Raw genomic sequence first — 72089 nt, forward strand, 5'->3', positions numbered from 1 at the left:
AGATAACTGTAAGCCTCATTTCCAAATACTCTGCTAATTTAGAGGCTCAAGAAAGAAATACATCTCCTGAATGAAACCCTTCTTTTAGCCCTAAAGGAGCTGGATGATATGACAACATACATTTTTAATGCAATTCAATAAAAAATCACTTAGTGCCATCCCTTTACTCCTGATCTCCTCCATGTGCTTCTTGGCTCAAAAGCTTTCAGAATTAATACAACCCCAGGGGGAAATGTTGAATTGTGCTCTAACTTTATGTTTGATATGGACTGAGTGTCTTTGGCCATGTCAACTAATCTTCTTGGCCTTAATATATTATCTATCAGTTAACTTTCTTATTAAATGGGTTTAATATTTTTTCTGTTGTCTTAATGGGATGGCAGAATAAAAAGGAAAGGATATTGTAAACTTTCTATAGATATAAAAGGTATTTTCTCAACTCACTTCAATAAGGACGGGGATTACCAACCAAAATTCAAGGCGCCAAGTTAGGTAGGAGGGATTCAGTGTTGACCAAGACATAGTTCCTGAACATTGCTAAGCTTCATTAAGATTTGGGGTTTAGAACAAGAGTTTAACAAAAGAAATGCAGGACGTGTACATTGAAACTACAAAACACTGTTGATAAAAATTAAAGAATATCTAAAAGAATGAAAAGACATCCCGTGTTCTTGGCTCAGAAGACTTAATATTGTTAAGATGACATATTCCCCAAATTGATCTACAGATTCAATCTGTAGAAAGGGATGGAAATCTGTATCAAAATTCCAGCTGCCTTTGTCACAGAAATTGACAAGCTGACTCTAAAATTCATATGAAAATGCAAGGAATCCAGAACAGTCAAAGCAAGCTTAAAAGAGAAGGGCCAAATTGGAAAACCAACACTTGCCAATTTCAAAACTTATTATTACAAAATTTATTACTACTAGAAAGCTACAGTAATCAAAACACAAAAGTGTAGTATAGCATACGGCTAGATATACTGATCAATGGAATAGAACTGATTCCCCAGAAATAATCCCATACATTTATGGCTGTCAGCTTGGGCTGCTATAACAAAATACCATAAAGTAGATGGCTTATAAACAACAGAAATTTATTTCTCACAGTTCTGGAGGCTGGGGTTCCAAGACCAGGGTGCCAGTATGACCCAGGTCTGGTAAGAGCCCTCTTCTGCGTTGCAGACTACAGACTTGTTACATCCTCAGATGCTGGAAAGAGAGTGAGCTAGCTCTCTGGCCTCTTCGTATAAGGGCACTAATCCCATTCAGGAGGGCTCCACTCTCTTGATCTAATTACTTCCCCAAAGGCCCAATTCCAAATACTATCACACTGGGAATTAGACTTCAACATATGAATTCTGGGGGGACATAAACCTTCAGTCCAAAACAATGGCCAATTGATTCTGGCAAGGGTGTTAAGACAATTCAATGGGTAAAAAATAACTTTTTCAACAAATAGTGCTGGGACAATTTGATATCCACGTGCAAGAGAATGAATTTGGATACCTACCTCACTCACACCATGCACAAAAATTAACTCCAAATGGATCATACACCTAAATGTAAAATCCTAAAACTTCTAGAAGAAAATACAAGAGTAAATGTTCACGACCTTGGGTTAGCAATGGTTTCTTTCTTTTTTTTTTTCTGAGGAAGATTTTCCCTGAGCTAACATCCACTGTCAATCTTCTTTTTCTATGTGAGCTGCCGCCACAGCATGGCCACTGACAGAAGAGAGGTGTAGACCCATGCCCAGGAACTGAACCCAGGCCGCCGAAGTGGAGTGCACTGAACTTAACCACTAGGCAACCACGGCTGGCCCAGCAATAGTTTCTTACACGTGACAACAAAAGCACAAGAAACCAAAGAAAAAAGAGATAAATTAGACTTCACCAAAACTTATTAAAAACTTTTATGTTTCAAAGAGAAACAAGAAAGTGAAAGACAACCAATAGGATTGAGAGAAAATGTTTGTAAATCACATATCTGACAAGGGACTTGTATCCAGAATATATAAAGAACTCTTACAACTCAACAACAAAAAGATGCTATTAAGTAATCCCATTAAAAATGGGCAAAGAAATGAAACAGACATTTCTCCAAAGATGTACAAATAACCAATAAATACATGAAAAGATGCTCAATATAATTATTCATTAGGGAAATGTAAATTAAAATCATAGTGAGATACCACTTCTCACCCACCACAATGGCTAAAATCACAAAGACAGACAACAAGTGTTGGCCAGGATGTGAAAAAATTGGAACACTCGTACGCTACTTGCAGGAAGGCAAAATGTTGCATCCACCTTGAACTATAGTTTGGCAGTACTTTAAAAAGTTAAACATAGAGTTATCATATGACCCAGCCATTCCACACCTAGATATATATACCCAAGAGAAATGAAAACATATGTTCACCCAAAAATGCGTACACAAATGTTCATAGCAGCATTATTCATAATAGCCCAAAAGCAGAAACAACCCAAAGGCCCATTAAATGATGAATGGCTAAATAAAATGTAGTTACAGACCCACAATAGAATATTATTTCACAATTAAAAGGAATGAATAATTGATACATGCTACAACATGAACATACCTTGAAAATATTATGCTAAATAAAAGAAACCAGTCACAAAGACCACATAATGTATGATTCCATTTATGTGAAATGCCCATAATAGACAAGTCTATAGAGACAGAAAGTTGATTAGTGGTTCTCTAGGACTAGAGGTGGGGGTGAAAAAACAAGAAGTGACTGCTAATGAATATGGGATTTCTTTCTGGGGTTATGAAAATATTCTGGAATTAGATAGTGATGATGTTTACACAACGCTGTGAACACACTGAAAACAAATGAACTGTACTTTATAAATGAGTGAATCATATGGTATGTGAATTATCCCCCAACAATGCTATTTAAAAAAATAATAGGGTGCTGGCCCCTTGGCCTACTGGTTAAGTCCCAAATGGTCTGCTTTGGTGGCCCAGGTTTGCAGGTTCCGATCCCAGGTGTGGACCTACACCCTTCATCAAGCCATGTTGTGGCAGTGACCCACATACAAAATAGAGGAAGATTGGCACAGATGTTAGCTCAGGGCTAATCGTCCTCAAGCAAAAAAAAAAAAGGGGGAAGATTGGCAACAAATGTTAGCTCAGAGTGAATCATCTTCACCAAAAAAAATATAAATAAATAAATAAATAATAGGTAGGAGATTATGACAGCCATTTAAAAACTAAAAAGATGGAGATCCATATAAACTTTTGATAGCTATTTGTGGTGAGATTCTGTTTTAATTTACACAAGCAATAGCATGTTGTGGCCTGCCTGATTTTGAAAGTCTAGTCCTGCTGGGAAGAATTTCTTAGGTGACTATTATGTGGTTTGTAGATGCTTCACCCAATTGCAGATGCCTCCCATAAAGCTGTCATACAAATTTCAAATACAGATCACTAGATCAGATATTGAAGACTGGGACGGATTACCCAAAAAGGACCATAGCTTTATTTTCAGTTGCCATTGTGTTTCCACGAGCTTCTTTTCCTGTTGTTGTTTCCTCTTGACGTCTGAATTTTCCTGTTGCATTATTTTCTTGTGTCTTATTTTCACTATGGGTTTGTTCTTTTTATCCCTCATAGCAACCATGACCCAAAAGTTCAATTTGACAGCAATTAAAATAATACCTTTACAGTGAATGCCAAATTCTCCACAAAAACGTGTCATAACACTACAGCAGCCATGAATTTCCCTTGCCTGGCCAGACACGGTGTTTGAAAATATGCTAAGACCGATATCTAAGAGTATACTGCCCATGTTTTCTTCTAGAAGTTTAATGGTTTCGGGTCTTACACTCAAGTCCTTAACCCATTTTGAGTTAATTTTTTTGTACAATATAAGATAATGGTCTCCTTTCATTCATCTGCACGTGGCTGTCCAGGTTTCCCAACATCGTTTATTGAAGAGACTTTCCTTTCTCCATCGTATGCTCGTGGCTCCCTTGTGGAAAATTAGCTGTCCGTACATGTGTGGGTTTATTTTTGGACTCCAGATTCTGTTCCTCTGATCCGTGTGTCTGTTTTTGTGCCAGTACCATGCTGTTTTGAACACTGTAGCTTTTAGTACAGTTTGAAATCAGAGAGTGTGATACCTCCAGCTTCGTTCTTTTTTCTCAGGATTCCTTTGGCTTTTGGCCCTATCACAAAACGGCCAACAAGCGGTGACCGCGGACGAGTCCGTTCTCAGGGTTTCTATTTCCTCATCTCTCCAATGGGGGTGGTCACACTTGCTCTGCCAACATTACAAGGTTTGTCAGCATAAGCCAGAGATAAGGAACGTGAACAACATAAAGTGATAAAGAAATAAAAAAACAGCAGCAGTGGTTGCTAACATTTAGATACAAGAGAAGGAAAAGATACCGACGTGAAACAGCCAACTCAGGCTCCGAGGCGTTCCGTTTCTATTGATTCCCTTCCCTGGCCCCAACCACCTTCAGCTTCCTTTAGGGACACCCTCCGTTCTGCATGGAGAAAGCCCCTCCCAGTAAAGTGAGTCTTCCTCTTTGTAGCACCGGCAGCTTGGAACCTGCTGGAAGCGTGTTGTGAAAATGAGCAGAAACCTGCTAGAAGCTAAAATTCAGCTTCCGCACGATCAGCCCCGGGCCAGCGTGTGCAGCGCCTCCCCGCGAGGCAGCGGGGGCTGACTGGCAGATATTGCCTGAACGCTCATTAATCAAAAGAGGCTTTCGCCCCGGACGCCCCTGGGTCTTGGGCAGAAAGAGACTCGGCTGCGGAGGTGTCAGGGCTGGGAGCTTCGAGGCCCTCCCCGCTCCCAGCAAGCGGCCGCGGCGTTAAATCTGACGCTCCCGCCCGGGTAGAGAAGGGATCGATGATGTCCTGGATGCGGGTTTCCAGGGAAGATGCTCCTCGCGGTCCCGCGCCTGCTCGGGAAGACGCCCGAGCGCTGGGCACGCCGCCCCGGAGCCGCGCCGCGCGCGTCTGCAACGCCGAGCCGCCTCCCAGCCCTTTTTACCCAATTTGCCTTCCTGCCGCAGTCCGGGCCCAAATTAGCTCTCTTCATTTGTGAGTGAGCACCCACAAGTTCCCCGGGCACGATCCTTCCATCTGTTCCCCGGGGGGAGTCCAGTTTTTCAACGATTAACCTCCCAGCCACGGGGCGGAGGGAAGGTGGCGGGATGAAGGGAGTGGGGCGGGGAGAGGCATTTTGCTTGTTCAAGGGCACCGAAATTAGCTGCCGACGCTAAAAAGGTGTGCTTCCTTCGGTTTTTGGCAAACAAATGCAGTGGGATGCCTGCTTGGCCGACCGCTGCCCCGGCCCGGAGCCCCGGGCTCACTTGGCAGCCTGCTGCTGAGTTTCAGACCGCAGTCCTGCTTAGCGTCCGCGGGGCTTCGCACCTTGCCAAAGTCTGCAGATGGATGGATGCTGGGCGCAGGCTTTCCCTGGGCAGGTTCACGTTGGCTTAGGCCAAAGCCCCAAACCTTCCACCTTGCGCCTCCTGTTTGTCTGCCCGCCACGCACCCCCCGCCCCCACCACCAAAGGACGTGCCCCTTTGGTAGTGTCGGGGCTCCAGCCGGAGCGAGGGGGAGGGCGCCTCCCTATCCCCTCCTCCTCATCCCCGCCGCGGCTCGGGGTTTTACTGCAGCAGCCGGAGGTGACAGCGACGCCTTAGCCTCCTCCGTAGCTCTCAGAGCCCCGGCTTTCCCTGCATCCGGAAAGCGTCCCCTCCTGAGAGGCTGGTCCCCGAAGAAGTGGAAACGAGCTGCAGAAAACCCAATTTAAAAATGTAGAAGTCGCTGGGCTGCATTCCTCCGAGGACGAGCCTGATCGCCCAGGACTGAGAGTGGCAGCGTGTGGGAAGTTGGGACCGTAGAGCAAGGGGGGAGGGGACTGGTGCAGCCGGCATTCTCTTCTGCAAGGAGTCGCTGGGAGCAGTGCGGTTGGACGCAAGTTTGCGTGGGAGTGTTTTCCTTTTGTCAATAATTAATCACCGGAATCAGTCTGGCAGAATTGGAGTTTTAGCAGTAGTGCAGAGGGCGGGGCCGAACACCTAACTCCAGGAGGCACCCAGGCGCCCAGCGCAGTGGGAAGCTCGCAGCCGCTGGGGAGGAGCCAAGCGTCGGTGCTCACCTAAGACGCAAGATGTACCCAGCCGAGAGGTAAGCATCTTCCGAAATATCTGCTTGAACCGTAAAGTACCTTTGGTAGGATAGAGTTCCTGTCTTTATAAGGGAAAAAATTAATACCTACCTTTAATACAATTTATCAGTTTATTATTTAACTGCATTAACATTTTAAGAATTGAATGGGTTTTTCCATTTGCCTTTAACTATGTTAGAAACTAAGATGTTTCACTCAACAGAAGCCAAACTTTACTTTTGAAACTTTCCCAGACTAAAGAAGAGAAAACTACTTTGTTAATTGCTTTAGTTACTTGTCATTGTGTAATAATTTGGGGTAATAGCTATTGAGGGAAGTATCATTGGGGTGCTTGGCTTCATTCTTAAATATTCACCTTTATCTGGTTTCATGCTCTTATACAATACTTTTTGCCCATAAGCTCCTTCAGGCAATAATACACACAAGTCGACTGCCCAAAGAGTGAAGACTTTCCAGCAAGGAATACATTTTTACATTTTCCCTTGATTATTAAGCAGAACGTATTTTCTCAAAGATGCTTAAGTGATCATTTATAAGTAACTAGACTTCTAAACCCAATGATAAAGGTATAGTTACCTTTGCTGTGGGGGTGGGGATGTGGGGGGATGGCTAGAGAAGGGTTTTAGATATGAGCAGAGATTCTAGAGCTGTTTCAATTAAGGTGACATTCAACTTGTTGGCAATTAACATATGAGGCCAGCCCATGATCAAATAATTAATGTGAAGAATTGTTAAAAGTAAATCTTAGCCCCAAAACTACGAATAAATGTATCAGGGAAGTTGGGAAAGTAGTTTTTCTAAAAGACTTTGTCGCACAGTAGTTCTTTTGAACTAAACAAAACTTGAGAAATATCTGGTCATTTTTGCTTGTGAGCTTATTAGATTAATGCATCAAAACTTAATGAGGTTTTAATGTCTTGATTTTCACATCTGAATTATTCCCGTGCCTTTTAAAATAGGCATCATATGACTTTCAATGGCTGTGCAAGTTCTCTTGACTTTGAATAGATTACTAGAGCAACAACAAGCTCTCATATGACATACACTGTCACCCCCATTATTCAAATATTTCTATACAACTATTTGCTTAGGAACAATAAATTAAGGATGGTCTGACTGGATATGAAGTTGAAAGTCAACTGGTAGTCAACTTCAATTGGTTTTCTTTATCCACCGTTTGTAAATTTCTGAATACTTTTGTAAAAACTGTCCTTTGTAATTCTATATCTACTATGTTGGCACAAACTATTTTACCACCAAGTATACAAAATGCAAAATCTTCATTAACAATTATCCAAATGGACTCAGCTTCCTGAATGGTGGTATGAGGAGCTCTGTGAACCCACTCTTAGCAAAACGACAATAGCTGGTGAAAATTACGGATAAACAACTATTTAGTCTCTGGAAGTTGTCCTGAGGAAATACAACAATAGAGAAAAGTTTATTTAAGACAGTTTACTAAATTTCAGTAAGAACAGCAATAGTTTGTAGAATTTGAGCCTCAACTCCCATTCCCATCCCCTCCAGCTGGGTGTGATGGTACTCCACTCCAGGTGGGTGCAGCCAAGGACACTGAGCTCCGTCTCAGCCTAGATCCCTGTATAGGGCTGTGTTGTATCCCTGGGAAAGCAGGCCACCAGCATCTCATCCACCTCAGCTTTGTGTTGCAGAAGCTCTCTTCTAGGCAAAAGAAGATGAGAAGTCTTCCTCCAACCATCCCCCATTCTTAAGGCAAAAGAAGAACTCAACAATGGAAAGACAGATAACCCATTTAAAAGTGGGGAAGGGATTTGAATTGACATTTCTCCAAAGAAGATGTACAAATGGCCAATCAACACATGAAGAGGTGTTTACACAGTCTTTAGTCATTATGAAGATCAAAACCACAAGGTACCACTTCACACCAACCAAAATGGCTATAATCAAAAAGACAGATAATAACAATTGTTGGAGAGGAGGTGGGGAAATTGGTACCATCAAATATTGCTGGCGGGAATGTAAAATGGTGAGTTGCTGTGGAAGATAGTTTGGTAGTTCCTCAAAAAGTTGAACGTAGAGTGACCATATAACCCAGCCATTCCACTCCTAGGAATGTATCCAAGAGGATTGAAAACATATGTCCCTGTAAGTACTTGCACAGAAATGTTCACAGCAGCATAACTCATACTAGCCAAAAAGTGAAACAACCCTAGTGTTCGCTGACTGATGAATGGATAGATAAAACGTGATATGGAATGGAATGATGGAATACTATTTAGCAATAAAAAGGAATGAAGTACTGATATGTGCTACAAGATGAATGGACATTGAAAAGATTATGCTAAGTGAAAGAAGACCACATAGTGTATGATTCCATTTATATAACATATCCACAGTAGGCAAATTTATAGAGACAGAAAGTAGATTAGTGGTTGCATATGGCTGGAGTAGGAGGTTGGAATTGGGGAGGAATGGACAATGACTTCTAAAAGGTACAAGGTGTCTCTTTGGGGTGATGAAAATGGTCTAAAATTGACTGGTGATGGTTGCATAACTGTGAGTATACTAAAAACCATTGGATTGTGTACTTTGGGTGAATTGTATGGCGTGTGAATTATATCTCAATAAAACTGTTTTCTATATATTATCCAACGTACTAAAAGGACAGATGGGTTTAGAACTTGGAGTTCATGAATCCCCAGGTACCACCAAACCAATAGTTTACAAGCGGGTTTTTCCCAAAGGCCACATTGAAATACATGAAATAATTAACAGTGGCACAGGTGTTACACAGCTATGTGATTTGCATATGTTTACAGACCTGCCCAGTCTTTCCTCTGTTTAGAAATAAGTCAAAAGTCATTAAAGCAGTTCTGTAGAGAATTCACTTGCAATGCCTTATCTTTTTGGACTCACCAACTCTTATTAATCCAAGCCCAGTGAGACCAGTTGTTCCTCCTGCTTCTAGATAAGTCAACTTCTTTATCAGTTCTTTAGGCCAGTAGTTGAGAGGCCACAATGGTGAGAGGGGGAGTTACCTGAATCTCAGCCAGAAGCATACTTGTCTGCCATGCCACTCAGGTTAGCCAGGTTTTGCCTACCTTAGATTGGCCCTGGGAGAACTGGGGCAGCCACTGTGGTTCTCAGAGCGCGCTGACATGTCGTTGCTGAGGAGTATCTCCTGTGATGACGACATCTCAAATACAGGAGAAGCTCCCAGATAATAAACTCTTGAATTCATCTTTTATGGTTTGAGTTCCCATAAATCGCCGAATCCTGTACTAAGAACCGTGGAATTGGATAATAATGCTTTGTTCAGAAATAGGAATATGAAATTGGTGAGTCTCCAAGTCTCATGGGGGCGTAAGCAGCACCTGAACTTGCTGCCAGGAGCAGTTATGGTACACTCAACCAAACCACACCCTCAGCTTTAGGGATCAGTAAGTCAGCCAGCATCAGAAACCCCGAGATTTCCCATTCTCACCAGCACAGGCTTATCTTTCCATGTATATGTTTAAAAGAGGATACCATGCTGATGGAAATGGTTCCATATGGTTTTTGATCATCAAAGCTTTTGTAGAGGTCTTTTTTATCATATTTTGTCGATTAGAAGATTTCTATAAAATAATTTTAAATGTACAACCAGCTGGCTGTAAATTAAATACATGTAGAAAAACTTGATCATAGTTATTATTTATTAATATTGCTTTGATCAGGATCAATAATTCATTTATTCAACAGATATTTATCATGCATCTACCTTGTAACAGGACAATTATAGGCTCTGGATGAGTAATAAACAAAACGGACAAAAATTCCTGCCTTTGAGAAGCTTAAATTCTAGACAGGACATCAGACATCAAACAAAAAAATAATAATAATGGGTGAATTATTGTATATAGTGTTGTATGTTTTATGTTGTTGTATATTGTGTAGTGTATGAGAAGGAGGTGAGGGCTCTGGAGAAAAATTAAGCAGGCAAAGGAATAAGGTACAATTTTGAACTGTGGCATCAAGCTAGGAAGTAGAATTATGTAATTAGGTAATGTAAAGATCACGTACAAACCTGGTCGCCGTGACTCTGGGCTGGGCCAGAAGGATGACCAGCTCCAAGTTCACTTCTCTTCCCCTTTGCTTAGCTTCCCAACAGCATTATTTTGCTACCTTGATTTGCTGCCTGTTCGCTAAGAAAAGTATTATATTAGTCCCAACACACTCCAAGCAGGCACAAGGAAGGCGTAACCTAATATCTGCTCTGAAGAACTACGGCCTCGACAGAACCCCACCTTGTGAGGACGGCAGTTCTGTTGAGGGAAATCATTCTCCCCGGCGTTCAGTTTTCTTTTGGCCTTTCTCTCTCTCACTTTGGCCTGGATTCTTGAGTCTGCCAGAGGATTGTGTGGTAAATAACTAAGAACCGCGTCCCCAAAGTTAACACATTTTGAAGAGTGAGAGGGTGGGGGAGGGGTTGAGGGGAAGAAAAATTTCCAGGCCATTCTGGAAAGGTGAGAGAGAACAGATCTTTCAAACTGCAGCAGGGGGCATGGAACCCCACAGATCAACTGGAAAAAAGAGGGAGAAAGCAACTTGCGCTTCTCCACTTTCCCAGACTGTCCCAGAATCTCTGCTCAGGGCACCTGGCTTAAAAGACACCTGAGGACACATTGTTCTAGTAAAATATAATGGGTGTGGCAGCTTTCCTGCAATAGAACTTTTAGAAAATGGCTTAAAAGGGAGCAGCAACTTGATTTTTTTAAGTCAAAAGGGAACATTTTGTTTCAGGCTTAGAGGAGAAGCATTTAAGAATGGTCAGAGTCACGTTAGAAATAAGTCAGAAGAATCGCTGTTACAATGGAGTTATTATGGAGCATTAGAATTCTCGTTCATTTATGTGACAGATTTTAGCCGAGCAGCCACTATATGCCAGGTGCTGGGGGAACCACACAGAGGGGGACCTGGCTGCAGAGACCTTTCTTTCTAGAGGTTACATTATATGCCTTTTGCTACAAAATAGTTGAAGCGCACAGTGATGAAGACAAGAACTTCTGACCTGCCTGTCCTAACACCCCCCTCCAGACTGGGCTAAGGCCGCCCTCTGTGCCCCAGAGTGCCTTACAGCACGTCTCACACGTGTGAGGATGCTTGCGTAACTGTCCCTTCTCCTCTCCAGAAAGTGGCCTGCGGAGAGTGACCGCATCAGTCTTACTTGTAATTTACATCCCGAGTACATGCTTGCTGAATATTTGACTGGATGGATGGTTGGATGGATGGATGACTCGTCAGGTCATGATCAGAGCTCTTTGCACTGAGAGGCCGTCTGGCAGAGTGGTTAAGAGCGCATGCTCTACATTAGCTGTGAGGCTTTGGCTCAGTTTTTGAATTTCCCAGTGCCTCAGTTTCCTCATTTATAAACTGGGTCTAGAAATAGCGCCTCCATCATAGTGTTGTTAAGTGAACTGCATAAAGTGATACACATAAAGTGGTCAGCAAAGTTCTGGGACATAAGTTGCTCAATAAATATCTGCTATTATTACTAATATAGAATGGGCAGTTTCCCGGGTGACAGTTCGCTACTCAAACATTGCGTCCTTGCCCTTTCAGCTTCATCATAAGATCTCAGGATGTCAGTTAGGAATTCCAAGCTAAAGTTTTCACTTTGCTCTCAAGATCTTTGAAAAGATTGAAAAGAGAATTTGGAGGGCCAGCCCGGTGGTGTAGTGGTTAAGTTCGTGCACTCCACTTCAGCGGCCCAGGGTTCACAGGTTCAGAACCCAGGCACAGACCTACAAGCTGCTCATCAAGCCATGCTATGGCAGTGTGCCACAGATAAAATAGACAAAGATTGGCACAGATGCTCGCTCAGGAACAATCTTCCTCACCAAAATTTAAAAGAGAATTTGGAAATGAATGTAAGTAAGATATTCAACAAGAAAATTAAAAGGACTAGAAAAAGAAAGAAGGAAAAAGCTCAAGATGGCATATCCAAAGCAGCTTTTCAGGGGCAATGATACCTCGACTGCTCTCACACCCACAGCCCCCCACAGACGGCCAAAGTACAGTTCATCTCTGTTCTGGAACATACTTGTGCCTCATAGAATGTCGTGGCCAGTAAGCATCAATAAGTGTTCCCTGATGCAGAAGAGAAAGAAAAGTGAAAAAGAATTTATTCAAAGCGGAGTCTTACCTAAACCTTTTTACCTTTGTTTCTTTTGAAAACTGAAGAATGCTCTTTTTGTGTAGGACCTTTAGCCAGAATTATCACAGCGCCTCCTCATATGCGGTCATCCATCACCTTCTCAATGAGATGAAATGCCAGCCTGTGAGCAACTGTGGACACCTAGCTTTAACGCCTCCCTCCACTTCCATCAGAGAATCCGCTTGTCGCCTTCCCCAGCCATGAGGGAATCTCATGTTTTGTTATCTTCTTCTAAGAATAGTAAACTCCTTCTCCTTTATTAACTCGTCCACTGAAGAGTATTTTAAAAGTAAAATTAGCTTAGAGTCACTTTATTGGTAGGAAAAATTAGGCATAGAAAGAATGTGTCACTGACCCCAATACTTCAGTTACCAACGCTTTTTATTCCTGAAGGCTGCAGATACTTCATCTACTCCACAAGGGAGAGCTCAGTCCTTAAATTTTTAATAGGATGTTTTATTGCCTAAAACTTTAAACAAAGAAAAAAAAATCAATCAGGTTGGCCTACTTCTGGTTTTGATGGACAGGAAAATCAGGTTATAATTTAGGACAAAAATGTTGTTCTACAGGTTTCCTCCATTTAGGAGGAAACAAACACGGATGCAAACAAAAAACAGGTGGTATGGTACCTTGTGGACTGTGGGTGAATTCTTTCTCCCAGACTCATGAAATCACCATCTTACCCACTTATACTTACAGCATACGTCTCTGAAAGGTTCAAAGTAGTCACCTGAAAGGAATCTCTTAGAAGGAGAGGAAATAAAATGCATGTAGAAAATAAGAGGAACAAATAATAGTTGTGATAAAAGTTACCATCTTTGAGCCCTTACTAAGACCAGGCACCTTTAAGCATCCTTTACCAATGTTGTGTTGTGTTTTGTAATCTTCACGACGACGCAGAAATAATGATTCGTCTCCATGTTAGTGAAGACATAACTGATGTCCACAGACATTAAACAACATCCTGAATATCACACAATAGCAAACCCCAGTTTGCCAGTTTTGAAATCCATACTCGTTTATTAGGGCAAAAAAAAAAGTTTAATGAAGCAAATCATTCTCCAGTGGAATATTGAATTCTTTTGTAGAAATAGGGATGTTCAATTTGATGAATCATAGTAATCTCTTCTTAAAACCTTCCTCCTGATTGATAACAACCCTCAGAAGGTGCTGTCCAGCCTCTTGAGCAGTTTCCGTAATGAAATTCTCCCTACTTCAACCAGGCAACCCCTTCCCCTTTAGAGAGCTCTTATTGTTTAAAATTTGTCCTGAGATTCACCTCTGAGAACGATAAAACAATTCTAAACTTCCCCTACATGACAACCTGTAACACCATTTAAAACCTTTTAGATCTTTTAAGACCTCCGTGACACATTCTTCCCACCAAATCCTCTCACAATGTTTCCCACTGGGAGCCTTCCAGACTTTCTCCATCTAGCTTCCTATGGATGTGCTCGACTTTCTGGAGTGACCGTTTTCAACAGCTAGGAGAATGATGCTAATCAAAGTCCAGAACTGTAGCCCCCTTTTCTCATCTGTGGCACAGTACTTCTGTAAATAAATAAGAATATTGGTGCTGTGGTCTGAATGTGTCCCCCTAAAATGCATTTGTTGAGTCCTAACCCCTAAAGGTGATGGTATGCGGGGGTGCCTTTGGGAGGTTCTTAGGTCATGAGGATGGAGCCCTCGTGAATGGGATTAGTGTTCCTATAAAAGAGGCTCCAGAGAGCCCCCTCGCTCCTTCCACCATATGAGGACATAGTGAGAAGAGGCCAGCTGTGAACCAGGAAGAGGGCCTTCACCAGAACACAACCATGCTGGCACCTTGGTCTTGGACTTCTCAGCCTCCACAACTGTGAGAAGTAAATTTCTGTTGTTTATAAGCCACCCAGTCTGTGGTGTTTTGTTATGACAGCCCAAATGGACTAAGACAATTGGATCACTTATTTGTTTATCTGCCAACCATTTCACAACACTGTTGACTCATGATGAACTTGAAGGCAAGTAAAATTCCTTAGTCTTTTTTTTTTTTTAAAGATGGCCACCTGGGCTAACATCTGTTGCCAATCTTTTTTTTCCCTCCTCCTTCTTCTCCTCCCCAAACCCCCAGTACACAGCTGGATACTCTAGCTGTACGTCCTCTAGTTGTATGCGTGACGCCACCTCAGCGTGGCTTGACGAGGGTGCTATGTGCACACCCAGCATCCAAACCGGTGAGTGCTGGGCCACCGAAGCAGAGCGCGCGAACTTCACCACTCAGCCGCGGGGCCAGCCCCTTCTTAATCTTTTTTACTTAAACTGATCATAGGCCACATTTTCCCCATCTTACCCTTGGACAATTAACTTTTGTAACTGAAGAACAAGACTTTATATTTCCCCTAAAGTTTTATCCTCAGTTTTCTTGGAATTCTGTAATCTGCTAAGACTTAATTCAGACGGGCAAAAATGCTACAGTGGTCAGGACGAAAGGCAGAGGCCTGGGCTAACCACTAAGCACCCACTGACGATCTTTATGATGCTTCACCGATTACAAAACGCTTTCGCAAACATTATTTCATTTAATTCTTACAACCGCCCTCTGAATAAGGTGCTATCATCATTATATATGTGAGTCAAAGATTCAGAAAGACTATCTAACTTGCCTGATGTGACAGAGCTAATAATTGACAAAAAACGACAATAGAGAAAACAAGACTTGGGGCTTCTGACTCTATTTCCAGTGCTTGTTCAAAGACAGATTTTTGAATACAGTGATTAAGCTAATCTCTTTCTCCTTCTTTTTTAATCCCCCATGGATATCAACAGAGACTAATTAAAATCAAGAAACATTTTCAACAAATAAAATCTCACTCAGGAGCCCAGTATACAAAGCAGATTAAAAGCAGGCTGCTCTGATAGAAGCAAGGTGGAGGGCTCTTAGCCTCTGTCCTTTCGTCCCACCTGGGGCCTCCCCTCAACCTGCGGTAAATGGTGATGAGGTACCTGATAGTCCCCAGAGCGCATTGGGAAGTCATTAACCAGTGGCATGTCCTCAAACTATAACCTTCTCTAAAAATAATTTTTAAAATAAGGCTAGCTTGTCATGCTGTGTTTTTATAATACATTCTAGAATTTTGTGGGAGATCATCCATTTAAGAGGGTTAATAATCTTTGAGATGGAACAGAATTGTTTTAAAGTTTGAAGGCATCTTTGGGTTTATTTAATTGAAATCTTTATTTCACAGATGAAGAAACAGCCACCTAGAAAGGAGAAGTAGCCCGCATAGGATCATTCTGCAGAGGAGCAAGGACCAGAAACCAGACCTGGACCCTCCTAGGCAGGTAACTTCTGATTATATCGTGGAGTCTTGCTTTTAGAAATGTGACCCTTTTGATTACAACATGACTTCTTTAACAAGATGAAGCTGCTGGTTCTCGCTTAAGCAACCAACAAACATTTATTATATACTTGATATTATAATGGGATTTGAGATGATACAAAGGAGTAAAATGTAGCAATTCACTTAAGTAATAAGGCCTTGAAACAGGGTTCTTAGCTTACAGACACTATAGCCTCCTTTAAAGTGTATGCAGAAAAATGTTTATGCAGAATTTGCAAACATTTCAAGGGGTTCGTCGATGCCCACAGCCCCACCACGTTCCTGGTTGAGAACCTCTGGCCACCCAGTGCACGTGCCAATGTCAGGCTGCACAGCACCAGCTGCTATCTTATTTATGGGTCTGCTGCTTAAAGGCTGCTTCTGTTTCGGTGCCCTTCATATTTTATTTAAATAGAGCAGCATCTTATCCCGGAAGACTTCATACAAGAGAGGAGTAAATATTTTAATAAGTGTTTAATTAACCAGATGGGACAAATTAAGAGAGAAATATGATAAAATGAAAACATTTTCTTGCAAAAAATGTTAACAATGAAAGTGAGGATGGTCAGTGTTCATCGTAGAACATTCATTTTCTTTGTATTTCTTTTATTTTCAAGAAAGCAAGAAAGGAAGGGGAGGGGAGAGGAGAGGAGGGGGAGGGGAGGAGAGGGTGAAAAACCTAGACGACCACTGGCTGCCCGCCCACTTTCATTAAATCTACAGTAATTGGAAAAAAGAGTGGGAGGTGTGGACAAAAATAAATAGATTTATCTTCTGAATAATAGTTTCTTAATCCTTCCCTCTCACTACAATGTTTTAAGAGACTTATGGTTCTGAAACAGTTGGCAACAATTTCTGCATTTCAAAACAGTTTGGGAACCTCCCATATTACGTTAAAGTTACTGATAACCAGGCTTGATTTGACTAACTCAGAAGATCCTTACTGAACACTTAGCATTGTAGAGAGCTGTTCGAGGAGGCGGTACGGAGTGGCAGAAACACCAGGTCAGAGGGAGAGAATCCTAGGACTGATCCCAGGGCTGTTTCCTCCTTGGCTTCTGACAAGAAGCAAGGCACAAAAACTTAATGAGCCTCAGTTTCCTCATCTTTGAAATCAAGTAACATATTTTTTAATCTCCTTTATGACAGCCACACCAGAACTGTATAAACATTCTGAAGGACAGTCTCTCTCTAAAAGTGGCTTCTAGTGCTGAGGCGGCATCCCACATGCCACAACTAGAAGAAGCCACAACTAATAAACATATGCAACTATGTACGTTAGTTGTGGGGGGGGGGGGGGCGGGTTTGGGGGGAAAAAGGAAAAAATAAAATCTTTAAAAAAAAGTGGCATCTAATTTAATAACTGATAAAGTTCACGTTGTCTGCCTTAAAAATGATCTCATTCTCTTTTATTCTTTTATTTTATTTTATTTTTTATTTATATGCCTGGTAGTCATAGCCTTAGCAATGGTGTAGTAATCTGTTAGTACAGTGTGTAGTAATTATAACAGTTAACATTCATTTAGCCCTTCCTGAGTATTATTCTAAATACTTTACCCTTTTTAATCTTCCCACTAATTGTCTGAATGAAGTTCTATTATGATTCCTGTTTTCCAGTTGAGGAAATTGAGTCCGAGTGGTTGAGTGACGTAGCCAGGATCAAACCTAGACAGGATCCAGAGCCAGAGCTCGTCACTACTCACCATGCCGCCTCTCAGCAGGATTCTCACCCAGCTCCCTATGTGGTCACAGTGGTTGGGGCTCAGTTTCTTCATCTTTAAAATAGGAATCGTTTAAGTTAAGCATCTGGCCAGTGCCTGCCACAGTGGTACTTAATAAATGCTGTTTCTGTTCCCTGAAGAGAATTCCATATTTTAAGATTTAAGATTCCACATTTTAAGTGTTTTCAAGGAAGACATCTGAATTTGTTTCCTAGGGCTGCTGGACCAAAGTACCACAACATTGGTGGCTTAAAACAAGCGAAATTTACTCAGATAGTTCGAGAGGCGAGAAGTCTGAAATCCAGGTGTCAGCAGGGCTGCACTCCCTCCAAGGCTCTAGGGGAAATGTCTCCCTTGCCTCTCCCAGCTTCTGGTGGTTCCAGGTGTTCCTTGGCTTATAGATACACAAGTCCAATTTCTGCCTCTGTCTTTGCATGGACTTCTCTGTGTCTCTCTTTTGAAGACACTTGTCATTGGATTTAGGACTGACCTGGGTAATCCAGGATGATCTCTTGCCAAGATCTGTAACTTAATTACTTCTACAAAGACCCTTTCCCAAATAAGGGCACATTCACAGGTCCTAGGATGTGGACATATCTTTTTGGGGGGCCACCATTCAACCTACCACAATATCTTAATCCAAATATCTTTATGTCTTGGGAGATTCCCTCTAGTATTCTTGACAGACAAGCCCACATTTATTCAAAGAGGGAAAAGAACATTTCATCTCACCCAGTCTAGGACTATAGTTAAATTGGTTACAAAATCTGTTGGTTGAAAATATTTTTCTTAATATGCTCAGTTGCCATTAGCCTTCTCCACATTTATGTAAAAATCAAAAAGCTCTTATGAAACAAACAATTGTTACCCATTTAAAAGAACAAGCTTGGAGCTCCGCATTTCTCTACTTTTCATTTTCCACTAGAAGAATGCAGGCAGCCATGCACTTCAGAGCAGGTGAAAGAGAATGAGGCCAGCAGTGACATCTCCATGCTGTTTTTCCCAGGAGAATGAGAAATCCACTTGGTAGATTGTCAGTGACTTTTTTCTTTTAGTAAATCATTTAAGTAACTCACTTCTAAATACAAAATTGCAAAATCTAATTAGAGTAATTTAATTGCCTAAAGGCAACAACGTATTTTGACATAACTCTATAAACTCCTGCCTTTCCCTTCCCACTTCCTCCTCCTCCCCCTACTTCCCACCCTGGAAACTAGCTGACCTGGAATGCTAACCAGCCCGGTAGGGAGATGTCCCTTGATCTGGGGGTTAGCAGAGAGAACACCTCAACAATGCTACGTCTGTCTCCACGAGCCTTGGAGTTAACCCAACTCTCCACGCGTTTTCCCAAAAGCAGCCATCGCTGAGACACAGAAGCGGCTCAGTTGAGGGCAATGAAAAAGCAACAGGCTATATTACTGTTGTCACAAAAATCACACCTATGAAAGTTCAGTGTTGCTGGTCACCAAAACAAGAAAAACACCAACCTCGTTATCAGAAGCTTTCCGGACAGTGTAATAAGAAGGAAAGAATGAGCCAGAAGAATTAGAAGGAGGAGGAGGAGGAGGGATAGAAAAATAAAGAAAACAAACAAACAAAAAGTTTTGTGGGCAAATCTATTCGATGTTATAAAAAAAAAATTGCAAAGAAAACAGAAAACTGGTATTAGAAGATACCACTGGAAGAGTCTTGGTTGACCAGCTGCCTGTGCAACCAGATTTCCTTTGGCGGAACTCGGGAAGAAAGCTCAGCAGGGACGCTTTTGACAAATCAGGATGGCAGTAACTCACCTGCCTCGCCTTCAAATTGTTCCCCGGGAAAAAAGTCTTCTGTTTCTGAAGACGCATCAAATATAACGATGACAGGGATGAAATAAAGGCCCAAGTTTTCATGGTCAGGCTTCTAGCTCCTAAGAAAACCGAGTCCTTAGAAACAAGCAGTAAGCAAGTAGTTCCTTTACCAAATTGTGGGTTCGATGGCCAAGAGCTGGGCAAGAAAAGAGAAAGGCAGAGGTGTGATGATGTCACGGAGTACCGTTGCCAGGAAAAGGATTTGTAATGACAGTAGAAAAGGCGTTTCAGCCACTTTGCCACTCTTACTCCTTTTTAAGTGCTCTGGGTATTGGGATCTTATGAACGTCTTATTTCACATCCTCGTCAAACACAGCTAAGCATATCGTAGAATTTATAACTCCCACAAGTACTGCAGGAGATTAAGCTACTAGGATTTCACTGATGCCAAGATGAGCCTAAACATGTCAGCCCTCCTCTCAGAAGGTTCTTTGTAGTTTAGCAGTTCCCAGTTTTCCTCTTAGATCCTGAAAGCCAGGAAGAAGGGAACCCCGATTAGGACATCACAATTTTTATCTGAAGACTTTTGGGATTATCTGTTTACCCAGCTTTGGATGGTACACCTATGTGATTTTGCTAGACTAGTAAGGTCCCACTACAAATTGAGAATCTCGATGACTTTTTAAAAATATTTTTTGCATGCCATTTTAAAGTGTATTTTTAAATTTCAGCGCTTCATAATTTTTAGAGTTATTCATTGACATTTACAATTTTTTAATTGCAGTAAAATATACATAACATAAAAAGTTCACCTTCTTAACCATTTTTGAATGTACAGTTAAGTAGTATTAAGCATATTCACATTGCTGTACAAACAGTCTCCAGAATGTTTTCACCTTGCAAAAGTGAAATGCTGTACCCATTAAACAACAGCTCCCAGTTTCCCCTTCCTCCTGCCCCTGGGCACCACCATTCTGCTTTGCTTCTGAATTTGGCTACTCTAGATATCTCACATAAGTGGACTCATAGAGTATTTGTCTTTTTGTTACTGACTTATTTCCCTTAGCATAATGTCCTTAAGGTTCATCCATGTTGTCAGGATTTCCTTATTTTTAAGGATGAATTATATTCCATTGCATGTATATACCACATTTTGTTTATATGTTCATCTGCCAATGGACATTGGGGTTGCTTCCCCCTTTTGGCTCTTGTGAATAACGCTGCTTTAACATGCGTGTACATTTAATGACTTTTAAAAAAATGATTTTTAATGATGTTAAGGACATTGTTAGTGTTGCAGCTCTGTTTGCTTTTTCCTTCTAGAAACAACTTGGCAGTCCTTGGGAATAATATCTTCAGAAGGAAAAAGCTACCCAGAAGCTATACTCTCCTTTTTCATTCTTCACAGGATAACAATTTCTTTTTTTTTTTTAATAAAATAGTAAACAATAAGCTCATCCTAAGAAGTGACATTATAGTTAAAAACCTGGCCCAGAAGCCCTACTCTCCACTCCAATATTGGCAGAAATAAACAGGGGTACTTGCCCTGTTTCTCTATGAGTAAATGAAAGGACACCGGGAACAAGACAAGGTGTATTATCCCCCTGTTACAAATTTCTCTTCCTATTCATAGCATCTCCTCAACATTCATGTACTTGCTGCTCTTTTTTAGTTTCAAAATATATATCTTCTTTCTGATAGCCACACAACATTGAGATTGATATAATCTGAACTTAGTGTTTCCTAAATTTTTATGAAATTTTCTATTAAAGTCAAATTCTAAGTTTTCTTTCCCAGCCGGAAGTCCTTCAGTTATAAATCCCTCTGGAGTCTGTCAGAAAATGCCAAACAACAAGGACAGCTTTGAAATTACAGTTACTCAACACACACCATGTTTCCCAGAGGCCTCAGTTGGTAGTTGGGCTGGAAATACATGGTTTCTGTTGCTCTGCTTCTGTTAGTGGTAGTGAAAATTGGAGGCAATAAAGTTGGTTCAGATAGCCACAAAAACACTCTGCTCCTGCGTATAACTCAAACTGACACTGTGCCAACAACTTGGCTAAATTTTTGATCAGAATTTTTCCTTTTAGTACGTTATTTCAGTAACTAATTTCTAAGTACAAGATTATCAACCTTAATTAGAGTAACTTAGTCGCCTAAAAGCAGTAACACGCTTTACTTACAATTATTTGTTTCGTCCTGTCTGGGAGTCTCTTGTCCAACTAATTCATGAATGCGTAAAAAAAAGTTCCTTAAGTGCCCTATGGTTGATTGATTTTCTCCTCTGGCTTTGGTTCATTACAAACTTTTAAGCTGATTTTTATAGCACCCTCTAAAGACCTGGACTCCAAATCCATCACTTCTGGTCTGCCTTCTAATATTCACTCTGGTATCAGCATGAGGAAGTGCTTGCCAGAGGATGGGTGGAGAGCATTCTAAGATGGAAAGGAAATTTCCAAGAAAATGTTAAGCGAGGATGGAACTTTCTGTGCGACACAGAAAACATTGGAGTCACTCACAGAAAACCTATAGCAAGATATCTGGAAACTGGGAAGCCAATAAACTACTGCTGTGCCTGATTCTTACCTGGACACAATGTGAGGTTTTGCCATTAATCATATGAACTTTGTGAATCAAATGGTGTTCACATAAAGAAGCAGCTTGTGATTAGGTCCCCAAGACAAGAACCATCACATAAGGTTGTGCAGGGCACAGCCCACACAGTGGTATGTGGTGGCAATGCCCAAGACACATTTGAAAATTTGTTTAGAGATTGCATACCTTTCAAGGAGTGGTTTGTGGTAATGGCTACATACATGCATTGTTTTATTATTTTAATGTACTAGGCAATTCAACGAGCCAACATAAATAAGGGCTGAGGGTTTTTTCCTCCAAAATATACAAAGCACTCCATTGTTGAAGTAATCGTTACAGAATATTCCACAAAGACTCTTTGACTCTATAATTTAGTAGAATCTTGCAAATAGTTTAAAGTTGTGCCAATCCACAAGGAACAATAATAAACACTACAATTACTATGACTATTACTGTGACTATTACTGTCACTTATAAAGAGCTCACAACCTTTCCCTCTGCTCCTTACCACATCTGTGAGACAGACTTAGAGGCAACTATCAATTATCTTCATTTCACACAGAGAAGCTGTGACACAGAAAGATTTTAGAACTTTCCCAAGGACACAAAATCGAATGAATGAGTGAAGGAATTTTTCAAAAAAAGGAAAAAGTAAAGAGAAAGGAAAAGAGAAGAGAAGAAAACAGGTCTCCAAGTGTTCCCATCCTGGGATTTTCCATTACAAGTACTTTTCTACCTATCAATCTTAAATTATTACTTACCTAGAGTAAGCATTGTAAAGGCCATTTTAATGGGATTTAAAACCCCTTCACAAGTGTTTTTTATTCCCCACAGAGTCCATGAACTTTTAACAGTATGAGGAAATTAAAAAGCATTTGTTATATTAAAAAAAATTTTAGTGCCAGCTCCCTCCCATCCTACAAAAAGACAGATTGTACTGAATTTGCAGAAAACAATCTGTCTAAAACTCATTGCCTGAAAGCAGACAGTGAGAGTTCATAAGTACCTTGTATGTGCCCCACATTGTACTATGGAAATATTAAGTAAGTACAAGTGTGGTCCCTGCCCTCAACAATCTTATAATCCAGTCAGTTAGCCAGCCAGCCCACCAGCTCACCAGCCAGCGTACAAGTATCCCACGTTCCAGGCACTGGTGATAAAGAGACGACTGCAGCATAGTCCCAGTATGCAAAGGCCTCATTGTCTAGCGGGGAAAGAGATTGTACATGGCTAATTATGATACAGTGTAAGTGCTGAAATGTTGCTGCAGTGGTAACACATACAAGAAACAATTTCTTTTACTTGGAAGAGGTGGTCTCCTGAGAATGTTTCATAGAAAAGAGAATATAGGACCTAGGCCTTGAAAGTAAATAGAATTTTATCTAGAAGAGAAGGGGCATAAGGACAGCTCTAGAAAAGAAAAGATGATGAACAAAAACAGAGACTTAAGAGTGAATGGAATTTAGCAGGAGTTCAGAGACGATTCTGGAGAGGGGGCAAAATCACACCGTGAAGGGCCTTAAATGAATGTTTCATTTCATATGAAATGGAGAGCCATTGAAGGGTTTCAAGCAGTGAAATGAATCTGTAATTTTAGAAAGCTAATTCCAGCCACAGCATGGGAGACTGTAAGGTGAAAAGGAGACAAGCTGGTAGGCTATTTCATTAGTCCAACAAGAGATAGAGAGAGTCCACAGCACTGCCCAATAGAATTTTCTGCATTGATGGAAATATTCTATATCCATTCTGTCTAATATGGTAGCCATGAGCCGCATGTGGCTATTGACCACTAAAAATCTAAATGGTGTGTGCCTAGTGGCTGCCATATTGAGCAGTGCAGAGACATCATAGAGAAGCTGGCATTTAAGTCTTAAAGTAAGGTTTTTCCAACTGCAGGTTGCAATAGGTGGATTAAGAAATCAAGGTAGTGGCTCACAATTAGGGTATTTTTTAATGAGCGAAGAGAATAACAAAGAATACAGTAGAATTGAATTGAATCAAATAGAACAGAATAGAAAAGAAAATTTTTAACCTGTACCATCACAGAGTATGATTTTGAGAGATGTTTGTTTTGGTCATATGCCTGGATCACAATGTAAAATGTATTTGTCCTATCTATTGTGTTTAAAAAGGTCTGAAAGCCAGGCTTTTGTGGAGGGGTATTATTTACTGTGTTCAGAGTTATTAGGAAGAGTTTTCCTGAAGGGCAGAACAGCATAAGCTAAGTTTATTAGAATTTGGAATAGGGATAACTCAGGACCTTTCAAGACTTTCCTAATTATTTTTTTTGCCTTCAGAAATTTTTAATATATGTTATTGTTTAGAACAGTTTTAGATGTACAGAAAAATTCAGAAGATAGTACAGAGAGTTCCCATATACCCTGCACCCAGTTTCCCCTCTTAACATCTTACATTAGTATGACACGTGTGTTAAAATTAATGACCCAATGTTGATACACTATCATTAACTAAAGCCAATACTTTAGCCAGATTTCCCTAGTTTTTTTTTTTTTTTAAAGATTTTATTTTTTCCTTTTTCTCCCCAAAGCCCCCCGGTACATAGTTGTGTATTCTTCGTTGTGGGTTCTTCTAGTTGTGGCATGTGGGACGCTGCCTCAGCGTGGTCTGATGAGCAGTGCCATGTCCGCGCCCAGGATTCAAACCAACGAAACACCGGGCCGCCTGCTGCGGAGTGCGCGAACTTAACCACTCGGCCACGGGGCCAGCCCAGATTTCCCTAGTTTTTACCTAATATCCTTCTTCTGTTCCAGGATTCCACCCAGGATAACACCTTATGTTTAGCTGTCATGTCTCCTTAGGCTCCTCTGGGCTGTGACAGTTTTTCACACTTTGCTCGTTTCTGATGACCTGGAGAGTTTTAAGGAGTCCTGATCAGGTATTTTTTAGGATGCTTCTCTGGTGGAATTTGTCTGCTGTTTTTTCTCATGGTCAGACTGAGATTCTGGGTGGTTGGGAGAAAGAGCACAGAGGGAAAGTGTCATTTTCATGCCATGATATCATGGATACATACTGTCAATGTGCTTTATCATTGTTGATGTTGGCCTTCCTCAGCTGGCTGGGGTAGCGCCTCAGTCTTCTCCACTGTAAATTTACTCTTCTTTATCCCCCTTTCAATACTGTCCTCTTTGGAAGGTGATCACTCTGCTCCTTTTTTAAATGAATGAAGAAAGATTGAACTTGAGCAACTCATATTGAGTTCTTTCCAAAGAAAGCAGCTTCTGAACACAGATGCAGCCTCCTTTACATACAGCATCTCTCTCTGCAGCAGGCGGGACACTTTCCTCACTCCCCAGGTTTTCACGTTCCAAATATGAAGCACAGAAAGAGCTGAGTGATTGACATGGAATCCCAAAGTAAGTTGAGAAGGGGTTAACCCAAAACCGAGCACAGGTCCTTCCCAATTTTCTTTTCAGCCCCAGATTCTGACATTTGAGAAGTAAATTTAAACCAGAACGTGTTAGGGGATGTTTTCCCCAAGAAGGAAGATTCATTTTTAGCTAATGTTTAGGAAGGAAAATACCTTACTGAGAAAATCCCGTAACGTGCAGTACTTTCTTTAGCGGAGGAGGGCTGCAGGGTCAAGTCTTGCGCAGTTTTCCCAAGGTAAATTCCACGCGACCAAATCGCCTGCCGCCCATCTTTCCTTGCACTTGCCTAACTTTCCACCATTCTTGTTGCGGGGGACAGAAAACAGCGGCAGAGAACTTCCTGAGCGAGCCCAGCCTCTCCTTGGGCGACTTCCCTGCATGGTCCCCTTACGGTGCTCTCGTTTCGTGACTCATACATGTGGGCTCATGTGAACGTGTGGGAGGCTTTTAATTACTCTATTTATTCTAACTTTCTTCTCATTCAGGCCAGAACAAAGTCGTGCCCCTGAGTCATGTGGGTTGTAAGTCCCAGGTGGTCTCCCTCTCATTCTAGGATACGAGATGAAACTTATCTCCTTCCCCACTGTATACAAATCCAGTGAGAGAAAAACATGATCATCTGGTTTTTGTTTGTTTTTTGATGAAGATTGGCCCTGGGCTAACATATGCTTCTAATCCTCCTCTTTTTGCTGAGGAAGACTGGCCCTGAGCTGATATCCGTGCCCATCTTCCTCTCTTTTATATGTGGGATGCCTCCCACAGCATGGCTTGATAAGCAGTGCATAGGTCCGCACCTGGGATCCGAACTGGCGAACCCCAGGCCATCAAAATGGAGTGTGCCAACTTAACTGTACACCACCAGGCTAGCCCCCATTACCTGTTGATAAAAGGGCAATGACATTCAGAAATAAAAAATAGTCACTTGTGCTCCAATCAATTATGAGATAACTTCTTAGGAGGCTTCCAGTCCTTACTCTTTTCCACTGTCCCTTCTCGTGAGTCCCTGTCGTTCACTGGATTCGGATAACCCTTCCCCTCTTCCTCCCCTCAACCTGGCAGAGCACTGCTTTGGTCTTTTATCCATGCTAAGATGTACATTGCTAACAAGAACCTTAGCTTTTGGCAATTCCCAGTAATATTTGCAATAAATAGGCATTCAGACCTTCATTTGGCTGGAGGAGAATCTGAACTGTGGGGTTTCAGGAAACAGTCTTGAGTGAGGGAAGAATAGACTCTGGGGAAACAGAGAGGATGGGGCTGAGACCTCCCAGATATCCTCCACACCTGATTCCATTGTCCTTGCTCAACTTTGAGTCTTCCAAAACCACAGAAAACCTCCATTGGAATTTCTACTTCTTTCAACCATTATCAATTCACAAAACACAAGATATTCCCCGCCTGGTCCAATCACTTCAATTCAGTTTAGCAAACCAATTTAATGTCAACCAATTTCATATCAATTCAGTGTTAGCCCCATAGGCTTGGTCTTTTTCTTTAAAATGAGTGCTTTGGTCTGGGGGATCACTACAGTCCATCTAGCCACTAACATTCTAGGATTCCACTTTAGCTACCTAATACATATAGTAAATATTATCTAGAATATATATTGGTGGAATACACTCAGTTGAATTATAGTCCTTGAGGGCAATGGCTATGACTCTCTCAGTCACCTATGGAATCTCCAGTTCCTGGTGCAATTACCAGTATGTGAATAATTATTTTCAACAAATAAAAGGGAGGGAGGGAGGAAGGAAAGACTTCTCTAGTTAGAGTTTCTGTCCCTATTTACACCTCCCATCCCTTGACTTGATTCTTTGCTTGCTAATCCTCAAGCAATTTCTGCTAATCCTCACAGCAACTCTAAACAGTAGGGATTATTATCTCCGTTTTACAGGTGACGAAATTGAGGCCCAGAACAAGTAAGTAACTGGGCAAAGGTCACACAGCCAGTAAGTGGAGGATTCAGGACTTGAACCAATGTCTATCTTTATTCCCAGAATCATGCTGTGCATTATACAAATGCAATAAAAGCACTTTCTAAACTACAAATAATCCTAGGAAAACATAAATTGTTTTGTTATTATTATTAGAGAACTCTGAAAAATCAAATCCATTAGGCATCTTAGAATGTGGTACTACACTGGTCTTCCAGAAGAAGGAGACTTTATCAGTTTTTTTAAAACAATAGTCCAGAGAAAGCCTTTCCTCAGGCTTCACAACCCGGTCGTTCAGGTAACAGCGCTGACCTCTGCTCCACCCTCTGCTTCCAACAGGGGGCTTCAAATCTCTGTGTCCCACGGGGGCTCCAGGCCCTGCCCGTTCACCTGAGGGTGTCACCACACAGCTTCAGCTGTTAGAGTCCTACATCCAGGCCTCTGTGCCCCTGGAAACATAACACTGTCTGCCTGGGCAACGCCACCTTTGAATGCACAACCTGGTTAAAGATCCAAGAGGGTTTTAAAAATCATCAAGTTTAGAGGGAAAAATTTTTTAAAAAGAAACAGACTACTCCCTCCATATACGAAAAATCATCTTTTAAAAACACATAACTTGAAACGAAGAGATTCATGGTGTGCTTAAATAAAGTAAACATTTTAAGTTCTCTGTTTAGCTTTGCTGGGAAATGGTATTAGGTCTTTAAGGAAGTATGCAAATTAATTTCACATTTCACTGAAAAATTAAGACTTTAAGATGTTTGCCGTCATCTGGTTCTAGGTCACCTATAGATAATTAACGTCACGGCATTTCTGTCATCTTAGTTCCCCAAATTCAGTCTCTTCTAGCTTCCTTCCCAGCACCTTCCCACGTCCTTTCTTCCCAGTTAATGCTCCTTCCTGGCCCCTCGTTCACTGCAGTTTGTCACATGGTCCAGTTTGCTGCTGCCTAGAAGAGCATCTCCTGTCTGCAGTGCCGTTTTGGGATAGATTCCTTCTGAAGCCATTACTATTCAGAAGAAACCACATAGTAGCACTCAAAATGTATTTGTTTAATGAATGAATGACTTCTCCTATCCACATTACTCATCTTAAATTGTCTAAAGTGGTTTTTTAAAAAAGTCTTACATGTAGTCCCATAGGAGATTTAAAAATGGACTCAGAATGAAGTAGAAATATATTACCTAAGTACATCCAGAAGCGAAATATAGTGCACATTCTAACAATAGGTTGTAGCAGATGGTTTACCAGTAATAACCAACTCTCTTTCTTCCCACCTTTTCATAAGAAGAAACAATGACTAAACAATCTTTAAAATTGCTTTTCATCAATAAGGGAAAAAAGAATCAAAGAAAGGGGAGAAATCAATGCTTTTTTATTGACTGACTCAGACTTCTTGAGACTGAGGTGAGGTGTGACAGTAAGAGCACTTTTTACATGTCGGAGCTGGCGATGGAGAGGCTGGGAAGTGATTCAGGGGACTGTAGAGACTGGCAAGAAAACGATGTTTTAATCTTAGTTCTTTAACTTACTAGCACGATGTAACCATGGTCTTACCGGGTATCCGCCTTCCAAATATGCTTTAGATCTGTCGTTTCCTTGATTGGTTGGTTGATTGCTTGATTGATTGATTGATTGAGTTTTACAACTTAAAACAGTGAACATTGATTATGTCACAGTTTCTATGGCTCAGGAATCTGCGCACAACGTCGCTGGGTGCCCCTGGCTCAAGGTCTCTCACGAGGCTGCAGTCAGAGTGTCCACGAGGCTGCTCAAGCCAGACATTTGACTTTGGAAGAGAAAGCAATGGCCAGGCAATTAATTAGTGCATTTTTAAAAGCTAAAATTTATAGGGAAAAAGTCAATGATATTTATTTCTAAATGAGTAACATCTCATTTATAAAAGTGAAGACTATTAGGAATATTTTAAACAGATTTTCAGGTTAATTCTGATTGAGTAACGCCCATGGGAGAGCAGAGGCCTAGATTTTCTGAAAACATTGGTATTCAAAACCATTTCATCTTGGCTTTAGAATGTGGGGAAGGCGACATGTCCATGTGAGCTTAGAGCCTCGTCTTCTCAAACCCCCCATAGCATTCCCCTGTGAAAATCCTCTGGAGGCCCCTCATTCACGAGAGAAAGACAAAATACTTAGCCTGTCCAACTCGGCCCTCAGTGCTTGGCCTCACTCTGGCCATCCCCTCCTCTTCAGTTTTCACATACTCCCAGCCTCCTTCCTGAGATCTCTGTGCTCCTTTCCCTGCCCCCTTCAACCACCTATCGGGCTCCCTCCCACCTCTAACCTTTGCACACACAGCTGACCCCTCTGTCTTGGCCATTCTCCCCACCTGACTACCCCTTTTCTCTGTTTGACTTAGATCATCCCTTGGATCCTGTTTCAAATATCTCTTCCTCAGAGGCGTGCTCAGACTGGATCAGGTTTCTTATAGCGCCTTATATACTGCTTTTTCCTTTAGGGCACAATGTAGTTGATAATTATACATTTGTGCATATTATTTGATTGCTAACTGTCTCCCCAACTGGACCAAGTTTCCTACGGGGAGGGTCTGTGCCTGTCTGAGCCGTCTTTCTCCCACCTTCACCCAGCACAACCTGGAAGTTGATACCTGATGAATGGACCCTCATGGTCCTGATCAGTTACCTGGCACCGCCCTAAACCCTGTCAAGGTAATGAAGAGGAAGCAAGGGTGGGTAACCATGACTGAGATTTTTTAAATTAAGTTTAGTTTGAAATATACAGTTGTCTAGTGGGACAGCCTAAAAGCTTAAATAGTGATAACTCTTACTCTTCTCTGTTTCGGCCTATCAGTGGAAAATCTTAGTTGCTTGGATAATATCACTCACTGAAACTATCACTCCTTCTGTCACTCATTTCTTCCAAGACCTTACCCTATTGGCCTTTGCTCTTTCTCTGCAACCAGAGCTAGGAATGAAAAAGAATGTTGGAGGTAACTTCTGACCAAGGTCCACCTACCAGACAAAGCATTTAAATCTAATTACTTAGTTCTCACTCTGGCTTCTAGGAAAGAAGGGGGGCTGACTTTTCATAGAGAAGAAAACCACTTCAGTTTGTGTTAACTTCTTCTTTGGATTATCCTGGCCATTATTACAGAAAATCGCAACATGGTAACACAAAGACTTTCCATTTTAAGTTTTTGTGGAAATTATCCTTATCAGAAAGAGTTACTTATTACCAAAGCACACTGTTGAAAGTCAACAATAGTTAACCATATCCCAGTTAGGTTGGGACTCTGAGTGACCGATCTATAATTATTCAAGTTGGTTACTTGTCATTCATTCATTTACTCATTCGTTTATCAGCTATTTACTGATGACTGTCTTTGTGCCAGGCCTTAGGATCCTGGGTCTCCACGTAGCCTGAGGAGTAAGGAGAACGCGCACAGGTCAGCTTGTTTCTCCATGGACACCCGCCGTGTCCATGAAAGTCCGCAAAATCTTCCCAAGAATCTTTTTAAGAAATGATAGATGCTCTTCCTTCTAGGAAATTTTACATGTAGTTATAACTGTGGTCCTATCTGAGGGCCAACAAAACATCTTTATGTGGTTTTCATAAGTTCTCTACCCAAAAACCAAATGACCACCCAAAGGTACACTTTGGGCTTCCCATTTGTTTTGGAGGTTCCCAAGATCACCCACATATTCAGTGACTCACTAGAAAGACTCCCAGGACTCCACATGTATTTGTACTCACAGCTGAGGCTTATTACAGCAGAAGGATATACATATAAGAGGATCAGCAAGCAAGAAAGACCCAGGTGGAGTCTGAAGAAATCCATTCACAGGCTTCCGATGCTCTCTCCCTCCCATGAGTAGACACATCGTGTGCTTCTTTCTCTACCAGCAAAAAGTGCGCTGATGCATGTCCAATGTTTCTGCCCAGGGAAATCCATTAGAGACTCAGCGCCAAGGTGTTTATTAGGACTGGTCACGTGGACACCCTTTGTCTGGCAATTACCAAAATTCCAAACCCCTAGAAAAAAGCAGGTGTTCACCATAAATTACAGAGTTTGCACAGTCTGGGTGTAGTAAATCACTCTTATCCACTAGGGAATAGAGAGAGCATTCCAAAAGCCAAGTTCCCAGATGCCAGCCAAGGGCCAAGCTTGCAGGCAGACCCTTCTAAAGGGAGCAGCCTCAGGCTTGCTAATTTAACACTTTCCTGCACACCATGATTTAAATCTTCCTCCAGAATATATGTGGTATGAAATAGAAAATTCACTTTTATCTCTCTCTGTATACATGGCTAAAGAAAATGTGGTCAGCCTCAATTTTTGGATATTATTATGACTAGAGTTATTACTAGCAATTATCATTTTTAGATGAATATTACTCTTATTAATAATGTTGCTATTAATTCTAGTAGTAATTATTAGTAGTAGTGGCAATATTATTAATCCCTATACTTAGTACATTGTTTATTAATTCTATGTAATGTTCATATTAATAATCCAGTCAATGATCATTAGCATTTTTTGAAAGGTTTTAACATGCTGAGATCATGAAAATCTCAGGAGATTCTGTTTTGGTTCCTTATTTGAGTTTTCTTCTAATCTATTACCTTCTTTAACAGGACGGACTTTCTGCAGCTTGAAGGAGCCAACCATGGATTTCAGGCGTGTGAAGGACTATTTCTCCTGGCTCTACTATCAATACCAAATCATTAGCTGCTGTGCTGTCTTGGAGCCTTGGGAGCAATCCATGTTCAATACCATCTTACTAACCATTTTTGCCATGGTGGTGTACACTGCCTATGTTTTTATCCCAATCCACATCCGCCTGGCTTGGGAATTTTTCTCCAAAATGTGTGGCTATCACAGTACAATTTCTAATTGATCTTGTTTGCATTCTGTGAATTGGCATTGCACATGTATATGTTGCTTACAACGTATTGATTTAGGTGAACACTGTGTCTTCTTTCACTATCTGATCTGAAAAGCTCTCTCTTGTCTATGCACTCTTATATCTTGCCTGAACTTTGAGATAGATGTCTCTTTAGGTTCTTTTGTACATGCAACATTGTGCATCAGACCGTAGATAATGCAATGACCTTACCTCACCTACTGTATTCTCTCAACTTAAATCTATGACTTTAGATTTCTTTTTAATCAGGAAATTTCATATAAAATTTTTTCTGGAAAGTAGGCTCATAAGAGAACTACCAGAATCATAATTAAAATGCTCCCTTGGTACCTATTCTATAGTAAGGGAGATATTTTTAAAAATTTGCTCATAGGCTACTGTCAGAAGTATCCTATCCTTGTTTACAAAATGTAAAAAGATGTGAATAAATTATATGGGCCCCTAAAGTCTTATTTTCTAGTAAATTGGTGAAACCTAAACTTCTTTTACTTCAAGTACAAAAGAATAGGCTGGAGGCAATTATCTCCTTTCAGACATGGTTCAGGAATTGTTTAAAATGCCTCTAAAAGTCTGGCTTTATAACAGTCTAAAATCAACAATGTTGATTTTAGATAACCCAGTAAGTATTATAATACGAAATAATTTTTAAGTGTAAGAAACAAAATATAATCAAAGTAAATTCAGATATTGTGACTTGTGATGCTGTCTTGCCTTGCATGATGCTGGGGGAAAAAGAGAAAAGAAATTGCTTTCTTTCTGTGCTTTCACTCAGTGGAGGGGGTGGGGGGAAGCATGTATTGGGGCTACAGGAAGAAAAGCTAATAAATAGGCTGGAAGTAATATTCTACCAGCAGGAACTCGACAGCTCCAGTTAAATGCTTTGATATAGTGGCTCCTTTGCAGAGCAAAAGAAAGATTTATTAAATTTCCTTCAGTGTTTATCTTAAAAACAAATACGAGTTTTTAATTATATTGCCGAATTAAATGTGAACGTCAGAGACCAAACCTTGCAGTTTTTCTTTCCTCTCAATAAATATTAATGTTAGTAATTCTGGAGGGTAAAAATGTAAATAGTTTTTGGATAATATTTGCACCCTTGTTTGTGTTATAAAAAAAAATTTCCAAGGACAGCTAGAGACAAAGATGTTTGGCATGCCAAATTAACTTGCATGTTTGTTAAAAAACAAAAACATGTTTTGAAGATACACCAGATCTGAACATGTATTCGTTGATTTTTGCAAAATAAAGTTAGGTTTAATTTTATAAATAAAATAGCCACCTCCAGATTTGCCTGTTCCTCATGTTGCGCTAAATACCTAAGTGCTTGCATCTGTATTTCTCTGCAAACTTATCGTTTCTTACTAATCCAATGCAGCAACTGATCTTAAAACGGTAGGGTGAAACTAACATTTCTCAAGGGTCCTCTCCATGGTGGACGCGTTTTACATGTTGAAGTAGGTATTAAGGTCTCCCAGTTACAGGTAAGGAGCCTGGAACTTGGAACAGGTACATTTCTTGTTCAAGGTCCTTTAGCTGCTAGTGGCAAGGCAGGGAAGCAAATCCAGCTCAGGATATTGGCCACATGGAAGCCCATGGGAGGACAACGTGAGCAAATGAAAGTTGATGGGTGGGGGTCTCCAACACGTTAGAAAGCAGAACCCCACCAAATAAAAGGGGTGAGGGTATGAGGAGACGGCAGAAGTGAGAGGAACAACAAGCCTACATCCCAGATTCACTTTTGCTCCTTGCCTGGGTGCTATGTTCACCCATTTCTATGCTGTTCAGGCCCACCCATATGCCTATTTTGAAAGCTTTCTTTCACTTTTAAATATTTTCACAGAGGAGTCTCAGGCATGAACTTGGATGCACTCTCAGTTCACAATGATTCCACACCCTTATATACACGGACCCCTGCTAAGGACTCTTGGAATTCAATCACAGAGATAGTGCGTTGACCTTGAAATCCTCCTTCTAAAAGTAAGAATTAAAGTAAATGTGAATAGACACAGTAAAGCTTAATAAAAGATATTGCAAAGCACAGCCCCAGGACGTCACTTCAAAGTAAGCATTTCCTCTAAGCAATCAAAATAATAAATACAGGGTCCAAAAAATATAATCAAACATAGTTTGGAAATAACCTATCTATGTGCAGAAGGGCGAAAGCTCTACCTGCCTTGCCTGCCCTGTCAATCTAGCCTCAGCAAAGGTGCTCTTTACCTTGACCAAGGTTAGCCTAGACTAGAAACACTTTTTAAATCCTTTTCCTTTGCTCCTATTATTTGTATATTTCAATGATTTGTACAGAACTTTTTTTTTTTTTTGAGGAAGATTAGCCCTGAGCTAACTACTGCCAGTCCTCCTCTTTTTGCTGAGGAAGCCTGGCCCTGAGCTAACATCTGTGCCCATCTTCCTCTACTTTATATGTGGGACGCCCGCCACAGCATAGCTTGCCAAGCGGTGCCATGTCTGCACCCAGGATCAGGGCCGGCAAACCCGGGGCCGCCGAGAAGCAGAACGTGCAAATTTAACTGCTGCGCCACCGGGCCAGCCCTTGTCCAGAACTTTTAAAAGAAGAAAAGCCAAAAGTTTCATGGTTCAAATGGGCTTGCATTTGTCACTCACTTAAACTAGGAATCATAAAACGTTCCTTCACTGGTATTGGCCAAGACAACAATTGCTTTTCTACTTGTGCAGGAAAAAACACAAAATGCCAAGAAATCAGGCAATTTTAACTTCAAGATAACATTGGTGAGCCTTTATTAATAAATTGTGTGTGCCAAAAAAGTCACTGGTCCACATTTTCTACTTCTTTCTTCCTCCAACACTAACATACTCAGGCCCTCTAGCTAGTAGAGCATGGGCCCCTGGAAGGCAGGAAATTAGTCCTTATTCCTGAAGCTCAGCATTTATATTGGGCCAACCTCAGAATGGACAGCTTCCAGCTATTGACCAAAAGAATAACATTCATTCGTTTATTCATTCATTCAACAAATGTATTAAAAGCCAACCATGTACTGATGGCTAGATAGAGGAATGGAGATGTCAACGAAAATAATCCATAACCAATCTATAAATGAAAATTTGGGTGAGTTTATTCTGAGCTTAAATTTTAGGATTATAACCCGGGAGAGTCTTTCCACAAAGGAACAGAGCACTCCAAAGAAGTGGGGGTATATAGAGTGGTTATACACCCTCAAAGAGTATGTTTCACATATGATTGAAATGTCCCTTTTACAATAGTCACGAGGCTGCTCTGTCAGCACAGCGATTGATGGAAACGGCAGATAGGTCTGCTGTCTCAGTGAACGCCGCGGGGTGGCAGGTGTGTTGCCTCGGGCTGGGCGGTCACAGATGAGCGCTGCAATCGGTTCCCAGCCTAAAGAAAGATACTTAATGTTTAAGGAGATGCCAACGTTGGGAGGGGGAGAGAAGTTGCACCTTTATCTCAAGGGCCTTTGCTCTTGCCATAGGGAATCTCTAAAGCAGATATACAATGCATGCTCAATGGCCTCAGTCAGGCCCTTTTGGAAAGACAAGGTCAGGCCGAAATAGGTTTATACCAAATGGCTTCCTCATATATTCCAATATATCCTATTACTTGCCATTTTTATTTGTCAGAGAGATGGCTAGATATGTGATGAAGAAAGCACAGTAGAAACTAGGTGGTAGGTATTCAGGTGTTCGTTGTAAAATTCTCTTTACTATATGTTTGAAATTGGTTGTTAAAAAAACACTGGAGCCAAAGTCCACCATGTGCTAGTCGGTGAGCTTGCCACTAGGAAACAAAGATGAATGAGACAGAAACATCCCAGAATTTATGAACCACACAATTTGGTAAGCAAGATGACACAAGAAAAAAATAAGCGAACAAAATATTTACGAACTGTGATAAGATCTTATGAAAGAAATAGCAGAGTGCTGGAGAGAAAGCAACAGAGGGCTGGGGAGGGCGGAGCCCTTGGGGACTGCGTTACAGTAAAACTCAAACTTCTCTCATCGCGAGACTGTAAGCAGGGGGCTTAAGGTGTGGGGGAGGGGGTGTCTTTCACACTGTAAGACGATGACTTGGCTGTCCTGTGAGAGCAGATGGGGCAGGACAGGGAGACCCGATGCAGACGAGAGCTGGACCAGGTGGTGGCATCAGAGACAGACAGTCTGATTTGACATATATTTTGGAGCTAGAAAGTCAGCACATCCTGCTTATAGTTTGGATCAAAGGAGTAATTCCATTAAATGCTCAAAATCTTTTTCTTTAAATATCTAACCCGCCTAACTAAGGAAAGTTCCCCCTCATTTAGGTAAAGTTATTTCCAGAGCCGATTAGCTGCCTGTAAGAGGGGACAGAACCTTTTTGAGAAGTTGAAGGAAACAATCTTTATATATTTTTACTGTTTTTTCCAGCTTTTAAAGCTTCACTGTGTCTCGAGAGTCTTTATACTTCTGATTGGAAGAAAGGACCCCAATTTTCCAGCACGAAACAATGTTCTTCTCTCAGTACTTCGCATCATCAGAACTGAGGAGCCAAAATCTCTCTCAGTAGCGTGATTGTTCCCAGGGATTAAATCATCTCAGCGCTCCTCTAGAGCCTGCAAAGGCTTTGAGAGCGAACGTCAGGGTTTGGGTTCTCCTTGATTCATTGTTGAATTATTATGCTGACAATAATGAAAGTTATAATATTGAGAAGATTTAATGGTGGGGTTAGGGGCATGGCTGACCAATTTTTAATTTTAGTTATTTGCTTAGAAATTCTAAGGAAATAAGAGGCAGAAAGAGTTCCAAAATAAAATTATAGTTGCCTTTACTATAACGACGGAGCCTATTTCTGTAGCTTTTTGTGAGCTTTTCTGAGCAATGACGTTTTCTATCGACAGTATTTACACTTCTGATCATTTCCATATAAAATTCAAAATTCAAATTGCTCCTTTTTATTGTTGTATTTTCATTTCTCTCTAACAAAGACAGCACTTAACCCACATGTCTGATTGTTGGGGTGGGGGAGATTGCAAAACAGGGGAGCGAGCCCCCTGGGTCCCACCCTCCCAGCCTCCGCCTGGCGCGGCCACACCCACGCACAGCAGATAAACTGCCTGCCGGCATAGCCCTCATTTCCAGGCACACTGCGAAGGGGAAGGGTGGAAGTTCGAGTTGTCGCTTAGACTGGAGAAAGGGACAAGGAGGGAGAGGAGAAAGATTGGGGGACGGGAGGGAAGAGGAAAGAAGGAAGAAGCACCATCCTTTTGTTTTCTAAGTTTCTACTGGGAATGCCCCACTTCCAAGTAAATTGCAATTCTTCTTCTCTGTCCTTCTCCCTTAAAGAAATTCCCTGATGTCATATATTTTTTTCCCCACCATGAGCGATATCTAAATGTTTTACATCTTGTTCATATTAATATTTTAGTTTCTTTTGTTAGAATAATTCACTTTTGCCCAAGGTTAAAATAAATCTTCTGAGGGACCAGCCCAGTGGCCTAGTGGTTAAATTCCCATGCTCTGCTTCGGCGGCCTAGGGTTCAAGGGTTTGGATCCCAGGCTGTGCACCACTCATCAATCCATGCTGTGGTGACATCCCACATATGAAATGGAGGAAGATTGGCACAGATGTTAGCTCAGGGACAGTCTTCCTCACACACATACACACACACACACACACACACAACTCTTGTGAATAGCTAGGCAACTGATCTGCTCTCCATCCTCCAGTAGGTCTCGTGTCTTCCCTCCTCTATGGCCTGGCTTACAAGGTTCCCTCTGCCTCACCCCACCCGAGACCCCACTCCATCACTATTTCTTGAGGCTCAATAACCTCATTAGAAAATGAGGAGGTGGAGTTAAATCTCTCCAGAGGTTCTTCCAATTAAAAAGTCTATAGTCTATGAACTTCCAGTGACTCCCAGCATTTCAGCTTCCTAAAGATGTCCCTGGTTATTGATAGGAACCTGACCTTTTTCTGACATTCTGTGGCCTCTGTAAGCCTGGCACTAACCATCATTGTTGTGGGAGAAGGCTAATATAGTCCATAAATAAAAACAAGCAAACAAACAAACACACAAACTCCCAAAGAGCAGCCATTCAGTCCTTTACCTGAGACTCAGGTGAGAAAACCTAGGTCATTCACTGGGTGGCAGGTTTGTGGGACAGGCCTCCCTGGGGGGTTCAGCTTGCATGTCAGCAGCCACCCCTACTCTGCACCCCCTCCTCCCATCCCCCCACAGTCCCTCAGGCTGTTTAACCTCCTCATTTCCCTTACCCTGCACCCTCTTACACGCAACCCAAGGAAGGCTTTGCTGTCATTCTCTGCACCCTCAATTTTTACCACTGAATGGGAGGAACATTGAAGCCGGGTACCTGAGGGGGAGTGTAAATATTAAATCAATTTGCTGTTTTTCCTGTTCAACTTGAGGGGTGACACAGAGGTCTCGAGGATTTGTGAGCTTGTTGTACAGGAGAAAGAGAACACCTTCAGGGCGGTTGCGATCACTGGGTGGCGGGATGGCCGGCCCTCAGCAGCTGGTGAAGCCCGGAAGTCAGACTGCCCAGAGGCTGATCAGGAGTGACCCCTTTGTTTCCCTGCAACCCCTCCTGCCAAGCGCCTTAGCTCTGTGAAACCCCCCCTGCTTTCTGTTCTTGGAGAGGTGGATTTGAGTGAACCCAGGCTCCCATCTACTCGTTTTGGCCTATCTGTATAAATCTTTCTCCATCTCCAAGCACTGGTGTCTCAATGTTTGGCTTGCTGGGCATCAGGCACGTGAACTTCAGATTAAGGGGTTCAGTATCAACGTGAGGCATTGAGGGTGAGGAGAATTGGCTCTAAGTAGAATCAAAAAAGAGGGCAGCAGTTCATGTCCTGATCTATCCAGTAGGCAAAGTATTAAATCAGCTAACTATCAAACATAACCTTCTGGCAGCTTATCTCTTGCACCTTGTTATGCAAAGGCAGTACCACCCGCCCAGCCCTGAGTTTACATTTTCCTGAACCAGAGAGTGTACCTGGCTCCAAAAAAGGAGAGGGAAAAAGAAAACTCATTGCCCACTTACGCGCATTCTGTGCCTCTCCTGTGTCAATTCCCACAGAGTCATGCGGATGTCACTTCTGGAGAGAACAGGTCACATTTTTTTGCCCCATGTATTCTTGTAAAAGCTCATGAAATGAGCAGATTGATGAATAAATCAGTGTACTTTTACAATTCCTGGTGAGGAGCCATAGAGTCATATTCCAGACATGCTTCGTCATTAGAATCTGTATTGAGTGATTCACCTATAAGGAGAGTAGGTGAAGGTTTTAAGAAATTACTGACCTGCCCTTGTATTCTCACAACTGTTGCCCCTGCTCTCTTGCTCCTACATTTACTCTCAAAACAATCCCCCCATGGGCACGTTAAAAAGGAGGAGGATACAAAAAGGCTAATTGACGTATCTTCTCCTCGGGTACCATACCATATGTTCTCATCGGCAGCTATACGTTAGAATCATCTAGGAGCTTTAAAAACTGACAATGCCTGGCCCCACCCAGAAAAATTAAGTAAAAATCCTTGGAGGGGGCCCCAGCACCGTAGTTTTAAAAACTCCCCAGATGATTCTAACATTCAGCCAACATTAAGAACGACTTTATCAGGGTTTCAGTGAATGCTAATGAAGTCATTAAAATCGAGCTTAGAGCTGGATGCGCCACTTACTCTCTCCTGTTTGCTGGGTTCAGTGAACATGTCTATGAAATGGTTAAAACTCCACTGTTTCTCTGGACAGTCTTAATTGTAGCAAACACCACTCCCTATAGTTCTTCAGTAAAAGTACTCAACACTCCCATAGGAGCGTGAAGTACTAAATAGTTGAGAACATCACACTCCCAGTTGGATTTCGTTCCACGTAATGATGTCTTCAATCATTTCATCATGCATCATTTAAAAGCAGTAAAATATCACGATTTATGCTTATAGGCATGAAGTTCTAAGTACACTCAGTCTGCTGCTGATGAGCCTGGTGGAGCTTTTTCATTTGCAGCCTGAACATAAGATAATGCCACAATAATTTGGCGAAGCCAGATAGCTAGTGCCATCAGCACTGCTGCAGAGCGTGCAAGGCTTCCTCACTTCACTAGAATGTTGTCGGGCATCTCGTGGATGAATGACTGTTCCTTGCTTCCTTTTGTTTTTAATTGCTTGCAGTTCTACGTCTTCAGTGTAATATATAGATGTATATGATATTGTTAAAATCAAAAACAAACAGAGCCCAGCCTTGGAAATTCCCTGAGCAGACAAAACCAGTTTAGTCATACAAGCAAAGCTTAATTTAGCTTATTTTGCAAGACTAACTTGACCGGGGTCATTTCTTACTGATGCCTCTGGAAATCATAAGCAAAACTTAAACTGTTTCCCAAAATTGATACGAGGTAACCACCAACCAATTCTCTAGCATTTAAGAAAATTCTAATATTATAGGCAATCACTGTGAAGAATAAACAGTCCCGGCCTCCCCACTGTATAAACTGCTTTACGACAATGTACCCCGAGCCTCATCCCATGTTTTGGGTTGAGTGCTTCCAGTTCTCAAACTGTCTTCTTGGTGTGTGCACAGTAAACTTGCACTAATTACTACTTCGGTGATTCATTGGTTTTATTTCTGCTATTTTTGAACTTTTGACAATATACATACGCACATACATATGCACACTCATATATACGAATATATGTATATTTTCTAACCATCTCGAGTTACACCAGTGTAATGGGTGGCTGAAGCCACTCTAATGAGAAACTAAGCTAACCAAGTGATATGTGTGATAGGAAAATAAATATCAGTCATGTGTGATGGGAAGATAAATACCGACTAGAGAGTAGAAAAACTCAAGTTCTAGTTCTTGCTTTGGCCAGATGTGTGTCACCTTGAGCAAGCCTGGGAATGGCATGTGTGTTTTTATCTTCTGGTTCCTCCAATCATTGGCAGGGCCTCCCTGGGGGGCAGTGTTGAGAAGCATTTTGAGGCTGCATCTGCTCCCTGGAAAGAACACCATTATCAACATGTCAATGGCTGCCATGAGGTCAGGAGAAGGGAAATGGAGCTTAAGGTCTACTGGGCCAAAACCAGAGAATTCCCTTCCCAACCCAACGCAGTGGATCGAGACCAGTAGAGAGAAAATGACAACAACTATTTACACCACCTTAACTCCTCATCTTTACATCCATATAAAAATGTGCACAAACATAATGACATACAACTGCCTTTACCAGTCATGCTTATCCTTCAGCTCCTGTTCAAATCCTACCTCATCTGCTGGGCCAACCTCATGCCGTAATAACAAACGGTAATATTCACGCAGCGAGTACTACGTGTCAGGCACTCTTGTGAGCCTTTGCATATATAAAATCCTCACAGCAACCCTGTTAGGTAGACACTGTTATTATCTTCATTCTGCATGTGGGGAAAGCTGAGGAACAGAGTGTTTAAGTGACCTGCTCAAGGTTACAGAGTCGGTGAAGAGCTAGAATTTGAACTGAGGCAGTCTTCTCCAGAGGAAATGTGTCTGACCGTTGGATGAAACGGTGGCTGCTTCTGAACACCCATGTCAACCATCCCCTACGCCGTGCTTTTTTTTTTTTTTTTTGCATTCTATCATTTACTGATTCTCTGTGATCACAGGATATCAATCAATGTGGTACACACTTTGAGATTGAGGCAGAACTTTATAGAGAGTGACCATACATTCTGGTTTGCCCACTCAGTGCCTTTGGGTGGGGGGCTGGGGAAAAAGAGAAGGCTTCCTACATAAAGTGGTGCCTGAGTTACATATTAAAGGATAAATGGCAATTAGCCACATTAAACTCAGTTTGTTCTCTAATATAAACTTCTTTCTTCCCAATTGGCTATATTGCTTGGACCCCAAAATACATCCTTTTGTAAATGGAGTTGACCATTCCTCCCCAAAACTTAAAGAAAATATTAAATTACCTGCAAGAAAAAGGTTCAGTCCTATCATAATTGTGGTAATTTACTTTACATATGAAAGGCTTAAAACGTCACTTCCAGGTGATGTTCTTGTATTGTTAGAAAGGGAGGGACAGATTTAATAAAACTCTTGATTAGGAAAGGAGAAAACATTTCAGGGCAGCAGAGCATAGGGAAACAGTTCTCTCCTACAGTCGAGAGCTTCAGACTGTCCAATAAATCAAAGGTAATGAGCCAGTAACTCCATGAGGATGTGAGAGAAAAGATGGTACATTTTGGTGAGTTCCAGACAAATAAAGATTGGTTCCAATTATATACTCTGAGACCTAGTTTAGGGATGGTTGAGCCAATAGGACAGCACATTGATCAGAGGGAGGATAGAAAGGGACCACATTGGAATCCTATTTTTATTTGTTTCTGCTTTGGTGATCATGCCTTTTATTTAATGGTCATATTTTTCAAATATTATAATTTTCACCCTGACCGAAACAGTGACTTCATTCCACACACATGCAAAGATACAAGCCTTTTCAGACAGATTCACCGGTAAGACTCTAAAGCACTGAGAAGCTCAGAGAACACATGTCAGGGAGGACATGATGGCTTCTCACCTCTTCAAAGCCATGCCAAGATGACTCTGGGTTAATTGCCATAATAGAACACTGGAACCAAGTTCAAAAGTCAGTCTGCCTTAGGCGCCAGCCTGGGGGCATATTGGTTAAGTTTTCACACTCTGTTTTGGCAGCCCAGGGTTCACGGGTTCGGATCCCAGGCACAGACCTCCACACCACTCATCAAGCCACGCTGTGGTGGCATCCCACATACAAAATAGAGGAAGACTGGCACAGATGGTAGCTCAGGGACAGTCTTCCTCAAGCAAAAAGAGGAAGATAGGCAACAGATGTTAGCCCAGGGCCAATATTCCTCACCAGAAGAAAAAAAAAAGTCAGTCTGCTTTAAAGATGATCATATATCCTGGAAACTTGATATTACCTGCCTCCCAGATGAAGAGCAAGGAAAAAATGATGAAACCTATCAGAATGGTGGAAGCCTGACTCTTCTGGAGACAGAAACCAACTTAGAAACAAGAAACCAGTCAGAGGCGATTTCAGTTTATCAGGCAGGGGTTAAAAACCAAGATCAAGATCTGGGCAAAAAGGAAAATAATCAGGAGCTAGGCGAACAGAAATATAGTGTGAAGACCAAGTGAGTAACTCCAGAGGCTGGAGTGGAAGAGCTGCCTGGACCCTCCATGGTCCCCACCCTTGGCTGGGAGCATCTGGGGTTCTAAATTCCAGGCTGCCCCTGGGAGGGTGGGGTGGAGGGGACATTTGGTCAACCTGCTCCAGCTTCCCAGGTTCGGTGCTAAACACCAGCTCCAGCACGGTCGGAGCACACTCTTGGCACCATTCTTGACTTTGGAAAGGTGCCTTGATGAGTCAAAAGATTCAAGTGGGCAGCTGAACAAGTTTCCACCTGAAGTCACCTAACGTCAGTGCCCACAATCAGAGTGGCCCTAAAAGTCGCAGAAAACCCAGTGTGCCCATTTGCACACTTCTCTGCAAACTGGAACACTTTTCATAAAGATGTCATGGAACTTCCTTTATCAATTTGTTTAGCAAAACTTTGGTTCACAGGACAAAGGTGAACTGGAGCACAGCTCCTGTTCCTATTTGAATGACAAGTCCCATAACAGCACACTTTCTTCTGCTTGCAGTTTTTCGTAATGTGTGACAACACTTATTTAGCGTCAACTCCTCCTTTAGACAGTAAGTGCCAAGAGGGCAGGAACTGCGTCTATTTTTGTCCACTATTGTAGCCTCATCCCTTGAAACACAGTCTGGCCCCAGCAGCCCTCAATAAATGTTTCCCGAAGAGATGGTACCCACTCAGAGCGTTGTGAGGACTAAGAGAGAAAACACATGGGAAGCACCCACCACAGTGTCTGGCAACTGAATCAACATTTTTTGAGTGGAGGGAATGAGTGGAGACGATTTTACCTCCCTCCCTCTTGGTCCCCTCTCTGGTTACCTTCCTACTTTTTAGCTTTCTTTTAGTACCGTACTTTTCAAATGAGTGCTCAACACTTTTATTTCTTCTCTAGTTATTCTCCAACTTCTGTGCTTTCCACTCCTCTGAAATCATCCCCTCAAAGCTGTTTCAAAATCCAAAAAATTGGCAAACTCTCTCCTCCTTGAAACTCTCTCTTCAGTGTCTGTGACTCCACTACAGATTCTCCTGCAGCTTTTCCAGTACTTTCTGTTACTGACTCTCGACTTTCTCCTATTTTCTCAGTGTGTCTCAGCAGCACTCACATCTTGACCTTCTGCCTTTTTTCCTTTCATTAAAACTGGACTCAGCCAATCTAGGCTGCCACCTAGCACTTCTTGCTGATGACTCCCAAATGTTTTGATCTTCCATATTTTGCCTGATCTGTAGTCCTGTATTCCCAACACCCTGGGAAAATTGTGCCTCCTTTGTGCTCCTAGGGCCTTTTCATCCTCCCTACAATCATAGCCTGTATGTCTGTTTCTCCCAGACACCCTTAGGATGAGACCCGCATTAAAAGTTATTGCGTCTCCAGCACCTAGCATAAGTCCTGGCACAAAGCCGGTGAAATTAGGTTGAATGAGTGAATGAATTTATAAAACCATTACTAAAATGTTTTCACTTGAATCTCTTGCAGTACCTCAAACTTTACACCAAAACATCTTCTTTTTCCCCTAAATTCCTTTGCCTCCTGAAAGTCCTGCTGTCAATTGTAGCACCACCTACCTACCTGAGCCTAAAATCTTCAAGTCCTCCATGACTCCTCTCCATCTCCAGCACATTCATCAAATCTTGAGTGTTTTTAATGATATTCTATGTCATATGCGTTCTCCATCCCCACTATCGACATACAAGGACTCAGGTCCCATCTGGATTATGACAGCAGCCTCCCTATTTGCAAATGTACAAAGACTCTCTGTTATCTGCTGCAGGCTTGCAATCTAATATCCTTGACCTGGTTTCTGGGAGTCCCCATAATCCAGTCTCCCCGCTTCCCCCACTACGGGCTGCCAAGCCAATCTCACGTCAACATTCACTGCCCACTCCAGGCAGGCTGTTCTTGTCATTGGCCACTCAAGTGGTGGTTTATTCTCTCCCTATCTGGAATCCTTCTCTTTACCACCATCTATGGAATTCTGCCCACAATTTAGACTGAAATCTAATAATTCTTTTTTTAAGCAGCTTTATTGAGATATCTTTGACATGAAAATTGTATATATTGAGGGGCTGGCCTGGTGGTGCAGCAGTTAAGTTCACACACTCTACTTCGGCAGCCTGGGGTTTGCTGGTTCAGATCCCAGGTGCAGACCTACACCCTGCTTATCAAGCCATGCTGTGGAAGGCATCCCACATATAAAATAGAGGAAGCTTGGCACAGATGTTAGCTCAGGGCCAACTTTCCTCAGCAAAACGAGGAGGATTGGCAGCAGATGTTAGCTCAGGGCTAATCTTCCTCAAAAAAATAAATAAATAATAAATAAATAAAAATTGCATATATTGAAAGTGTACAATTGTTTTGTTTAAACCGATTGTTTAAATTCTGCACTGTGACCTCGCTCAGGGCTTCATTTAGGGTTTTGCCCTGATTTCTCTCTGTTCACTTTGTTTCCTCAGAGAGATCATGAGCTTATTGAGGACTGCAGCTATGTTCTGAGTTCTCAGCAAGGGGCAAGTAGACACTTGCTGATTGATTAATTTTATCAGATTTAGATACAACTGTGACTCATGTGAAAGATGAGATACAGTCCCTAAAAGCAGATACCACAGATAACTGGGGGAATGAAAACTCATTTCATCTTCCTGTAAAGTTCGAAATGAGTTATCAACAGGAAAACTTGTGTGCTCAGAATTTTATAATGATAACATTTAAAACACAACACAATTTTGAAATCGCACTTGTCAAAGAAAAGCAAGATACTTTGGTGGAGAACGGGAAAGGGAGCACAAAATAAAATCAATAACATTCCTCACACAAACTATGATGTAAACATGTTGTCAAAGATCTTTGTCCTGTCCGCTTGCCTTTTAAAGATGGTCCTAAAGAATTCAAACTTCTGTTCCCTTCTCAAAAGGAGAGTCTTTGTCCTGAGTACTTTTTTTAACTTTTTATTTTGAAATAATTTTAGGCTTTTCAGAGAGTTGCAAAAATAGTACAGAGAGTTTCCATATACCCTTCACTCAGCTTATTCTAACGTTAACGTGCTGTATAGCACAATTATCAAAACCAGGAAATTAATATTGGTACAATACTATTGACTAAACTGCAGATCTTATTTGAATTTCTCTAGTTTTTCCCTTAATGGCCTTTTGCTGTTCCAGGACCAATTCAGGAAACCACATTGCATTTGGTTGTCTCCTTAGTCTCCTCCAGTCTGTGGTATTTTCTGTCTTTCTTTGTCTTCCATGACCTTGACACTTTTCATGAGTATTAGGCAAATACTTTGTACAGTGTCCCTCAGTTTGGGTTTATCTGATGTTTTCTCATGATTAAACAGACGTTTTATGCCTTTTTGGCAAGATTACTGCAAAAGTGATGTTGTGTCCTTCTCAGTGCCTCATATCAAGAGGTACATGATATTTATATGACCCAATGCCAGTGACATTAACCTTGACCACTTGGTTACTGTGGCGTGTGTTGGATTTTTCCATTGCAAGTCACTATTTTCCTTTTACAGTTGATATATACCTCGGGAGAGATACTTTGAGATTTTGCTAATATCCTGTTTCTACCCCAACTTTCACCCACCGCTTTTATCCATCGGAGGATCATGCCTGCAACAGTTATTACTGTGGTATTTGCCTAATGGAGGTTTTATATTTCCCTCATTCTTTCTGTATTTATTCACTGGAGTTCTGTAAGACTGAGTGTTTCTTAATATATTTTTGATTTATGCTCCTCAGCAGGTGTCTAGTATGGAGCACACGGTCCTGGGAGTCTCGAAGATCCTTGTCTAGTAAGAGCTCTGCCCCTAACGAGCTTTATCAACTCAAGAATGTGTCTGTTTGTACTTCTGAGTCAAAAGACTTAGCCTAAAGGAGATCATTCAGAAAAAAAGAAGAAAGAGGAAGAGGAGGATGAGGAGGAGAGGAGAGAGGGAGGGAAGGTGCAAGAGAGGGAGAAAAAGGAAAAATTAACCTTTTGTGCTTTTTTCTTAACTCTCTGTTACTTTGAAAACAAGCAGTATTTTAAGGGGACACTTTCCTTTCAAAGGGATATAACCATGCTGAATCCCAAGGAAAGATCTAGAAACAAAACACATTTCTGGCACTCATGCCACCTGGGTGAGTTACACAGCAAGATAATACATTTATGAGGCCATCACGTACCGTACAACCACCATTATGGCTTTCCCGCTTATCTTTTAGAGTGGGTGAGTATACCCTGGAAAAGGAAAAAAGAGCATCAAGCCACAGTACAAACTAGCACATTGGTAACTTAGAAGGTTGACATCAATCTAGCAGAGCCTAGACATCCACAGAAAGAGTTTAGTCTAAGCTTGTCTGCAGAAGGGAGGAATATTTCCTTCGCCCGGGGTTTGAGGAGGTGGAAACCCACACAGACCACAGTATCCCGTTCTTAACGCCAACTTCCTTGCTAGCAGCAGACAGAAACTCTATGAGAGTTTGATAATGATTCTGTTTTCTTTCTGCTCCAGCAATTCTCTCCCACCTGCCCCGAGTCCCGATTGCCTTTGTAAAGTAGAACACAGTGCTTCTCTGACTGGGAATGCTCACTCACACAGAATTGGGGGGTGGGTATCCACAAAGACCTTGAGATTATTTTAATTCTTTATTCTCACATGATTGATACTCTTGAAAAAATAAGATAGGCATATCCTGGGTCAATCTGGATGACCTCCTAGTACCCACAAACAGCCACTAATTCCAGTGCTTGCATTTTTGCACTGCTGTTTGTAATCAGGTTATTATCAAGTAATCATTGGAAGGGATAGCATTTAACCTTTGTGTGTTCATAGTCACAACTGAATGCGTTGGAGTTGGCACGTCCTAAATATCTAAATGACAACATATCTGCTATTGTATTTAGGTGATTTATTTTAACCAATTATAAAGATAAATCTTGAAATTTGTCATGAAACTCAAAACTGAAAGACATTTTCATGGACTAAAACTTTAGTTTCTTAAGTTACTTAATAAACCGAGGTTTTGATATGACATCATGAAAATGACGGTGTGCAGAAATATACTCTAACGGAACAGGCTAATGAGGAAAGAATGAGGCAGACCTAGAATGGAAACAAGGCACCAAGGTCAACTGGAAGCCAACTTGTCTCATTTTGTGCTACGTAAAAGCTTAACAATAATGTGAAGAGGGAAAAATTTGTTAGAGAATTGAGTCATACTCCACACAGTAATTCAGATATAGTGGCATAATCGTTACCCCCCCCCAAGAAGAAGTGGACTGGGGCTGGCCCCGTGGCTGAGTGGTTAAGTTCGTGCGCTCTGCTGCAGGCAGCCCAGTGTTTCGACGGTTCGAATCCTGGGCGCGGACATGGCACCGCTCATCAAGCCACGCTGAGGCAGCGTCCCACATGCCACAACTAGAAGGACCAATAGCTAAGAATATGTAACTATGTACCGGGGGGTTTTGGGGTGAAAAAGGAAAAAATTAAAAATCTGAAAAAAAAAACAGAAGTGGACTCCTTGTATGTATCTCCCTCTGCACTGATCAGCTTGCACAAATTCACTACCAGAACACATAGCTGCAACATCTGTTTCTTCCCAGACTCCTACATAGTCTCTGTCCCATAGTTTGGCTCCAGTGGGATACCCTAGCACAACACAGACAACTGCATTGCAGGAAACTTCCCATGGAAATTCCTGCAAACCTCAACAGACCAGCCTTATGCGTAGGCAACAGAAGGAGATTCTTACATTGTGTCATTTTAGTGGGATGGAAAAAAATTCTTCTTCTGCTGGTCTGAAACTCCACGACTATGATAACTACAGTCTGCTAACTAACTAACGATTATAAAAGATGAAAGTTTCCTAATTACAGGTTATAAGTCCAAACAGCCCATTCACAACTTGTCTGCGGAGGAAAAGATGGAATCTTGGAAACATAATTTTCTCATCTCCATTTTCAAGTTTTCTTCTCTACAAGTGAGTTGCTCACCAGCGTTTTTTGTACAGGTGACACACCTTGGGTTAGTGAGAATCAGACTCCAGACAAAAGCAGTAGCTGTACCTGGATCGCTCATCCTGCCTTTATTACAGCCTCTCACTCTGCTCCAAAACCGCTCCTTACCTCTTCCAAAACCTACAGAGGACCCTCATTTTATTTAACAATTACTGCTGTAGAACTTACTGTGTGCTGGGTACTGGTCTAAGCAATTTGTAGATATTACCTCATTTAATCTTCACAATATCCCTATCATACCAATTTTTTTTAGATAAGGAAACTGAGGCACAGAAATGTTAAAGTTGTCCCAGGTTACAGAGCTAGTAAGTGCTAGTAAGAGCTGGCCGTCAAACCCAAACAGTCTGGCTCCATAGGCCACGCTCTTAACCTCTCGTCCCTGAAGCTTCTCTGCCTAAGGAATTAGTGCACACTTCCTACCAGACTTTTACACTTCTCCACAATGCAGCCGCCACTAGCTTGTCCTGTATTATCTCAGGTCACTGACTCAATATTCATTCATCTAACGAAAATCTACTGAACCTTGCATGGAGATGCAGTCTAGCGGAATGACAGACGTTAAAAAAGAATCCATGAACAGTAAAATGGATAAATAAATCATGGAGGTTCACAGAATGGAATGCTATACGGTAATAAAAATGAACAACTGCAACCACAGGCAACAGTATGGCCTAGCTAAGACTGAGGCTGCCGATGCTGGTGCAAGAGCAGCAGTTTCCACTCGAGGCAAAGGTAGTCCAGAGAGACGCTAGAGAACGTGCCCTGAGCAGGGGAGGTGCTGCTTCCAGCGTATCCTGAGCCATGCCTGCCCCTGGGAGCACAGTGTCAGAACGGCTGTCTTTACTGCCATGCCTCGGTTACGCCTGTCCTAGCAGCCAAGCGCACTCCTTGGATACCTTGCAGCTCATCCGTTCCTCCTGAAAACAAAAAACACAGGAAGGATAGCATGACCCATCTCAGAAGAAAAAAAGGAAAAGTTTAGTAAATGAAATAGACATTCAAGTCCTGTGTCTCACGAAAGCAGCCGATGGCAGGTGTTAGCATTCAAGACCTAGCTGCACACATGCCTGCATTATGGTTCACATAACAAATCTAATGAGTTGACAGGAGATAACGTCGGTACATCATGACTGAAAGAAAGCAGTATTAATGATGATTAATTAGGGTCAAATACTTTCGTATGCTGCAAAATCTTATGATAATATTTTCCCATTCTTTGTGTATCCAAAATCCTTGAAAAGGTAGTCTGTATTATTGCAACTGGTTAAATAATTATTTTTTTCTTTTTTTTCCCCAGATTTATTGAGATGTAATTGACATACATCACTGTATAAGATTAAGGTATACAGCATAATGTTTTGACTTACATATATTGTGAAATGAATACCACAATGTTTCGTTAGCATCCATCCTTTCATTTAGATACAATAAAAAGAAAAAGCAAAAACAAATTTTCTTTCCTTGTGATGAGAACTCTTAGGATTTCCTCTCTCAACAACTTTCCTATATGCCATACAGCAGTGTTAACTATAGTCACCATGTTGTAATTCTACGCCTGGTACTTAATTATCTGATAACTGGAAGTTTGTACCTTTTCACCACCTTCCTCCAGTTCCCTCTCCCCCTACCCCACACCTCTGGTAACTACAAATTTGATCTCTTTTTCTATGAGTTTTATTTTTCTGTTTTTTTACATTTCACATATAAGTGAGATCACACAGCATTAGTCTTTCTCTGTCTGACTTATTTCACTTAGCGTAATGCCCTCAAGGTCCATCCATGTTGTTGCAAAAGGAAGCGTTTCCTCATTTTTTTATGCCTGAATAATAATCCATTGTGTGTGTGTGTGCGTGGCGTATATCACAACTTCTTTATTCATTCATCCAACGAGAGACACTTTGGTCATTTCCATGTCTTGGCTGTTGTAAATAATGCTGCTACGAACATGAGGGTACAGATATCTTTTCAAGTTGGTGTTTTTGTTTCCTTTGGATATACTCCCAGAAGTGGAATTGCTGGGTCATATGGTAGTTCTATTTTTAATTTTTGAGGATCCTCCATACTGTTTTCCATAGTGGTTGCTCCAATTTACATTCCCACCAACGGTGCACAAGGGTTCCCTTCATTCCACATCCTTGTCAACACTTGCTATTTCTTATCTTTTTGATAATGGCTATTTTAAAAGGTGTGAAGTGATATCTCATTGTGGTTTTGATTTGCATTTCCCTAATGACTAGTGATGTTGAACATCTTTTCATGTACCTGTTGGCCATTTGTATATCTTCTTTGGAAAAAATGTCTATTCAGATCTTTTGCCCTTTTTTAAGTTGGATTATTTGTTTTTTTGCTATTGAGTTGTATGAATTCTTTATATATTCTGGATATTAATCCCTTATCAGATATATGGTTTGCAAATATTTTTCCCATTCCATAAGTTGTCTTTTCACTTTGTTGATTATTTCTCTTGCTGTGTAAATAATTATTTATGCCCGTTTATTTTCTTGCTACACTACTCTTTATATTTGATGCTTGTAGAGCAAACAATCATTTATGGAGAAATTAAATCTCAGCTAAGACTTACAAGAATTAATATTTCTTTTAACAATAAAATTAACGCTTCTGATTTTAATTGGTAAAATATAAATTTTTAGACTAGATCCAAAACTATTTCTTTGAACGTCAATATTTTCAACAGAATCTACACATTTTTTAAAAATTCCCACACTGTCAAATACATCATTTTTCAGGAGGAAAAGAAACCCCAGCACAAAGGAGTACATATATTATGATGTCATTCATATAAAGTTCAAAAAGCAGGCAAAATCACTCTGTGCTGTTAGAGGTCAAAATAATAATTAGCTTTCAGGTTGAGAAGTGACAGAAGGAAGCATGATGAAGCTTTGACGGTCCTGGTCATATTCCGTTTCTTGATCTGAGGCTGGTTACATGTGTGTGTTTCATTTATTAAAAACTCACCAAGCTGTACACTTTTGACTTGTGTTCTTTCCTGAAAATATATTTCAGTTAAAAGTTTACTTAGAAACACACACAAATTTATAGTTACTAATACTAGTGCTGACCGTGTGCCAGTCACTCTATTTGGCTCTTTATGTACATTATCTTTATAATCATCACAGAATCCTCTGATGGAGGTGCTATTATTGACAGAGTTTATCCCCAGGTTTCTCTCAATCAGATTACCCTTATTTCCTTCCTAGCTCTTAACACAATAGGTAACAATTTTATATTTGTTTATTTATTGTCTATCCCCCTATCCAAAGGTACGGGAATGCAGCTTGACTTTTTTATTCCCTAATATAGCTACAAGGTGAGCCTAGTGTCTAGATACAACAGGTCTTCGATAAATATTAACTGGCGGGGCAGCCCGATGGCACAGTGGTTAAGTGTGCATGTTCCGCTTTGGCGGCCTGGGGTCCGCTGGTTTGGATCCTGAGTTTGGACGTGGCACCACTCATCAAGCTGTGCTGTGGCAGGTGTCCCACATATAACGTAGAGGAAGATGGGCACAGATATTAGCTCAGGGCTAGTCTTCCTCAAAAAAAAAAAAAATTAGCTGGAAACAGGAGAAGAGGGCAGACCCATGAGCAGGAGGAGGAGCACATGTGAGGGCACAGAGCTGGGACGGGTCTGCTCACTGGAAGAACAAGAGAGGCCAGTGGGCTGGAGTGTGGGAGTGGGAGCTGCAGAACCCGGGCTCCCCGAGATGTTCCACACGTTTCTGTCCCCACACCTTTCCTCCTACCAGCCCCTCTTCCTAGAAGGCAATCCTCTAAAATTTTCTCCAACATTCAAGGCTCATTTCTAATTCCACCTTCTCCAAGAAATCTCTTCTGACGACTCCAGCCAGCGTGGGTGCAATAGCACTTATGTCACCCTCCCCCCAACTTTGAACATTCCAGAATAATTGCATGTCTTCTATGACATTGTCCTTATTCTACTTTGTGTTGCAATTATGTGTGTATGTACCTAATTCTCCCTTCTAGATAAAAAGCTACTTAAAGACAAAGAATTTGTCTTACTCATCTTTGCAGGAACCCATTCCAAGTGCTGAGCACCATGCCTTGCAAATATTGTCCATTAGGAACTGAATCGGAGTGTTGGCATAATTTGGCAGATGTGGGGAGTACAGAAATAGTGGGAAGCATTGTGTACATGAGTGGTGGGGAGGGAAAAGAAATGTATAAACTAGGAATGCCTTTGTCTGCAAGTAACAGAAAAGCTGAACAACCGTGACTTAAATAATGAAGGATGTATTTTTCTCATATAACCAGATCTAGGCAGTAACTGGCTATTGGTTTAGCTACTCAACTGCACCCAAAGGCCCAGACTCTTCCTTTATTTCTGCTCAGGGCCCTTCACAAACTGGCTTTTGCCCCAAGGCTGTCTCCTTGTGGGTATAAGATGGCTTTTGTATCTCCAGAGAACTTGTCCACTTCAAAGCAGGAAGAAAGGGGGAATGGTCAAGGGCCAAATCAACTGCACTTGTCCTCTTTTACAGGGAAATAAAAACTTCCCTTGCTCATCAGCATGTTCTGCCTACATCTCGGTGGTCAGATCTGGGTTACATGGCTGGCAACAAGGGAGGCTGACAAATACAGGAATGTGATTAAAATTTTGGCATAGATCCAATTGTGGGCACTTTGCCACCACAGAAAACCTAGAGTTTCACTGAAGAGAAAGGAAAGGGGACTGTCTCTTAGGATAAGAAACATATTTCAGCCTCAGAGGTGATCTGTAATCTGAGATCACAGGGGCAAGAGCAAGCAGGCATCCTAAACCCAAAGTCTATAAGCAAGTAAATGAGTAAAACAGGCAGGTGATTTCTATACGGATCTATCATATGCATATCAATCAATAGGATACTCTTCGCTTCCACAGGGAAACATGCCTTCTCCCATTGTTCTTGAATCATGTGGCATCTTGGTCTATATCACACTTTTTTTTAATTGAGGTTTTGATAATTTACAACATTGTGAAATTTCAGTTGTACATTATTATTTGTCAGTCACCTTATAGGTGTGCCCCTTCCCCCTTTGTGCCCACCCCCATCCCTTCCCCCAGCAACCACTAAATAGTTTTCTTTGTCCATGTGTTTGTTTATCTTCCACATGTGAGTGAAATCATACAGTGTTTGCCTTTCTCTGTCTGGCTTATTTTGCTTAACACAATACTCTCAAGGTCCATCCATGTTGTTGTGAATGGAACAATTTTGTCGTTTTTTGTGGCTGAGTAGTATTCCATTGTTATAGCACCCTTTTCATACAGACAGGTCATAGGACATATTCTAATATCCTATTAATTCTACCATAAGACAAATGACCGTGCAATCACATAGATGGATGGCAATCGACATTTCAGGAGAAATCAGAAATGTGGATTTTTATGTTAAATCTTATGACTAATCTCATATTGATAATGAATGTACGAAGGTCAAATGTTATGACTTTGTGCCCTCTGGGAGCAGCTGTCAAGGATGAGAGCTCTCACCACAGGCCAAGCTCAGCCAAGGTCCTTGGAGCTGCCCGTCCTGTTACAGCTCCCAGCAATTTCCATAGGCTTTTTTCTGTCCCATCTCCCAATATCTAGACATTCCTGTCAACTTTGACAAACTCAAATGTTTTAAATGAGGACACTTTTCATTCTAAAACTGAAATTCATTAATGAGAGCAACCCTCTTCTACTGTTAGGAAGTTCTTTCCAATTTTTTACTAAAGTTTTGTTTAACTTTTACCTTTGTTTAACTTTTAGTAAGAATTTATAAAATTTTATACAATCAGAAATAAAAAACCAAACCAGACAGTCTGGTCACTATAAAAAGCAAATATTGACTCCCTTGGTGGGGAGATGACTGCTTCTTTGATGATTTTTTCATTTAGAAAGTGCTGTTTGCTTTATAAGTGAGACCAATGGTGTGTTTTTGGCTCAAGAAACTGCTGACCTTATTTACTTTCTCTAATTTTCCACAGTAAAGCTTTAATAAATAAAGCTCTTCCCTGTCATCAAGGGATCTGATATTTTTTTCTCTCCTGTTGTTTCCATTTCACTCTGGCCCTAGGCATTTTGGTAAGCCTGTAACAAAACCAAGAGTAACTTGACAAAGAATATCCTCCTCACTTCACAAAATAATATGCGTGTTGATTTGTGTCGCGGTAACTAGCCAAAGCAACCGTTCCCCGATCTCAAATCTAAGACTGCTTTCTCTCATCGTGATGGAGGGGCACCTTTTGGACTCTGCTGTCTGACCTTGGTACGTGTATCTTACATCTGCCTTTCTCATAATTGGACCACTGTGCAGCTATCTCACCAGGTTTATAATATTCCTTTTCCTCTGAGAAATCCTTTGGATTTTCTATGTTCTTTTCTCTTTCCTTTAGATATAAAAAAAGCCCTATTAAATAACTAAAGGTAAAATGAATTTTTTCAATACTTGGTTCTTCTAACTGTGTAGTATCCATCTGTGCCAAGTCAACCTCAGCAACTGCCGCCAAATAAATGCGCCTGTTTGTAGTTTATACATCAGCAGTCTTCTTTGAATGGTCCCCATTTGTCTTTCCTGTTCATAAGCATAATACATACCACTGCCCCACATTTATCTAATAGTTATTGCTCCTTGATTTTTCTTAATGTTACCATCGTGGTGACTGGGTTCACTATACTGTAGTGAAAGGCATTGATCTTTCTTAAACATAAATCAGAGGTGAACCAAAATTTGCCAGATATGTTTATTTATAATTTACGTTTTTTGCAGTTCTAAAAAGAATTTGATATCACTGACAATAAAAATATGTAGTCAGGTTAACTTGAAGAAAAATAAAAACAGAAGTCAAAAATCTTTTAAAATTGAGATTAAATAGTTATTGTCACAGAGCACACAATTTGGCTTGAAGTTTTCTGGCATGCAAGGGAAAAGAAAGAAAATGATGCAAAGCTCTTATCATGTAATCAAATAAAGTACATGAGTTCTTCCTTCAATAAATGAATCCATTTAATAAACATTTGTGGAGGACTTACAATGCCATAGATGCCACACTCATATGTGGATACAAAGACAGAAGATATAAAATGACCTGAAAAGCCCAGCATCCAGTGGGGCAGACAGACATATAATGATGACAATTAAATGAACGTAGCAATTGAAATAGGTACAGGCTATTATAGGAGCACTTCTTGGAGTCAGGAGTAGGGCCCTCCCCTGAAGGAGAAGCAGATGACTGCCGAGGACTGAATTCACAGCCAGGATTTCCATGCACTAGACGTCCAAGCCAGAGGACAGTACAAGCACAGAGAACACCCGGGCCTTCAAGTGAGAAAGCCAGTGTAGTTAAGTAAACACAGTCAATTTGTGTAAAATTTTAATTGGTTCCTCTTTGGGGCTGACATTGTATTTGAGGTATCTCAAGTTCAGAATTCATTAAGTATGATATGGCTAGATATGCACCTAGAAAAAAACATATTCTGGGCTACTTAAAATATAAAACACAGGCCATCGTGCTTTATTCAAGAGCTCTTCAAACAACCTGCAGTTTTAAGATTGTGCATTACTAATTGACATTTGGATCGATCTGACGAAGAGGGAATTTGATGAATAAGAAGTCAGCAACACCCAGTAGTGGCCCTTCAGGATGCATGGTGACAAACCCATGCAGGCACAGCCTCTCCCTGAGTGTGATGGTTAATTGTATGTGTCAGTTTGACTGGCCACAGGGGGCCCAGATTAACGTGATTTCTTAGTATGCCTGTGAGGTGTTCCCAGGTGAGATTAGCATTAGAATCAGTGGACTCAGTAAAGTAGACTGCTCTCCTCGATATGGGGGCATCATCCAACCCACTGAGCGCCTGAATAGAGCAAAAGGTGGAAGGAGGAACTTGCCCATTTTTTCCCTGCCTCACTGCTGAGCTGGGACACCTCATCTCATCTTCTCCAGCCCTCGGATGGGATTTGCACCACCGGCTCCCCTGGTTCTCAGGCCTTTGGACTTGGACTGAATTACACCACTGGGTTTTTGCAGACCACAGATCATGGGACTTCTCAGTCTCCATAATTGTGTGAGCCAATTCTTCGTAATAAATATTTCTTTCTCTTTTCTCTCTCTCTCTATATATCCTACTGGTCTTTTTCTCTGGTGACCCCTGACTCATGCCCTTGGGAAGGGTGAATGGGTGAATGTGAGCACAAAGAGGAAGAAGCAGTGGGGAGCAGCATTGCCGGATTCTGAAGGGAAGACAGGATGACCAGGTGCCTTGAGCTGTCGTTGTGTCTCAGTGGGCACTAGGTCTGCTGGGGGTTCCCGAACAACGCTGAGCAGTGTTCTCATTGAGGGGGGCCTACTGAACATCCCAGCCTTGGATATGCCGGGAGCTGGAGGGATCCCAGCTTTGCCAAGTTCACTGTTGACCTTTGCGGTGGGCTGAATAATGGTTCCCCAAATCTATCCACATGCTAATCCCAAGAACCTGTGAATATGTTACCTTACAAGGCAGAAGGGACTTTGCAGATGTGATTAAATTAAAGATCTTGAGATGAGGAAACTTGAATCTGGATTATCCAGGTTGGCCCAGTATTATCACAATGGTCCCTGTAAGAGGGAGGCAAGAGGAGTCAAAGTCAGAGAGAAAGTGGTGGAATGGCAGAAACAGAGATTGGAGTGATGAACTTTACAGATGAGGAAGGAGCCACAAGCCAAGGAACACCAGCAGCCAGAGAAGCTGCAAGAAGCAAGGAAATAGATTCTCCCTGCAAAGCTGCCAGAAAGGAACCAGCCCTGCCCACACCTTGCCTTTAGTCCAGTGAAGCTGATTAGGGACCTCTGACCTCCAGATCTGTAAAGGATAAAGTTGTTTTTAAGGCACTACATTTGCAGTAATTTGTTACAACAGCAATTGGAAACTAATGCAAACATCTTTGTCTCTCTCCCCGTCTGACCCTGTGGGATAACTTATGCCTTAGACTTCTTCAGGAACAAACAAGGCAGTGCGATGTGAGCTTCTGCATGGGCACACTTGAGGATGAGCAAGACATCTATGCAGCACCTGTGCTAAGAGATGAACTGGGAATGTGGAAAATGGAAAGTCACTGGTCCCCTGAGCAGAGTGAGTGCTGAGAGCAGAGAGTCTGGTTCCAGGGGCTGACTCATGAGCAGGGAATGAGGAAATCAGGCAAGTGTTCACACTGCTTGTTGTGAAAGGAACCAATTCGTCTGTCTATAAATTCGTGAAGGAACAAAGCATTGGATTCCTATAAAAGGGAAATTTGTAACATAACAGAGAACGTCTTCAAGCAGCAGTTTTACAGAGATGTTCTTAAAACCTCAAGAAAACAAGAGCATACTCTTCAATTACAGCCCAGGGAAAGCGAGTTGTATGGGAGCAAGACAAACTGAGTCAGAATTTATTATTTACAATAATCCAACTTGACAAAAAAATCTAGAGTGTAGAGCACCTGGATGGATTACCAAAAGTGATTCAAGGGGCGTGGCCTCACCTCAGGAAAGGTTGGCTTTAAATATCAAGGCATTAGCAGTGACTTCTAATTTTTTTTTCTAACAGAGAGAAACTGAACAGGCTTCAGCTGTGTGGACAGGACCTGCATCTGTTTACACAACTACTAAGTCTCTGGATAGAGATTTAGTGGGGTAGATTTGAAAATGTTTCCCCAACGTAGGTATCTCGGGACACTAACTCCAGCTGATGCCCATGACCTTGCTGGTCAGCAGCTTTCCCACCAGCCTGTAGCTCCTTGCAGGAAGGTGATGAAGAATCCAGGTGGTTGTCCTTGGCCATTTGTCTCCATGGAGGATAGTGGATTCTGGAGCCAGGAAGCCAGGGAGTAAGCAGGGAATGAGTACTTTGGTTTTAACACCTTATATACTAGTTTAATGTAGGGAAACTGATATCAGAGCCAGTATCACAGGGAGTTCAATTCTAAACGGCTTATTACAGGATCTACACTCTGCTGCAGATCCTGGCTTGTGTTTTGTGAGGGAACCAAATAATCTGAAATATTTGCACCAATTAGAAAGTCATCATATTGTATATTGTGAATTTATTTATTTATTTATGTTTGTTTGTTTTTTGCAGGGGAAGATTTGCCCTAAGCTAACATCTGTTGCCAATCTTCCTCCTTTTTTCCTCCTTTTTCCTGTACCAAAGCCCCAGTACATAGTTGTGTGTAGTTGTAAGTTCTTTTGGTTCTTCTATGTGAGCTGCTACCACAGCATGGTTATTGATGGAAAGTGGTGTGGTTCCACACCCAGGAACCAAACCCAGCCACCAAAGTGGGGCTCACTGAACTTTAACCTCTAGGCCATCAGGGCTGGTTCTTGTGCATTTGTGTGTGTGTGTGCATTTACTTTTAATAGAATGTTGATAGAGTACACCACATCCATGTAGAATTCTAATTCATTTATCTGAAAAAAAAGAAGTGAATATTCTAACTTGATTAAGTTTCCGTCTTTAGGAATCACGAAATCCTAGGTCCTCCTTTTACAATGCCCCAGTACTAGGGGGGAAAGGTGGGGTAGAGATTCAGATCTTTAACTCTTCCCACTGACAGTACGTAACTCTCTCTTAATTCCATACTTCCCAGAATATGCAGCTGGATCTTAGCCCACAAACTCAAGATTTCGAAACATATTTATTCCCAGGGCTGGCCTGGTGGCATAGTGGTAAAGTTCACATGCCCTGCTTCAGCAGCTCAGGGTTCACCGGTTTGGATCCTGGGCATGGACCTATGTACCGCTCATCAGGCCATCCTGTGGTGGCATCCTACATAGAAGAATCAGAATGACCTACAACTAAGGTATACAACTATGTACTGGGGCTTTGGGGAGAGGAAAAAAAAAAGGAAGATTGGCAACAGATGTTAGATCAGGGCCAGTCTAAAAAGAAAAATAGTCAAGCCAAAGAAAAAAAAAGTTATTCTCTTTCTCTTATTATTTTTTGTCATTCTTTCTATTTTATTTTCTTATTCTTTTAACTCAGCTTAATTTCTGCTTTGGGCTTCCATCCTGCTGGCAGGGAAGAAACACAGCCCCAAGGCAGGGCTCCTCTGCTCTGGTCACGCTGGGCTCCCAGAATCTTGAGCAGTGGAAGGCAGTCAGGGAAAGACTGACTCACAGACATCCATCATTGCAGGCAGTGGCCCCTAGAATTTCAAGGTCTTTCCACTGCTGCCCTAAAGTGCCTGGGGCATGGGAGTTTCTGTGAAGCTGCCCCAAGCAGCTTCCTCAACTCTAATATCTTGCCACCCTCCCAAAGCCCTACCTGGAAATTAAGCAAGCAGTTAAGGGAAATGAAGCTAGCCTACCTGGGTTCAATTTTCAGCTCTGATACTTATTAGTGATGAGATCAGCAAATTATGTAACCTCTCTCTGTCTCTATTTCCCCATTTGACAGCTGAGAATATAGTATCTATCTCAATGGATTGTGAGAAATAAATATATGCTACACACTTCGATATAGTATTTCTGGCATATCAGAATCCCATACATTTTGATATTCACTAAAATGTAAGCTTCATGAAGCAAGGATCTTTATGTATTTGTTCTCTGCTCTTAGAAGAGTGCATGGGGTGTACAGAAGTTGAATAAATGAATGAATCAATCAATCAATGTTGAAAAATTCAGAGCATCTTTCTTCTCCGTCCCAGGACTTCAGAGCTCTCTGTTCTCCTCTCGTTCCCTCTTCCAGCCCAGGGAAATCTTTCTCTAGTCTCAGAGAAATCTTTTGGGGAGGGGGGAGGTTTCTTGCCAATCTGTTGTTTCTGTGCTTTCTGACCTGCACCTTCCCCATGTCCGCTCCCAAAGCCAGGAAGACATGCAGACTATGTTTGCTTTTCTCCCAATCATACCCGTCTACAGATGCAAAGAATAGACTCAACCACCTACTGCAACGGAAGGAAGAGAAAGGAGAAAATACAGAAGAAAGGCAAAGGTTAAAAATTTCAAAATGAGCTTTAACTCATTTTTTTGAACTTTCAGTTTCGCTTGAATGAGTCCTAGAGTTGTGCAAAATTATAGGGCTTTTTCTCGTAATCATTATATGAAACGCAAGTCATGCCTGCTCACATGCCAGCTGAATCTAATCTGTGCGTGAGTCACGCCCTTGTCACCGTGTTGCCTTACTGGCCAGAGCTTCCTCCTGGCTCCTCAGACAGGATGAGGCTGGCTCTGGGGTGGCCATGTCACTGGAGTCATATCAGTGAGAAATTTGCCTTCTTTGATAAAACTCTGTTCTAGTTGTTAGGTACACACAGCCCACACCCAGGCATACCAGAGAGGTGGGGCAAGCATCATAATGGCCGAGTTTCCTGCCAAGTCAGACCTCAGAGGAATGCTCTCCTTCTCCACCCTTCCTCGCACCCAGTCCACCATGTTCAGCTCTAGGCAGCACAGGTAGTTACCAGCCTCCTATTTATTAGCCAAAGCAGTGTGGGTTTCTTTGCCAAAAGGCACACCCAGGCAGGCTCGCTTGCCCATATCCAGTTACACCAGCTCTGTTGCCAGCTGGAAGCTTCCTCATCCTTCACTTGCATGAAGAGCCCCAAAAACTGGATCCAAAGTTAACTGGGCTTCTCTTGGGGCAGCAGCACCAGAGTCTACAATTTTTTACTAACATTTTTGATGAAATTGTTAAACACTCCATTTCAAAACAGACATGAAGTGGGTTTAGGGTTTTGTTTCAAGCGGCATATCTTTTCTGGTTCTTAGTTTGCCCGAGTGTGGCTGAGATTAGATTCCAGTCTGATCTGTGCTGCCTGGAGCTGAAGATGGTGAACTATCCCACCGGCAAACTCATTTCTCGCTCAGCCTATTTTCCAGGGTTCGCTACTATCCTATACTCACATGGTAAACATTGATAAGGATTGGAAACGACAATTTGGAGGTCAGAGCCTTGCACTGAGGTCCAAGTATCGGCATCCCAAATCATGGCCTTGTCACTATTTGACCTTGGGAAAGTCAGTGACTTTGTCTGGATCCAGTTCCCCATCTGTCCATTATGAGATATTTTAAAAATATTTTCACATCCTGTAATTATCTTTGCCTGTGCTAGCCCACTCGACCCCGTAGCATCCATCCCTTTGTCAAGGCAGATACCTTCTGGAACAAAGGGTCAGCATCCATTCCCAAAACTGCTTCTTATTAAAACTCATGGTGATGCAACAATTCTAAAATCTCTAAATTCTTTCAACTTCTTTTATACAGGCAGACCTTGGAGATATTTCAGGTTCGGTTCCAGACCACCAAAATAAAGCAAATATCGCAATAAAGTGAATCACATAAATTTTTTGTTTTCCCAGTGCATATAAAAGAAGTTATGTTTACACTACTGTAGTCTCCTAAGTGTAGAATAACATTATGTCTAAAAACGCAATGTACAGGGGCCAGCCCCGTGGCCGAGTGGTTAAGTTCACACGCTCCGCTTCGGAAGTCCAGGGTTTCACTGGTTCGGATCCTCAGTGTGGACATGGCACCGCTCATCAGGCCACGCTGAGGCGGCATCCCACATGCCACAACTAGAAGGACCCACAACTAAAATATACAAATATCTACTGGGGGGATTTGGGGAGAAAAAGCAGGAAAAAAAAAAAAGGAGATTGGCAACAGTTGTCAGCTCAGGTGCCAATCTTTTTTTTTTTTTTGAAATGTACATACCTTAATTAAAAAAATACTTTAGGATCCAGCCCTGTGGCCAAATGGTTAAGTTCACACGCTCCAGTTTGGCGACCCAGGGTTTCGCCAGTTTGGATCCTGGGCACAGTCATGGCACCACTCATCAGGCCATGCTGAGGCAGCATCCCACATAGCACAACCAGAGACACTCTCAACTAGAATATACTACTATGTACTGGGGGACTTTGGGGAGAAGAAGAAGAAAAATGAAAATAAATAAAAATAAAAATACTTTATTGCTAAAAAATGCTAACCATCATCTGAGCCTTCAGAAAGTCGTAGTCATTTTGCTAGTGGAGGGTCTGGCCTCAATGCTGATGGCTGCTAACTGATCAGGGTGATGGTGGCTGAAGGACAGGATGGCTGTGGCAATTTCTTAAAATAAGACAGAGTTTGCCACATTGATTGACTCTTCCTTTCACAAATGATTTCTCTATAGCATGAGACACTGTTTGATAGCATTTTACCCATGTAGAACTTCTTTTGAAATTGGAGTCAATCAATTGGGGCCAGCCCCATAGCATAGTGGTTAAGTGCGGTGCACTCTACTTCAGTGGCCCAGGTTCATGGGTTCGGATCCCAGGCATGGACCTACACAACTCATCAGTCATGCTGTGGTGGTAACCCACATATGAAGTGAAGGAAGACTGGCACAGATGTTAGTTCAGGGATAATCTTCCTCAGGAAAAAAAAAAATTGGAGTCAATCCTTTCAAATCCTCCTACTGCTTTATCAACAAAGGTTATGTAATATTCTAAATCCTTTGTTGTCATTTCAACAATCTTCACAGCATCTTCACCAGGAGTAAATTCCATCTCAAGAAACCACTTGCTTTGCTCATCCATAGGCAGCAACTCCTCATCCATTAAAGTTTTATCATGAGATCGCAGCAATTCAGGCACATCTTCAGCCTCCACTTCTAATTCTAGTTCTCTTGCTATTGTCACCACATCTGCAGTTACTTCTTCCACTGAAGTCTGGAACTCCCCAAAGTCATCCATGACGGTTGGAATCAGCTTCTCTCAAACTGTTGTTAATGTTGACATTTTCCCATGAATCACAAATGTTCTTAATGGCATCTAGAATGTGAATCCTTTCCATGAGGGTTTCAATGTCCTTTGCCCAGATCCATCAGAAGAAGCACTATGTATGACAGCTATAGCCTTACAAAATGTAGTTCCTAAATAAAAAGACTTGAAAGTTGAAATTACTCCTTGATCCATGGGCTATAGAATGAATATTGTGTTAGCAAGTATGAAAACAACATTAATCTCATTGTACCTCTCCATCAAAGCTCTTGAGTCAACAGATGCATTGTCAATAAGCAGTAATATTTTGAAAAGAATCTTTTTTTCTGAGCAGTAGATCTCAACAGTGGGCTTAAAATATTCATTACACCATGTTATAAACAGACGTGCTGTCATCCAGGCTTTGTTGCTCCACTTATAGAGCACAGGTAGAGCAAATATAGCATAATTTTTAAGGGTCCTGGATTTTCAGAATGGTCAATGAGCATCGGCTCCAACTTAAAGTCACCAGCTGCATTAGCCCTAACAAGAGAGTCGGTCTGTCCTTTGAAGCTTTGAAGCCAGGCATTGACTTCTCTCTGGCTGTGAAAGTCCCAGATGGCGTCTTCTTCCAGTAGAAGGCTGTTTCGTCTACGGTGAAAGTCCATTGTTGAGTGTAGCCGCCTTCACTGATGATCGAGCCACATCTTCTGGATGATGTGCCGCCCCTTCTACAGCAGCGCTTGCTGCTTCCCCCTGCGCTTCCACGTTATGGCCAAGGCTTCTGTCCTTAAACCTCATGAGCCCACCTCTGCTGGATCACACTTTCTTGGGCAGCTTCTTCCCCTCTCTCGGCCTTCACAGAACTGAAGAGAGTGAGGGCCTGGCTCTGGATCAGCCTCGGCCTGAGGGAGTGTTGTGGCTGGTTTGCTCTCCTGTCCAGGACACTGAAACTTCCTCCATATCAGCAACGAGGCTGCTCTGCTTTCTCATCATTTGTGTGTTCACTGGAGCAGCACTTTTCATTTCCTTCAAGAACTTTCCCTTTGCATTCACAACTTGGTGAATGGTTTGGCACAAGAAGCCTAGCTTTTGGCCTCTCTTGGTATTCGACATGCCTTCCTCACTAAGCTTAATCACTTCTAGCTTTTAATTTAAAGTGAGAGACATGTGACTCTTCTTTTCATTTGAACACTTAGAGGCTGCTGTAGCGTTATTAATTGGCCAAATTTCAACATTGCTCTGTCTCAGGAAATAGGGAGGCCCAAGGATAGGGAGAGAGACAAGGGAATGGCCAGATGGTGCAGCAGTCAGGACACACAACATTTATCAGTTAAGTTCACAGTCTTACACAGGCGGGGTTGGTTGTGCTGCCAAACAATTACAATAGTAACACCAAAACTCACTGATCACAGATCACCATAACAAACATAGTAATAGTGGAAAATTTGAAATATTGCAAACATTACCAAAATGTGACACAGAGACACAAAGTGAAGAAATGCTATTGGAAAAATGGCGCCAGTAGACTTGCTCGACACACGGTTGCCACAAACCTTCAATTTGTAAAATATGCAATATCTGCAAGGTGCAATAAAGTGAAGGGCAATAAAATGAGGTTTGCCTGTATAACAAAATCAAAGCTTGGAGTAGAGTGACTGACTTATCTTGATTTGCCCAGGACTTTTCCAGTGTGAGCGCTGAGAGTCCCACACCCCAGGAACCCTCCCAGTCCAGGCAAACCAGGGTGATTTGTCACAGTACTTGCAGGTCTGGACCTACAGTTTAATAATGAGCCACAGTGCAGAGAGTACCTAAGATGGAATAAAAAGACTGGTAAGAAGGTGAGCCGCAGGAGCAGCGAGTACTCCAGTCATCTATTAATAAACCACCCGAAGGGAGTGACTTAAAACGAGAGCAATAATTTATTTTGCTCATGAATCTGAGCATTGAATGGGCTTAGCTCGGTACTTCTTGCTCAGCATGTCTCTTGGGGTTGCAGTCAGACAGTGGCTGAAACTGAAGTCATCTTGAAGCCTCCTTAACTTGCATGTCAGCACCTAGGCGGGGCACACTTGAACAGCTAACAGCTCAAGCTCCTTGGATCTCTCCCTCCCTCTCTCCCTCTCTCTCACACATCTCCACGAGATCTCATGATGGCCTCAGGGTAGCTAGACTTCCAACATGGTGGCTAAAGTCTCCTAGATCAAGTCCCAAGAGAAACTGGCAGAAGCGGCATGACCTTTTCTAATCTACCCTTATGTCACACCGCATCACTTCTGCCATATTATTTTCATTAAGAAAGTCACAAACGTCCACCCAGGTTCAATGGAAGCGACACAAACTCCACCTCTTGATGGAAATAGTATTAAAGAATTTGCAGACATGTTTTAAAATCACCATAAGGATGAAGAAGGACACCTACCCCTTCCAGCTCAGAGAATGTGCTAGAAAGAGAAGGGAGGTAGGGAAAGCAAGTTATCAGATGAAAAAGTGTTATGGATCACCAGCATGCCGTAAGATCAGAGGGTCTGGTATCAGATAGGACACGGGTCAAGAAGAAAGTCAAGAGTAGAAGAGCTGCTACAACTTCCTCTTTACACTTCCTCTGGGAAGATGTCACCACATAGAGCGCCAACAATAAATGACAGCAACAAAGTAAAAATGGCAGGACAGCCCAGTTAGGTAGTGAGAGCACCTAGTTAGCAGAGCCTTCCTTGGCTCTCTTGTGGCACAGAAGAGACCTAGAGGTTCCTGCTGGCCTCAAGAAGGATGTGAGAAGAAGATGATGTTACTGCTGGCCCTGATGCCGCAGAGTCCTGATGAGGTGATCTGAAGTGCCTGAAGTTGGGAGTCACAGGAGCCCTCAGACCTTAGGGAGAAGGAACTGTGGCATCAGAGGAACCAGAAGTAGGGCTAAGTCTACAGGAAAGACCTCCAGGCCAACTGAGTCCAGACAACAGGCTAAGAGTTCTCCAGAGACAGATCAGCGAAGCTCTCCAACCCCATCAGCTGAGTGGACAGACAGGGACGAGACATGAGCCCAGCGCCTCCCGTCAAGATGGAGACAACTGCTGTACGGACGGCAGTGGACAACTGGTGTATGGACTCGAGGCCTCTCTTTTCCTTGCCACCTTGCAAAGGCAATGCAGTCATCCAAAAGGAATGAATCTACCACAAATTGGCAGGTTTAAATTATTGATCTCATTTTTCAGTCTCAATTCCTATTCAGTGGGCAGCTAGGAGGGAAATCAGGTAGTTATAAAGGGAGAAAAAGCAATATTTCTCTTTGTACATCTAAGTTATAGTGTTAAACTTGTCCCTGAGCAATATGAAAAATAGAACCACTCTTTTGATGACTTCACTCCTTGTTCTGCAGCCCCAGTGGCTCCTTTCACTTACCTCTGACTTGCCAAGCCATTTTCTCACTCAGCCTTTGCATCTGTGGTTCCTGCTATTTGGAACGTCCTCTGCTGGCTCTCCATATCTTTTGGATCTCACCTTAAATGTCAACTTCTGAGTGAGACCTTCTTTTACTGCTCTACCAAAATGGACGTACTTGTATTTTTCTTGATCTCAATATCTATTTTTTTTCCTAATAGATGATTCCTCATCCAACCTGCTCCTCTTCAGCCTTCTCCATCTCAGGAGATGGTCCTACCCAATTGCTTAAGCTAAAAACCTCATTCCTTCTGATTACTCTCATTTGACCTCACACCCACATCCAGTCCAACCGTAGTCTTAATAATTCTGTCTCCAGAACACACCCTAAGTCCATTCACTTCTCCCACTCACCTCTGACTCCACGCTATTCTAGGCCATACCCTTCCTGCAGGCCTGACTGCAGTGCCAGTCTCCCTGCTTCCACTCTCTTCTCTACCATTCCACATCACACTCAACAATTTTTTTTTATTGAGGTTATGATAGTTTACAACATTGTGAAATTTCAGTTGTACATTACTATTTGTCAGTTGCCTTATACGTGTACCCCTTCACCCTTGTGCCCACCCCCAGCCCCCTTCCCCTGAGTAACCACTAAATGGTTCTTTGTCCATGTGTTTGTTTATCTTCCATATATGAGTGAAATCACACAGTGTTTGTCTTTCTCTGTCTGGCTTATTTCGCTTAACATCATACCCTCAAGGTCCATCCATGTTGTTGTGAATGGGACGATTTTGTCATTTTTTTATGGCTGAGTAGTATTCCATTGTATATATATACCACATCTTCTTTATCCAATCATCAGTCAATGGGCACCTAGGTTGCTTCCACATCTTGGCGATTGTGAATAATGCTTAGGGGTGCATAAGTCTCTTTGAATTGTGGGTTTCAAATTCTTTGGATAGATGCCCAGTAGTGGGATAGCTGGGTCATATGGTACCCAGCTTTTGTATTTTTACTTCTTTGAGAAATCTCCATACTGTTTTCCATAGTGGCTGAAGCAGTTTGCATTCCCACCAGCAGTGTATGAGTGTTCCCTTTTCTCCACAACCTCTCCAACATTTGTTATTTTTTGTCTTGGTTATTATAACCGTTATAACGGATATAAGGTAATATCTTAGCATAGTTTTGATTTGCATTTCCCAGATGATCAGTGATGTTGAGCTTATTTTCATGTGCCTGTTGGCCAGCTGTATATCTTCTTTGGAGAAATATCTGTTCATATGTTTTGGAGAAATCCTCTGCCCATTTTTTGATCGAGTTGTTTGATTTTTTGTTGTTGAGTTGTGTGAGTTCTTTATATATTATGGAGATTAACGCTTTGTCAGATATATGATTTGCAAATATTTTTTCCCAGTTGGTGGGTTGTCTTTTTGTTTCAATCCTGGTTTCCCTTGCCTTGTGGAAGCTCTTTAGTCTGATGAAGTCCCACTTGTTTATTTTTAATTTTGTTTCCCTTGTCTGAGAAGACGTGGTATCCAAAAAGATCCTTTTAAGACCAATGTCAGAGTGTACTGCCTATATTTTCTTTCAGAAGTTTTATGGTTTCACATCTTACCTTCAAGTCTTTGATCCATTTTGAGTTTATTTTTGTGAATGGAGTAAGAGAATGGTCTACTTTCATTCTTTTACATGTTGCTGTCCAGTTTTCCCAATACCATTTATTGAAGAGACATTCCTTTCTTCATTGTATGTTCTTAGCTCCTTTGTTGAAGATTAGCTGTCCGTAGATGTGTGGTTTTATTTCTGGGCTTTGAATTCTGTTCCATTGATCTGTGTACCTGTTTTTGTACCAGTACCATGCTGTTTTGATTACTGTAGCTTTGCAGTATATTTTGAAGTCAGAGACTGTGATGCCTCCAGCTTTGTTCTTTTTTCTCAGGATTGCTTTAGCAATTCAGGGTCTTTTGTTGCCCTATGTGAATTTTAGGATTCTTTGTTCTATTTCCATGAAGAATGTCATTGGGATTCTGATTGGGATTGTGTTGAATCTGTAGATTGCTTTAGGTAGTATGGACATTTTAACTTGTTTATTTTTCCAGTCCATGTGCATGGAATGTCTGTCCATTTCTTTATGCTGTCATCAATTTCTTTCAGTAAAGTCTTGTAGTTTTCATTGTATAGGTCTTTCACTTCCTTGTTAAATTTATTCCAAGATATCTTATTCTTTTTGTTGCGATTGTGAATGGGATTGTGTTCTTGAGTTCTCTTTCCATTAGTGCATTATTAAGAGTATAGAAATGCAACTGATTTTTGTAAGTTGATTTTGTACCCCACAACTTTGCTGTAATTGTTGATTATTTCCAATAGCTTTCTGATGGATTTTTTAGGGTTTTCTATGATTTCATATGTAGAATATATGATTTCATATATTCACTTCTTCATTGCCTACTTGGATTCCTTTTATTTCTTTTTCTTGCCTAATTGCACTGGCCAAAACTTACAGTACCATGTTGAATAAGAGTGGTGAGAGTGAACAACCTTGTCTTGTTCAAATCCTCAGAGGGATGGCTTTCAGTTTTTCCCCATTGAGTATGATGTTGACTGTGGGTTTGTCATATATGGCCTTTATTATGTTGAGGTACTTTCCTTCTATATCCACTTTAATGAGCATTTTTATCATAAATGGATGTTGGATCTTATCGAATGCTTTCTCTGTGTCTATTGAGATGATCATGTGTTTTTTGTTCCTCATTTTGTTAATGTGGTGTATCACATTGCTTGATTTGCGGATGTTGAACCATCACTGTGTCCCTGGTATAAATCCCACTTGATCATGATGTATGATCTTTTAAATGTATTGCTGTATTCAGTTTGCCAACATTTTGCTGAGGATTTTTGCATCTATATTCATCAGGAATATTGGCCTGTAATTTTCCTTCTTTGTGTTGTCCTTGTCTGGCTTTGGTATCAGGGTGATTTTGGCCTTGTAGAATGTGTTAGGAAGCATTCCATCTTCCTCAATTTTCTGGAATTGTTTGAGAAGGATGGGTATTAAATCTTTGAATGTTTGACAGAATTCTCCAAAGACGCTGTCTGGTCCTGGACTTTTATTTTTGGGGAGGTTTTTGATTACTGTTTCAACCTCTACTTGTGATTGGTCTATTCAGATTCTCTATTTTTCTTGAATCAGTTTTGGGAGATTGTAAGAGTCTAAGAATTTATCCATTTCTTTAGGTTGTTCAATTTGTTGGCATATAGTTTTTCATAGTATTCTCTTATAATCTTTTGTATTTCTGTGGTATCCATTGTAATTTCTCCTCTTTCATTTCTAATTTTATTTATTTGAGTCTCCTCTCTTTTTTTCTTAGTAAGCCTGGCTAAGGGTTTGTCAATTTTGTTTGTCTTCTCAAAGAACCAGCTCTTTGTTTCATTGATCCTTTCTATTGTCTTTTTTATTTCAATTTCATGTATTTATGCACTAATTTTTATTATTTTCCTTCTTCTACTGACTTTAGGCTTTGTTTGTTCTTCTTTTTCTAATTCTTTTAGGTGTAGTTTGAGATTGCTTATTGAGATTTTTCTTGTTTGTTGAGGTGAGCCTGTATTGCAATGAATCTCCCTCTTAGGACTGCTTTTGCTGCATCCCAAATGAGTTGGTATGGTGTGTTTTCATTTTCATTTGTCTCCAGATAAAATTTGATTTCTCCTTTAATTTCTTCCATGATCCATTGGTCGTTCAGTAGCATGTTGTTTAATATCCACATCTTTGCCCCTTTCCTAGCTTTTTTCTTGTAACTGATTTCTAGTTTTATAGCATTATGGTTGGAAAACATGCTTGGTATTATTTCAATCCTCTTAAATTTATGAGGCTTGCTTTTTTTCCCAACATGGTCTATCCTTGAGAATGTTCCATGCGCACTTGAGAAGAATGTGTAACCTGCTGTTTTTGGATGGAGTGTCCTATATATATCTATTAAGCCCATCTGGTCCAGTTTTTCATTTAATTCTACAATTTCTTTGTTGACTTTCTGTCTGGATGACCTATCCACTGGTGTAAGTGGGGTGTTGAGGTCCCCTACTATTATTGTATTGTTGTTAATATCTCCTTTTAGGTTTGTTAGTAGTTGCTTTGTGTACTTTGGTGCTCCTTTGTTGGGTGCATATGTTTGGTGGAGTGTCCCTTGGTGGAGTGTCCCTGTTATCATTATATACTGCCCCTCTTTGTGTCTCTTTATCTGTTCTGTCTTGAAGTCTACCTTGTCTGATATAAGTATGGTGACATCTGCTTTCTTTTGTTCACCATTAGCTTGGGATATCATCTTCCATCCCTTTACTCTGAGTCTGTGTTTGTCTTTGGAGCTGAGATGTGTTTCCTGGAGGCAGTATATTGTTGGGTCTTGTTTTTCAATCCATCCTGCCACTCTGTGTCTTTTGATTGGAGAATTCAGTCCATTTACATCTAGAGTGATTATTGATATATGAGGGCCTAATGCTGCCATTTTGTCTCTTGTTTTTTGGTTCTCCTACATTTCCTTTGTTTCTTGTCCCATGTATTTCAGACTACCAATTCAGTTAGGTAGTTTTCTATGCTGGTTTTCTTAGTTTTCTCCTTATATATAATTTGTGCCTCTGTTCTGCTTACTTGTTTAATGGTTACCATGTAGTTTGTATAAAAAATCTCATAGATGATATAGTCCATTTTCTGATAACCTCTTATTTCCTTAGACTAAGCTGGTTCCATCCCTTACCTCTTCCCGGTCTAAGTTGTTATTGTCACATCTTATTTCATCTTGTGTTGTGAGTTTGTGGTT

At 41.5% G+C, this 72089-nt stretch overlaps 1 long non-coding RNA gene across 3 annotated transcripts; it reads left to right on the forward strand.

The window, feature by feature from the left end:
- Nucleotides 1–4119: 4119 nt before the first annotated feature.
- On the forward strand, nt 4120–31788 carry LOC124238291 (uncharacterized). Of its 3 annotated transcripts, XR_006888271.1 has the most exons (6): nt 4120–6180; nt 15581–15677; nt 24593–24717; nt 25108–25195; nt 30517–30570; nt 31758–31771. It is a non-coding gene; the product is annotated as an uncharacterized LOC124238291 (long non-coding RNA). The 3 variants fall into 3 exon arrangements; XR_006888270.1 differs by lacking the exon at nt 25108–25195 and having other exon boundaries at nt 31758–31788; XR_006888272.1 differs by lacking the exons at nt 25108–25195; nt 30517–30570 and having other exon boundaries at nt 4121–6180; nt 31758–31779.
- The last annotated feature ends 40301 nt before the right edge of the window (nt 31789–72089 follow it).

The sequence above is a fragment of the Equus quagga genome, chromosome 4, assembly GCF_021613505.1.
Source record: "Equus quagga isolate Etosha38 chromosome 4, UCLA_HA_Equagga_1.0, whole genome shotgun sequence".
NCBI lineage: Eukaryota > Metazoa > Chordata > Mammalia > Perissodactyla > Equidae > Equus > Equus quagga.